The 71206-nt window shown below is 42.3% G+C and overlaps 1 protein-coding gene across 1 annotated transcript; it reads right to left on the reverse strand.

Moving 5' to 3' along the window:
* Positions 1-2624: 2624 nt before the first annotated feature.
* On the reverse strand, positions 2625-52649 carry LOC139648538 (glutamate receptor ionotropic, kainate 2-like; the record flags this gene model as incomplete). The annotated part of the gene is made up of 9 exons (XM_071524697.1): positions 2625-2702; positions 6542-6586; positions 12124-12341; positions 17296-17414; positions 25840-26063; positions 30487-30693; positions 43872-43985; positions 47763-47870; positions 52506-52649. Coding segments are annotated over 9 exons (1257 nt in total), but the record flags the coding sequence as incomplete, so codon positions are not given.
* Positions 52650-71206: the final 18557 nt, after the last annotated feature.

Genomic DNA, 71206 nt, shown 5'->3' on the forward strand with positions numbered 1-71206 from the left:
TATACTGTACATAATACATATACAGTACATATACTGCACATATACATATACAATACATATACAGTACATATATATACAGTACATATACATATACTGCACATATACAGTACATATACATTGTACATATACATATATAATACCAGGGTTCAACCCATATGGGTTTTTGAAGGCCAACACCTTCACCTTGCTGATACCCGATATTTTGTGCCAATATTTAATATATTTAAATTTTATAATTTTCATGCCAAAATATTTCCCCCAAAAATAATATTCACTCAACAATTAGTATTGTTTCCACCAGAATTGTGCCTCTGAAACAGCATTTGGACCATGGGACACTAAAACACTAAAACCAGTGTAGTATTGATCAATTCTGCAATAAATATGGAATCAATCAAGCTGCATCACATCCATCATATCAGAGGTGGAAGACATGTCTGGCCGATTTTTTAGCAAAAGACCAGTATCGGCCCCACAAATATATTGGTCTAACACAATACAATACACATAAACCCACTTAGTCACATCTCGGCTTGAATTGATTCACTTTTTCAGATGCTTCACACCCTGTAAAAGACTGTAACTGATCATACAAATCGGTCGGCGAGTGCTTATCAGACTTTTTCACAACCCTGGTGTCAGTTACTTTCAAGTCACCAAGCATAACCTTATAACATAATCGTTTTAACCCCACTATTTTTAACCACAAAACTCCAAAACTACTGTACACTGACAAAGCTGATGTTGATTGGACGATGTACCCAAAAAGGGACAGTCAATACGAAACAGTAGGGTTAGATTGAACTACTGGTTTGCCGATACTGGCATTAGTCTGGCTTTTAGTGGAGAGTTTTAGTGTCCCATGATGGTCTAAATGCTGGTTCCAAGGCTTTTCCACCCTGACAAGAATCAAATTCTCTTTGAAACACTGCTTTTTTTTGTATTATTTGGCATGAAAATGGTCAAATTTAAAGATACTGAATATCGAATATCAGTATCAGACTTCAAAAATCCATATCAGTTGAACCTAGTCTGCACCAATGAATCTAGGTAAGTCACAATGCCAATTTATTTTAATGTAGTCAGCAGAAAGGGAAAGTTCAGTACACAATATGTGGGCTGCTGGGAGGTAAACTAATGGACAAAACCATATCTGGCACATCTACCTAAAGTATTCTTGTAAGTCTAGCTGTTTGTTTCAATTGGCTGACCTTTCATGTCCTCTCTAGAAATGTCAGTCAAACAGCTGCTTTAACTGCAAAATGAAAACTACTTTAGCTTGGTGCACACCTCAATATTCTGACAGAAGGGCAGCTTCCTCCACCACAATATTCAACTCCAACTACACACATGTAGGGCTGCTGCCACTGAAAACACAAACACATGCTTATTGATTCTTGTGTATAGATGGAAATAGACCTGCTGTGCAAAAATCAAATTGTCAATTGTCTATATTTAGCATGTTTTTTCCAGATTTTTTTTTTTTGCAGTTTTTGTGATCGATGCTCCTGCAATTCAGTCACCGACTAGGGCTGGGCGATAATTCAATATTATTGTTTATCATCTTTCAATGGAATCATATTGTGATGATATGAAGATATTTTGATATCGTGACACACATTTCTGCTGTCTAAATTGATGATGACAAGCACATTTTACTTAAAAACTCTGATAAAATGAGGTATGGTAGGAATATTATTTGAATATTTCTGTTTTGTTTGACACCACACCTAACATCACCATTCGGTTCAATGAGATGAACATTCATTTGATTATTTAACGTGATTTTGCATACATGAACCATATCGTGATATATATTGATATCCAGAAAAATCCTTATGATTATCATGATATTGATTTCAACCATATCGCCCAGCCCTATCACTGACTATTTAGCCTCATTGTAAAGCCCCATTCACATCTAGAACGATAACTATAAAGATAACTATAACTATAAAAAGATTTAAATGGTAATAAGTAAATAGAATGTCTGTGTTCACACTACAACTGTAACTATAAAAACATCCAAAATGACAACTATAACTGTTATAGTTGCCTCATGTTGCTTTGAAAACACCCATAGGAAAGTGGTGATGGTCAGAGCTCTTTTAAAGCTGACACTGCTACTTAGCATTCAACTCTCTGACTGTCCTAACCTGCTTTTGTAATTGTAATTTAGTTACTTCAAAGTTAAAGTCCTTTTTCATGTTCTTTTTTTCTGCTGTTTTGTCCACCCACTCGACATATACAGTATGTGCGTGTGTGTTTTCTAGCTATCAAAGCGGCCAAGTCTGTAATAACCATTCAGAGGCCAAGGTCTTGACACGAGCGTTCTGCTCAGTTTTTGTATTTTTATGCACAAACCAAACGCACCGCATTTAAAACAAGCACAAGTCAACTTCGGCTCTACAAGGAAATCCCCTCCGGACCCCCCCCACACTCGCTACAAATTCCACAGAAAGTTCAACTTCCAACGTTCCCCCCCGAAAAAAAACAAGAAATGAATTGTTCTCTCTCCTCTACGCTCCTCTGAGTCGTGCATGGAAGGGGGTGGTGGGGTGGGGGGGGTGGGGGGGGCACGGTCAGCAAAGTCCCACGACGCATTGATCAGGTAAACAGCTCACGATAACTACGGAGCCTGTGTTCAGGCCGATGCTGCAAGAGTCGACAAAGTAACCGATCGGACCGAAGTCGGGGGGAACCTTGGGGGGGATCGAGACACAAAAAGCTTGCGGTAATCATCGCGGCCCGGCCTGTAAAATGAAACACTTCCAAGGACGCATCATCGTCTTTACAATCCTCTTGTTACAGACTGTAATTAGCGCTCGCTATTCATCGGCAAGACCTGGGAGAGAGAGATTTGCGAGGCCGCGAGCGTCACTGTAAACCTTTTCACAGTTGCTTCGTGTTTCAGGGCCACGTTAATCCAACTGTTATTTATTTCTGCATCGTGAGGGAGCGAGGCGTGCGCTGTTCTGATACCAGGTTATTCACCTTTAAAAGAAAGAATCTGCTGTGTTTTTTTCATGTAAAGAAATGTCGGTTTCGCTCCTCTCTGTCACCAATTGACGTAACCCAACAGTGATTCAACCTGTTATCCGGTTTCATGAAAGCTTTGACAGTTGCTGATCTACCCAGCCGCTGTCTGGTAGATCTTTCCTGGGGAAAAATCCTCTGGCACACAGGAAGTGATGCGTTTTACCGTTTGTTTGGAATAAACAGAAGAAGAACTGGGTAGTGAGCGTGGGCAGCGACAGCCACCATGGCTGAACAGACGCATTACCGCAACTGGTGAGTTAGGAGGCTGAACGTTTTTTTTTCGGTAAATCCGGTAAATGCGACATATTTACGGTAAATCCGACGTGACTTGAACGCAGCATTAGCGCCATAGATGTCAACAAAAAATCAAATAAAATGAAACAAAACAAAGATCTCAAGGATTAACACTATAATCAACAATAAATTCATGGGTGTGGAGATGGATTTTTAGATTTCACGGGCACACATCTGGAGAGTGGAGAGTTTCAAAGAGAGGAAGACCATGCTTCAGGCTTAAATGTAAGATTCACACATCCCATAATACTGTGCAACAGTGATTCTCAACCTTTTTCATATCAAGGACCCCTGATTTAATCCACATCAGAGCCACGGACCCCCATTTGATGAGATTTCATCTCTCGGACCCAAATCTGAGAATATTTTTATTGTTAGATATGATTTTGTCCAGAATTCCATGACTATCTGTATTGTAGGTAGAGAGATAACAGTGAAACTGTGATCAAAACAGTCATTCTTCTACATTCTCTAATTGTGTTCACTTCTTGTAAATGAAATAATGCTGAAGTTTAACAATTCATCAATTTGCTTGGGACCCCGTGGAACCCCCTCAAGGACCCGTGGTGGGCCCCGGACCCCACGTTGAGAACCACTGCTGTCCAGTCAGCTCAATAATTATAAGCACAACTTTAATGAAGTGAAAGTATAAAGTACAGCATGTGCATACGGTATGTGCACATATTTTCACATATTCCGTGGGTATGCGTGTGTGTTCATATATGTGTGCATGGATTTATGTGTGTGTGTGTGGTGCATATGTGTGTGTGTGTGTGTGTTTGTGTGCATCTTTGTGTATGTGTATGTGCATGTATGTGTCTGTATATGTCTTCATGCATGTTTGTCCGTGTGATATCAATGTCTTTGTGTGTATGTGTTCCTATATGTATGTATCTCAATTCAATTCAATTCAATTCAATGTGCTTTATTGGCATGAAAGTTCACAGACAATATTGCCAAAGCATCAAGATGAATATCAGTCTAGGTGTGTGTGTGTGTGTGTGTGTGTGTGAGAGTCAGTGCCTGTGCATCTCTTTGTGTATGTGTTTGTTTGTGCGCATTTGTATGTTTGTACATGTGAGTTCATGTACATGTACTGTATGTGTGATTGTATGTGTGTGTGTGTGTGTGTGTGTGCAGCCCCCCCTAACTCCCCCAACACACACGCTGTTGTTCCGCTTGTCAAGACTCCTCGCTCGCTGCGTGCCAAAGTGTTTTGCATATTTTTCAAAGGGCCGTAATCAAAGGAATCCAGATAGCGGAGGAAAAGAGCGCGCGCTTCTGTCAGCACAAACAACAACTTCCTTTTCATGAAGCGTTCTCTCACGCCAAATTTGATAGATATTGTTTACGATACACTGTTGACACTAAACACAGGCGGCTATAAAAAGAGAAGCCGAATCGCACTCAGAATCACCTCACGTTTGTTGCTTTGTCAGTTCGCCCTCCGTGGAACTCGACTGTAACAGCAGAAGAGCAGACATTCATTTTTCCAATTTTTTTTTATCTATGTATTTATCTTACCATCAGCAAATAGTAGTAGGATAAAGCAAAGGAAAATAGGATAGAAATAAGGATAGCGCAAATGGGGGTTATAATAAAGCAACCGACAATTTCCACTACATGTTACATAAAAATGTATGAACAAAAAGTATGACAAACATGAGTTATATAAATATGAGGGTGTGCAAAATAACATCAGAACATACTGAGACAAAGAAAAAATGGTAACACTTTACAATAAGGGTACATTAATTAATGAATGCTTAATAAGCATTAACTAACCCTTAATTAACAGTTAACTAATGTGTCTGGTAATCATTTACTAATGGTGTTCATGTTAACTAAGGTATTCATTTATACATTATTTATTTATACATCTTTATAAACTATTAAATAATGTATAAATTAATACATTAGTTAACATGAACACCATTAGTAAATTACACATTTATCTGTTAATTAAGGGTTAGTTAATGCTTATTAAGCATTAACTAATGCTTATTAAGCTTATTAAGCATTAACTAACCCTTATTAAGCATTAACTACCCCTTAACTTATTGTAAAGTGTTACCGAAAAAACAAATTGAAATATGTACGCAAAACAGGTCTCAAAATCACACTTCTAGCACATAAACGAACGCAAACAAAGCAGATTCTGACAATATATGAAAAACTAGTCCTGCTGCTGAATTGTTTCTAAGTGAATCGCTTTCTTGATGTCTGTTCAACCTTTCAGTTTGAACAAGTGGAACACCAAATTCCGGTCGGAGGAAACTTAATAATTGTAGATAGGCGAAAAAAAGTGAGAGACATGTTTTTTATATATATGTAGAATCTGCTTTGTCAAAGTCCTGTCTCCCACCTTTTTTTGCCTATTTACAATTATTGGTAAATGTATTATATATAGAGGTGGTGCGATTGTATGCAAAGTCAATGGATGACAAGTTCATTGTAGCGATGTGGGGTTCGGGTGGGGACGATGCTTTTTGGCACTGTGTTCTAAGCTTGGGCGATATCCGTAATTTAATATTGTCAAAATATTGCCATATACGATATTATCGCGTGGGGTTTCTGTTTTTTTCACAAAATATTGCGATACACCACAATTTGGATGAAACCTGGGAGGGACGATGCATCCTGTTTCTGATTGGCGGGCGTGTTTACTACGCGACTCTTGCAAGTAAAGCAAGGGGAAAATTTCAAATTTATTTCTCCTGGCTTCCCGTCTTAATATTCGGCAAGCTTCCACCCAAGGTTATTATAGTTTTGCATTTTTCATTAGTTTTTATTTTCATTTCGTTTTGACTTTTTGTTTTCAATTTCAGTTTAGTTTTAATTCGTTTTTAAAGCGGGTTTGCTAGTTTAGTTTTTATTTTTTTAAATGCTTAATTTTAGTTTCGTTTTTATCAGTTTCAGGGTTAGTTTTAGTCTTTTTTTGTAATATGGGGTATTTGTCAGGGGCGAGATTCAAAAATTCAAAATACTAGGCTTATGTATGAAATAAATCGACAAAGACGAAAACTAAAGACATTTTTTCTATAATTTTAGTGTATTTTAGTTAGTTTTGTAAACACTAAATACAGTTTCAGTTAGTTATCGTTTTTTTGTAAAGCCTCGTTTTTATTTTTATTTCAGTTAACGAAAACGTTTTTTCACACCTAGTTTTCGTTATTTCGTTAGTTTTCGTTAACGATAATAACCTTGCTTCCACCCTGAAAGGCACCAGTGTTTCTATGCTAATGCGACTCCTCTACTTTCTCTGAACTCACTGCTGACAACCAGAAGCCGCCAGGAGTTCAGTAATCTCCCCCCTTCGATAATGTGGAAACCCAGAGATTTGTGATGAGAGGGGGGGGGGGCTTTGAAAGAGAAATACAGACAGAGGGCAGGGTGAGGGAGGGAGAGAAGGGGCCACCAGATTAAATCGAACACTTGAAATCTGCAAAAAAAAAAAGCGATGACGCCAGTATGGGGCTTGTTAAACGTGAAAGAGTGAAATAGAGACTGTTCCACGGAAGGACGGACGGAGAGAGTTATAAAGGGCAGGAGGGCTTCAGGTGAGAATGGCTGTGCTTCGGTCGGCAAAAAAGCTTTTGATGGGTTTGATGTCAGGGCGGTGTGAAGGAGACACACACACACACAGTCTCAAATGCCTAAAAGAGCAGACTCTCTGCTTGATCACAATACGTTTTTGAATGGGCTCTGTATGAAATATGTGATAGATTAGGATTAGGACATTAGGGTGCTTCAAAAGCAAAGCAAGCACAAAGGGGAAGAGAGAAGTATCCTGGGACACTTTGGCCATTTTGTACTATTTTGTATTTTGGTCTTAAAGGTACGGTGGCCGAGATGTGTCGAACTAACTGCATATCCAAAACGCTTTGCAAATTCGAAAAACACAACAACAACACGTCTCGGCCAGCGTGTACATGTAGCACTTCAACATCCAATCACTGCATTCATTTTGAGACATTAGTATAATTGTAAATGAAACGTAAAATTAAACATTTGACAATCAGAAACTGGCAGCCTCTACCGACCTCTACGCTGAATTTTACGCTGTGAGCCACCAGGTCGGATTTGGCGGGAAATCTGCTGGATTGCTTTACGGCACAAAACAGGAAGAGGGCAAAGACGGCAGAGACGAGAAGAGACGGGAAGAGGGGGGCAGGAAATAATGGGGGTTTATGGGAAATGTAGTCTTACTTTTGTAGTCTACACTACTACACTAACAATACCACTGGTGTGAGATAGAGGCAACCAATCATCTTGTCCATGGTCTCATTTGTTTATGGCAATTATACCAAGGTAGCACAATTAATTTGACAATGACATATTGATGCTACATGTAACACCTCCCATCTTTGTCCTCCCGACCTTTACTCCCCTTGAGCACTTAGCTTTTGGTTTCAACCTTCCTTGTTCTTTATGCAAGTTTTTCTGCATGAGAGTATCACTCAAATCCCTAAAATGTAAATGTAGCTTATATATTGATTTGAGAGTGAAGTTGTGTCATAAACTAATCCATTGTGATTTATTGAGAAACTATGACTTTGACGCTGGCCAATATATCACCAAGGCGTGGGAAAGAGGGTAGGAATCCTTATTTATTCGGAATTCTGAATGAGATATTGGATACTACGACACTGAACTTCATTGTAATGTCATTTGCGTTCTATGTTTTCATCATTGTACCTTTCACATTCTACTTATTCTTCCTCCCAGCTCTTTTCTTTGCCCTGCCTCCCCTCCCCGACACACTCTCCTCTCCTAGGTATCAAGCTCATCATCTCAATAAGCGCTTCGTCTGCTTTCCCCCTTAAATCATTATTCTGGAGATATATCCTCTCGTCTTATGGCTCATGCAAAACAATTCTGGGCTCCCGGTACGACTGGGAGAGATCTCGCTCGAGAGTCGCGAGTCGTGTGAAGGGCCGGCGTCTCCTCCGCAGACCGCCGGATTGCCAGGGTCCTTAATAAGACGTGATTTTATTAGGTAATAAGAGGGAGACAGCAGTGTGTGTTTGCTTATTGAATTATTCAGTGTTATTGTAACGACGGTCCATAGGGAGTGTCGCCGCTGCAAAAACCAAGGAAAAGACGAGTGAGATGATCCAATGCTTCAGAGACTATCCTGTGCAGACATTTACATAATTAGCCACCATTAGACATGTATTTTTTTTTACAGAATAAATATAAGTAAATAATTACCCGAACAGCAGGGATTTTGTATTTGTTCCCCCTGCTGTTGAATAGTGATTGTAATGCATTCACACACCGTCTAAGAGAGTGCAGCCCTGAATCAGTGGAGACGGATGATAAGTCCGGTCAAAACACTCATCCATCATCAGAGCAGTATCTTCTTTAGACCGCGGACAGGATGCATATACAGAATGTGTTTATTCAGGGCAGGACGAATGCCCTCTGCATTCGCTTGGGTTCATTAATACGCTTTGAACACAAATGAGAACAAAATGCGACACGCTACGGGACACAAAAACAAAGGGAAAGACGGAAAAGCTAGCCCTTTCCATCGCAAGCTGCTGATCGAGCGCTGAGAACCGTGGGGTAACACTTTACAATAAGGGTCACTAAGTTAAGGGTTAGTTAATGCTTAATAAGGGTTAGTTAATGCTTAATTAACAGTTAACTAATTTGTAATTTGTTTTAATTTTGTAATTTGTACTAATGGTGTTCATGTTAAGTAAGGTATTAAACATTTAGTTTATAAAGATGACTATTAAATAATGTATAAATTAATACCTTAGTTAACATGAACACCATTAGTAAATGATTACCAGACACATTAGTTAACTGTTAATTAAGGGTTAGTTAACTTTCTCTCAAGAATAGACCTCTACTTTGCATCATTCTTCTACAAAAATAGTCACAGAAGCCTGACCCCCTAATGGTGAAAATCTGGCCATCTGCTATTGGCTGGTCTTTGTGCCAGGTGATGTCATCACCTGTTGTACTCTATAGAGGGTGACGTCACCCGGCACAAAGATCAGCCAATAGCAGATGGGCAGTTCAGTACCCTCCTGTTCACCATTAGGTGTCAGGCTTCAACTCAGATTTGGTTTGGTTTAGTTACTCTTTAAGTGTTCTTTACGGCATCTTCATCATGTTAATTACAGAGGAATAAAATTCAGTGGATCAACATTAGCTTTAATTCATCTTTGGTACAATCCTCAGCATTTTCATTTCTTGAATCAAGTCAGATTTTGTGGTTTAGTAAGACACATAAAGGATGAGGGAGTAACCACGTTGTACAATAAATTAAAGGTGATTATCTTTTTCATGATCGTAAAGCCATTTTGATCTACAGTCTTCTGCTTAAACGCTTGAAATTTGTTTCTTAGACAAATATAAATAGTGAAGTTGATCCTATGTATGAATTTCTTTCCAAAGCCTTTGCCTTTCCATCAAGGCAAAGGGCGGCTAACATAGTTTTGATTTGTTTAACAGTTTTTTGGTCGCTGCATAATTCCATTTGTGTTATTTCATAGTTTTGATGTCTTTACTGTTATTCTAAAATGTGGAAAATAGTAAAAATAAAGAAAAATGTGGTGTCCCCAAACTTTTGACAGGCTGTGTAAGCCTACAGTATGTCTGTATTTGGGTGGGTCACTCTCATGGTGTGTTAGATTACATTCAGTTGGCTATATATGGTGCCTGGTCCATTGTATGTCAATGGCATATAGCACAATGCATATGTAGTAAACATAGCTGTAAAATGACTTGTATTTGAACGCTGCATTTTAAACACTTTTTTAAGCTGTCTTTAATACAATGCTTCACACATCTCCACAACTCCATAAATAAGTTAATTGTATAGTAGAGTCTTCTCATATTCCAATAATTGGTAATTAGTGGATCGTTAATGCCCGTGATTGTTAGTTTTTGTACAGCTATTATAGTTATTGTGTATGCTTTTCCTTCTTAATAATTACTGGTATTATTTGTAATAACGCTGCATTTAATCTAAAAGGTATATAGAGACAATCCTGAGCAATAACTTGGCACAAATGATTCCAGGATATATACAGTGTTTGACCTGAGGCTGTATTGGCAAAGTAAATTATGGCTGCAAAGGGACCTCAGCATAGGTAGGATGATTAACAGGCGCATATGCTGGTTCTCACACCAACTGTTGTTTTCAGTAATTTGTATTGTGAAATGATAAAGAGACTGTGCAACTATCACCGCAGTGGTTTGCTAATGAATCAGCGTGTGTACGTTTCAGTGTGTGTGTGTGTGTGTGTGTGTGAGAAAGAGTGGGTGAAGAGGAAAATATGTGAGAAGCTACGCGCTCCCACGGCACACGCAAACATATTCATCACCGGTGTACGCTCGTGTGTGTGAACGGTATCTGTGAACGCGTGTGTGTTTAAGCCCAGACGGGTGAAAATGAGGTGTGAAAAAACAAAATCGTAAAGCTTTAGGATTCTGCGGTGTTGCAGAGGTTTGGCGTCGGCGTACAAACAGCAGAGAGCAATCCAAGGAGATCTTCTGCATGGGTAACGGCGATCTTAAACACGGCTGGATTAATACAATATCCTCGATATGCAGGGGGGATTCTATATGATCCCACACTGCGGGGATTACTGAGGACAGCCTTGGCAGAGGCAACACTATTTATGCTGCTACTGCTAGATGGTTACAGGCAATTTCACGGGCAGAATGGTGCAGCTACATTTGGGCCATATGACACTATGTTACAGAACTAAATAAAACATCCGTCTATGAGAGTCCTCTTTTTTATTTGGTCTCCATCTTTAATGCTCAGCGCTCACTGCTGTGGTGTTTCTGCACTGCACTTCCCACAGGTCGCCTGTCAATCAAACAGTATGTCCAGTACTGTGACTTTGTCTGTTTTGCTTGGATTTTCTGTCGATGCAGTTTTAGTTTCTCTTTTCTTTGTCTGTTCAGCCATGGTGGGTATCACTGCTCATGCTAACTACCCAGTTCTTCTTCTACTTATTCCAAACAATACAGAAACATAATACACATCACTTCCTGTGCGGCAGAGGATTTTTTTCAGGAAAGTGCTACCAGACACAGAGTGTTTAGAACAGCAAATATAAAAGTTTTCATGAACTGGATTAGTGAAAGAACAATATATGTGGTTGATATTGGCCCTTTATTAAATATCAGATATCAGCCAGTCATCTACCTCTGATATGATGGAGGGTCCACCTGGACCACAGCTACATAAAAAATGTAAATACTACAATGAAATTTTCTTTATTTCTTCATTGAATTGTTCCAATTATGTTTTTTGTAAATTCATTCATTTCATTTAAAGGCAGTAATGTATCCCTTAGTAATGTTTCTCCTACCATTGAATAGGTGTGGTGGGTCATACTGCCTTAAAGAGCTGCTAACCCTAAAAGAATTTCATTAGTCTGGGTTTCAGTGGAGAGTTTTAGTGTCCCATGATGGTCTAAATGCTGTTTCAGAATACAGAATACAATTCTGGGGTAAACACTGAATACATGGAATTTTGGCATGAAAATTATCACATTTAAACATATTGAATATCAGCAACTTCAGTTTAAATATTAGTACAAGTACAAATATATTAGTCAAACCCTAAAGTGGGTATACTGTAGGTTGAATCACTACTGTGTTATATCAATTGGTTTTAGAGTAGCAAAACAGACATTTAGTTATATGAAAATGCCACAGATTATACTTAAAGTCCTCACTACAAAAGATGTTTCTTAAGCAAATCTTTTTTCAGACACTGTGGCACAGCAACTGCCTGCCTTAAAAATAACCAACCTTAAAGAAGGTCATGGTGGAGCCGTCCTCCACCACGCCGTACTCTATCTTGGTCTGCTTGGCCAGGTCGTCGGCCGAGTCGATGGGCGACTCCATCCTCTCCACGGTGAGGAAGGCTGCCAGGTTAGCCGTGTAGGAGGAGATGATGATGAGGGTGAAAAACCACCAGATACCTCCTACAATTCTGGTGGAGAGGGCTTTCGGCATGAGCTCAGAGCCTGGACGAGAGGAGCAGAGGGAGGCGTGAGGCCCGGCTTGGTCCTGGGCTGGAGAGGAGCAGCACCCTGGCCAGGCCAGGCCTCTGCATCCGCTGTCTGGATCACACACGCAGACAGAAACGCACATACACACACACACACGCAAAACGCACACACGCATACACACTGTGGACAGAGTGGGCAGCACTCGTGGTTGGGCCTGTTGAAGTGTATTTATTCCTACGGTGGGAATGTGACTCACACTTACTGCGTGTTCTTGACTTTACTGCACTGCCTTTTCTACAGCATAATAGTCTCAAGATGATTATTAAATTTTTTATCTCTTTTGACGTGAAAATCTGAATTTGACGTGTTAAGAGTTGCACCCTTTACTGCATCAATCAATCGGTCTAGGGTGGACACACAGCTTTCGTTGATGTTGAGCGGTTTCATTCATGTATTATGCAGAATGCATGCAGAGCGCGGGGGAGCATGTGTGTGTGGGTAGAGCGGTAGAGAGAGGTTTGTTGTCCGGGTGAAAGAGGTGGGCCTGGGTTATATCAGGACTATTCTACTCAAGCGGCTTAAGCAATTGAAAGCGGGGATTTTGCACATTCACTCAGAGGCAAAGCCGATAAAGTGTCAGAGAGATAGGAGGTTGAGAACTCTGTGCTCCACTCTCTTTGTGAGAGACTCGATCTACTCTCTCACTTCGGCTCAAACTTTCTTTTCTTTCTTGCAGTCCTCTGAGTGAGCTGTCTAGGAGAGAGAGAGAGCGAGCAGGGAAGGACGTGACAGCCAACCTGAGCTCTAGCCCTCCGCTATGGATACAGCGATGTAGAGGGGATGAGGGGATGGAGGGGAGCAGACACCTCCTTAAGTCCCTTCTTTACTGCCTCACCCAGGAATACATCAAGTTTTTTGAGAGATTGTCCCTTTGGTCAACCTACCTGTTAAATGATGAGAACATAGACACCAAAATGGACACCACATGTCCCCAGTAGATCATTGGCTCTGATGCTCCATGCTAACACTTTAGCATACACTATGTTGAATGACAGTAGTCTCCATGCTAACACTTTAGCATACACTATGTTGAGTGACAGTAGTCTCCATGCTAACACTTTAGCATACACTATGTTGAATGACAGTAGTCTCCATGCTAACACTTTAGCATACACTAAATTGAGTGACAGTAGTCTCCATGCTAACACTTTAGCATACACTATGTTGAGTGACAGTAGTCTCCATGCTAACACTTTAGCATACACTATGTTGAGTGATAGGTTCCATGCTAACACTTTAGTATACACAATGTTGAGTAATAGCAGCAACTAGCATTATCTTAAAAGAAAGAAAATTAGAACCTTGACCAGCTCTAAGTACGTTTAAATGATATTTGGCTAAGCCTGCATTCAGGTGATTGTCGGGTCGTACCTTTTTCTGATTCGGGAATACGTCACAAGCCTAGCTAGCAAGCAATCTTCGACTATTTCAGGAGATTATTAATGTAAATACCACAGGAAATTGAGGAATATCCATGTCTTTTGAATTTGTACTTGTGGTTGATTTTATGCTTTATTGTATGAAATTTAATCCAACACTTCAACGCACGGTAAGTCTGGCAGTTTTGTAAAGATCTGTGATTCAGTAATCCTGGTTGTCGGGACCTAGAGTACTGCTGGTTTTCTATCCTACCAGGTAGTTAATTGCAGTTAATTGCATTCACCTGGCATCCCAGGTGTAAGTAGTCCCTGATGATGATGAAAATCAGCAGGGCTGTGGGTCCCAAGGACGAGGATTGAAAACCACCGGTGTAGATACAAAAATAGGGTGAATCCCAAAGCTTTTTCACTCATCCTTTCCTCCCCTCCCTCACTATCACTCCTCTCCTACCAGGAAGTAAGTTGGAGGAGACGAGTGGGGGAATGGAGAGGAGAGGAGGGGGGCGAGGGAAAGTGGAGGCCATTTGGGACAGTTTATTTGCTACTCCCTAGGTACTCAATTCCGGTCCTTGAGGGCCGAGTGTCCTGCAGGTTTTTGTTCCTCCCTGATAGTTAATGAGCCACATCTGGTTTCAGGTAGATACACACCAGGTGTAGCTCATCAACCACAAGAGAGGAACAAAAACCTGCAGGACATCAGTCCTTGAGGACCAGAATTGAATACCTAGGTGCTACACCATCATCAAAAATTGCCTTCTGCTATTAACGACATGACACTATCATAACTAACGTAGCCCAAGCCCACAGCACATGCATAGCCAATCCAAAGATTTATGTATACCCAGCATGAAATATGAATCTCATATTCATAATTTACCTGCGCTGCTATCCTGCCGATGTTCATTTAATAATTAATATATGCTATACAGCAGGCCTATGTAGTCTCAACACGCATTCATGGATTAACCTTTTGTTAGCATGTTTGGGGAGCGTCTATCTTCCCAGGGTCCTATGTTCCCAGGGTCCTATGTTCCCAAGGTCCTATGTTCCCAGGGTCCTATGTTCCCCAGTTCAATATTCTGTTAACAACCCCTTCTATTGTGTTCGGGTCAAATTTGACCCGTTTCAAGTTAAAACATTTCATAAATATTATCCAGTTTTTTTTTATTGGAACAAGGCTTCAAAACAGCTATATAAACACAACAAAACCAATGGTTATCATTTTATTTGATTTTGAAGGTCTATAAAAAAAATTGTTACATCTGTGGTGTTCCGGGTCAAATCTGACCCGGCAGAGAATATTAAAGAGTCTGGGTGGTTCTGTGGATAAAATTTTACTCAAACCTGGGGGAACATCTTTTTCAGGTTCCCATTATGTGCTATATAGAGCTGGGGAACATAGGACCCAGGTAACATAGGACACTGGGAACATAGGACCCTAGGAACATAGGACCCTGGGAGAGCACATATGTAGAACTGGGGAACATAGGACCCTGGGAACATAGGACCCTTTGTCATGTTCCCATTATTTGCCATATAAATCTGGGGAACATAGGACCCTGGGAAGATAGGAATGACTCCCATGTGTGTTACCTTGTATTAGCATGGAGCACTGGAGCAAACAATCTACTGGGAACACATGAATGATTTTGGTGTCTATGTTCTCATCACTTAACAGCCAAGTTGACCAACAGCACAATCTCCCAAAATCTATGTATTCCTTTGACCTCTCATTAGCCGCCAGCCAGCCACACTGTCAGACATGGCTCAACCACCGCATCAAAGTCACCCAGAATGGCCACTTGCCACCCACTTTGCCCATTCATCAAACCACACCAAAGAACAAAAAAAAACACAATAACAGGCACAAAAACAAATACATATTCATCAGTATTTTGACTGTAACACTAGCAGTGGATTCTGCTTATTCTGTGATTGTGACCCATTGCCAGCTACCAGATGCGGGTTTGTTTGAAAGTGGAACATTTTACCAGCTCAAGAGCTTCTTACCCCGTTCCACCTCAGAAACCAGAAAAGAAAAAGAGGACCGATCGGCTCAGAGAGGCAAGTCGAACCCAAACAGAACCTGGTTGGGGCTGACTGTCATGTACCCAAGGTAACGTCATGACCAAACAGCACATCCCACAGTTTTCTGGGGGGCAGGGCAAGCCGCCGGGCAGGGGAGCCTCTCTACAGTGTAGACCAGCACAGTGCCATGCAGACACAGTGTGTTCCTCCAGTCTAACCCCGTAGCCTTCTGACCCTCAGCCACATCTTCTCAACTGGTCAACCCTACATATCCTTTTCAACTGGCTTTTCAACTAAACAACACTAATTATACTACACGACGCTACGTCTTCTAGTCAACATACATGATATTCACAGTATTCCTGACCAACTACTCATGAGTTAGTTGCATAAACATGCATTTTGCAGAAAATCCGAATTATGCCTCAATATCATAAGCTGTAAAATGTTTTTTCGTTGATCATAGAATTTTTGGGAAGGTTTTCCCTGGCATAGTAGGGAAGCGCAGGGGGGGGGGGGCGTTGCGGGGGCTGATTAGAGTCTAACCATTGGCACAAAACCTGTGAAAAAAATCACTCAATCACTAATTATGGGATATTATCAAGCATGCAGGATAAGTAAGTCATAGCATGCAACCAGCCAACCAGAGCTTACATTATCAGCTACTAAATCCTCTCTAGGAAAGACTGCGGTCTCTGCAGACTTGCAGCAGCATCACCGGCTATGGCACCTAGTTCTATCTCTGCCCCATTCCTCTGACCAGATGCAAGGCAGTCACAGGCCTTAGAGACCATGCTCTCCAGACCCTAAAGTCATCGCTATCTGCTTCAAATATGTTGCATTGCCCATTGCTTAACGTCAAAAATGCTAATTTCAAAATGCAACATATCTCACATCTTAACATGCAGTCCAGTCAAAACAGAGAATCATCTAAATGAGATCATTCCATTACATGTGAAGAGATGGTTTCCGTAAGGTTTTTGTTTAATTTTGGCCTTTTTTTTTTTTCTCAATATTTTCTCAATCTAAAGACGCCAACTAGTTGAGAAGATATGGCATTGGTTTGGCAGAAGGAAACAAAACCGGACAGAGGCAGGCTAAGAGATAGCGCACTGCTGAGTTCTCATTCTCATTCAGACTCACACATCTTTACCCGTCTCAGTTATTCTGGCATGGACACACTTACCTGTACAGATAGCTGTGAAGAGGTTTAGGGGGGATAGGAAGGAGGAGGGGTAAGGAGGAACTAGGGAGGAGGGAGAGTAGTTAGGGAGCAAGGAGGAGGGGAGCATGCTGCTACTGTCCTCATTCACTAATCACATCATTCAAATCCCAAGACACACTTCGGTCCGTCCTGTTGGGACCCACGCTACCGGTAAGCATCTAGCTACATGCACAGAGGCCCCCATGCATGGTCACGGGCCTGGTCAAAGAGCAAGGTTGACCCCCAGCAAAAAAGTGGGACTTGTGCTAAAAAAAGGGGGGCAGGCAGAGGCGTCTACCTTGCTGCATGAGAGCTCCAACTCCGAACCAGAAACTATTTAGCAGGGTGAAATTGTTTTCCACTACATCCGAGTCGGGGTTGCAAGGGTGGGGGTTATACCACTCGTAGGGACTAAACCTGTGACAGTTAACAGAGAGCACACACACACACACATATAGGTTTTACTGCGGTTGCATTATGAAACAAGAGCAGACAGTGTAAGAGACCAACAGTGGCCATCCTACCTGGGGAGACAGGGGAGAGAGAACAAAAAAAGGTTAGTCTTTCGTGTCCAGAGAGGAGATGCTGTACACCATCTACTGCAAATCATGCTAGAAGACACTTCCCATATGCTATCATGTACATATCTTAGCTTGTTATGCCGTTAACTGGATTAGTAAATTAAGAGTTCATTACATGAATTAAGATGTTGATTTCTTCAGTGAATAACCCATTAGTCAAAATAAAGCATCGGAAATGATTTAACATGTTGCTCATCTGCATCCCTCTGTTCTGATTTGTACTTTGGGAACGGGCTTGAATTCCACAACTCGTACTGCAAAAGTGACTCTTCATGTGGGCACGCTCATATCAAAGGCAATTCCCTCCATAATTTAATCGATGGGAGTCTGAAAATAACTTCATTGTCAGTTGAGAAAAGAACTAATAATCCTTATAATCTTGGAGGAGCATTAATATTCAGCAGATCAAACGGTTCATTCCCATCATGCTCGCGCCCCGGCTTCAGCACTCCCCCTCACTCTGCGCACTCCTCAAGCAAAGAGATTTCTCATTTATTCATGTTAAATAAAAGTGACATTACATTAGTAAAGGTTGATTGGGCTACAATTAAGCATCCTGACCTGATTTGGTTTGTGCTGGAGTAGGGGGAATCCGGGCCCTATCTTCACTCAAGCTGTTTAACAGACACAAGGGTTTGACTAATCAAATTGTAATGCATAATGTCGACTCGTCTCAGTTTAGGCCTTTCATTGGGCTGAAAGTCAAAAACGATAACCTGGCGTGGGTATAACATCTGCATAGAGGATAATGCGGATGAAAACGCTACACTGATCCCTTGTCCTCTGGCTGAAATGTGGTTTTACCATGTTGAGTAACATTCTACCGAACATGAAGACGTATCGCTGTATCGATAAAAACGACAGCGTCATAACTGCATCCTGTCATTGACTAATGGGCTTTGCTATTATAATGTGGTTAGCGCACGCCGTTCCCCTTTTCACCCCCCCGCAACACTCTGGAGGATGTTCTCTTTTCGTACGGCTCAAGGACCTCTGAATGTCCCTCCCCCATTCCCGCTTTAAGAGAATCCTTGGCCTTAAATCAATCTGTCCGCTCACTCAATTTGCCCCAGATTTGCTTGCTTGTCAATTTGCGGTGCCAAATTGAGTTCAGCCGAACTGCGACCGCGCTGTGACGTACGCGGACTGCCCCCCCCCCCCACCCCCCCACCCCGAGATCCCTATACAGAGGTCTCGGAGCGCGTTTCCTCCGATCGTGTAACCCGAAAAGCCAATTACCGCTTGCCGTGAACATGGATGGAAGCAAAGTTGTCAACGGCGACCCGTGCTCGGGAGCGTGGGACGGGGCTGGAGCCGAGGGACCGCCGGTGACGGCTGGGCGGGGGCCCGGTACCGAGGGAATACTAAAACAATCCCGTTTGCGGGAGACAACACGGCTTAACCTGTCCCTCAACGTAGCGCCGCTCAGCCCCCCCCCCCCGTTTGCTGTCATTTTGATCCAATTACGCTGCCCTTAACGTTTATCTCAGGTCATCTGTGCTGCAGAGGGAGAAACTTTGAGCAAGGTCAGTGGAGAGATAAGCGCAGGCAGAAAGCAGGGAACTCACCAGCAGGCCCCCGAAACAATGCGAGGCTTTTATCTTTCTATGGGGAAGGGGGGCAGGGTCATCCTGCAGAAAACTCAACCGATGATGCGCTTGATAACGCCAATGTCAGGGGAGATGAATCAACAGAATGTCGCAGGATAGTGTGTGTCTGTATCCACATGACTTCCAAACAATCGATTGATATTGGCCTTTTATTAAATATCGGATATCAGCCAGGCGGTGTAGTCCACCTCTGATATGATGGAGGGTCCTCCCTGATCACAGCTGCAGAAATACAATCTGTAGAACCTGCAATGAAATTTGATTTTCTTTGCGCGATTCTTTTTATTCATTTCATTGTTCAATTTTTTTTTTTTTGGTCAATCAATTCTTCATTTAAAGGCCGTAATGTATCCCAGAGTTTTAGTGTCCCATGATGCTATGAAGGCTTTTCCAGATACTTTTCCATGCCAAGAATGGAAATGGTCCACAGTGTTGTTTATCAGCGCAAAATATCTGTGATCAGCGACTAAAACATTGGTATCGGCTTTCAAAAATCTATATTCGAACTAGTCAAACCCCGGTTTTCGTGCTTATTAAGCATCAATACCTCAGCGATGCTGAATGCTACATTTTTAGAAGATTTTAATAAGAATGTATTCAAAACCTCCAGGATTCCGAAGAGAAATTCAAACGTTCTCGCACAGAGAACACGTGATGAGGGATGTGCCTTTAATATGAGCATGCAGTTACCAAAGGCAGTTTATTCAAAGACTGAGGACAGACACTTTGATGTGAGGGAAGAAGGACTTTGCAGAGAGAGAGAGAGAGATATTCTAATTTTGAGCAAGAACAGCGAGAACTAGATGTCAATATCATGAGTCATAATTATTTGCAGAAAGAAGGGAAATATTCTGCACAAACGCTATGTTAGATTATCGTCACTGAGCGTTGCCTCTGCTTCTCGGTTATCTTAAGAAAAAATTTGCTTGATGCGGAGGATGCGGGGAATTTGATTCCCCAAAGTGTAACAAGGTGATAATGCACAGGCTTCAGCGGAGGTGTGATCTACAATAGAGGGGTTTTTTTAGCTGTTTCATCACCTGCCTTACAGAGAAGCAGCATTGGTATGGTATGCTATTAGAGGGAACATAAAAGCAAAAGAAACCACTAACATTAGCAACAGTAAACGGGGATATGAGGGGAGGTGGCTGTGCAACAGAGTAATCATGTGCACCCATGTGGAATAGGCCTAAATATGGCAAAGAGAAGCTACTATCAGTTACCTAAAGGCAGTCGAACTCCTGCACTTTGTATGTCATCAGTCCAACATTCAGTCTCAATCACTATCCCTCTCTGTCAGTCTCTCACTCATACAAACACTCAATCACACAGTACAATACAAACACAAGCATACATAGATAAAATGTATAATGTGTACACACATATATATATATATATATATAAATGCAGAGTAAGCTAACCCCTGTGGTGTTAGATCTTGCCTTTCAGATTTGTGTTGCTAGACAGTCTGGTCTGGTCTTTGATTTCGTGAAATGAGCACGATGTATTAAAATGCAAATAACGTGCTGTGCGAACGAACGGAAAGAGAGAAAAATCAGTTTCCCCCACCAGGAAAGGATTACATGAAGAAGACACGACTAACAGGCAGCAGTTTGACATTGAAATACAGCGGTGGAGAGTAAGGGTGTGGAGGTCGGGGGGGTGGATGGACATTTCCCTTCAACTCTGATGAACCAGGTTTTAGTAATGGTATTTAACCATGACTACATGGTATTTAACCATGACTAAAGCCTTAACCTAACTTTAACCAAATTGTATTAGTTACCTACATTTTAAAGGCATATGGAGCAGGATTTTCCTCCTTGTAATAGCATAAACTCATCCAAAAATGATCCTCAATCATTACTTACGGCCCATCTGCAGTCTGTAACTCTGTAACGGTGTCTGTGTCAGCAGAGACCCTGACTTCTACCTGTATTTTCGGGGCATTTCTGGGCCTCAACCTTTTGGCAGCAGGTGTGTACGTCTGCAACCAACCAGGGGCGGACTTAGTGATTTGGGGGCCCTAGGCAAAGGCAAGCATGGGCCCCCCTGAATTCCAACTCTCTCGCTTATTAATCCATCCTTTCTATATGTAAACTTAGGTAGCTTTGCTTATTTAAATTTTTAACTTCTCTCTCAGCTACTGATGCAGAGACAAGGAAAATGAGCTTAAAGTCAACTGGCAAAATCTCACTAGAAGTGGAATAGCCCACTATAGCTTGACTGAGTAGGGGAGTGACCATGACTCCCGATTGAAGTAATTTATTGTAACAAAAAGAGGGGTGTTTTTCCAAAAATATATTTCTTTAAATTGATTTAAAATAGGTTTACATTAGTTGTATTCTTGTCTTTTGTGGGGCCTTCTGTTGCCGGGGCCCAAGGCAGCTGCCTACCTTTGCCTAATGGTAAGTCCGCCCCTGCAACCAACCACTGCTGAATTGTTTTATATTAAAGCCTCGCTGGCAACAGGAGCGGTCCAAAACTGTAATATAGAGTAACTGGAGTTCTGGTCAGAGCTAGTGTGTTGTGAGCCGGCAGCTAGCTACCATTGTTAGCGTAGCCTCGTTGTAATAGAAAAGCTGATATAGCTAGCTAAACTAAACGGTACCTACCTGTCCGACAGAAAACAGGCCAACTCCGTGTTCCCAGCCTCTCCTTCAATGCTCACCAACAGGTGAAAGCCAACCCCAGATTCACTCTCGTTTTGGAATGAGCCTTGTCTGCTTGGCGTTTTTGCCTCGCTGTACTTTTTAGTGGCTCAACTTTGAAACAGGAGCGTATCAATGTTCCCAGGGTCCTATGTTCCCAGAGTCCTAAGTTCCCAAGGTCCTATGTTCCCATATTTCATAAATATTATCCAGTTTTTTTTTATTGGAACAAGGCTTCAAAACAGCTATATAAACACAACAAAACCAATGGTTATCATTTTATTTGATTTTTAAGGTCTCTAACCTAAACCCTAAACCCTAACCCCAACCCTAGAACTGGGGAACATAGGACCCTGGGAACATATGACCCTGGGAACATAGGACCCTGCAAACATAGGAATGACTCCCTTTGAAAGCTGTGTTTCCTACTCAGTATGCCTTTAACCAAAGTTAACCTAAGCCTAATCTTAACCAAAGTTGTTTTTCTTCCCTAAACCTGGCGGTTAGCTAAGCTTTTCATGTGACAAATGCAAAAAAGGTGTGTCAAACTCTGACTACTGTCACATAATCCTTTCGTGGTGAAGGAACCGAATCTTCACATTACTCGTCGTGTCCACAACACATAATCTGCGTTTCAAGAGTTTGTACTCATTTCACAAAAGTTTGTACGACTGTGTTGTGCTAGACTATACAGTAAAGGCATGCAACTACAGCCTGACATGCATTTGTGTATACAGGAGAAAAAAAAGGAGTAGAGTGAGGGGGAAATTTATACACTTACCCAAAGACTTACTTATTGTGATAATAAATAAAGATAGGTGCATATTCTGAACCAACTTAGATGACAGTTGCCGCTTTTTATGCTCTTGTGTGATCATATCGCCAGTAACATTGGAAAACACATGTGCGTTAACTGTAAAACTGTCGGGCCGGGGCTGCAACAGAGCCGACGTCTCACCGAAAGTTTTAGAGTTAACATGAACTTTTCTTTCTCTTTTTCTTCACCATGCTTCAAACACCAGCCACAGGCAACAGCCACTAGATCAAGTGAGCGATCCATCAAAAACATTGCCCTAGTTTCAACGACTGAAAGCATCGGTCTGAACAAAGACACCAAAGGAAAGACAACCAGTGCAAACAATGCCTTCTATCATTTCACCAGGAAAAGCACCACTGATGCGAGTTGCATCACCAAACTAATCTGAAGAGTTGATGAACAAAATAGCAATGAAGATAGGGTGTTTGTATCTGTTGCATATACTGTAGTTATCCTCCTATCTTATAAACTTTAACATGATTCTGTGATAATATATGTTAAGCTTGTACTCAAATGTTACAGAAATATCAGAAATACAATAATATCAGGGATGAAAATAGCTGAGAGGTCACGGATAAGCCATGTACATGTAATGAAACTAATAGCGATCCAACTAGTGACTAGTGACATACTTGATGCGTACAAAAAGCCAACGTAATTTAACAAAGATTCAAGCTCTGAAAAATCAGAGCGATAATAACCACACAGTAGACACTTTTGTGAAACCCTGATAAAATATAACTGTTTTTTCTGCCATTTGATGGACGTTTCCATCCAAGGGGTCTTACAGTGTCATGAGTGCATGCAATTTTAGCACGGGTGGCCCCAGAGCAAGCGTGGACAATCATGTGCCATGGAGTGCCGAGAGTCTGCGGGTTTTCTTTCCGACCAAAGACTACGCCGGGTGATTAACACACCTTCAACCAAAGAGGAGGAACTAATCAGTGAAATTGCCTGCTGTAGTCTTTGGCTGGAAGGAAAGCCTGCAGACTCTTGACCCTCCGTGATGCATGATTGTCCACCCGTGCCCTTGAGGGAATCAAAGCCCTAATCTTTGCGGCTTTAGCACCATACTCTACCTGAAGAGCCACAGAACGACAAAAATTCAGACTTCCCACCGAGGCCCTGATGTAAACTATCATGACTTTTCCATGACTGTTCATGACTAAGTCAGAGCACTTCCATTACCTAAAAAATATTCTTTCTTCCTGGTTTGTTACCTCCGCCAAGGAGGTTATGTTTTCAGTGCCGTTTGTTTGTCTGTCTGTTTGACTGTTAGCAGGATTTCGGAAAAACTACTGGCCAGATTTTCATGAAACTCGTGGAAGGGTGTAGCATGGGCCAAGGAAGAACCCATTAAATTTTGGAGCGGATCTGGATCCGACTCACGAACAAGCAATAATAGCACAAACCTTGGTGGAGGTCTGTGCTCTCTGAGTGCCCTTCTAGTTTATGTTGTTTTCCTAATGGGATAAACAGTCTGGTTTCCACTACAGTTGGGCTGAAAACCACCATCTAATGCAGTCAATGTGAATTCCAGAATGTCCATGACCGGTGGGAACCCTATAAATCTTTGGGTGTGTTCACACCAATCATGTTCGGAGCGGTCTATTTGAACTCTGGGGCGTTTACTCATTTAATGTGATATATATGTGATGAGCTATACAGTTACACAGGGGTCCACTCTCCTTCATTCTGTGTTACTGTCTGGATATTGTGTTAATTACCTCAGTTTTCAGGGAACAATACATTCATCCACTTTGTGTTTTATGAATGACTCTATATCTACATTCCCGTACTGTACTGGTTTTGTTGCTGCTTTGCACATCCGAGCTGTAGTTCTATTTACTACTACTGCCGGGCACGGTTTATACTGTTCGTTACTTTTATTGCTACCTTATTGCTATTTATTTTTTTCTTATTTATTGTTCTATTTTTACCTATTTGTTGTTCTTTTATTGCATCGAGTACGGAAGCTGCAAACTTAATCTCGTTGACAATAAAGATATTCTATTCTATATGTTTGAGTAGGTGAAAAAATAACCGCATGTCAGAAAATGTCTTCTTCCAAGAGAACAAGAGAACGTCATTAGGAGTGAGAACGTAATCTGAACCATCTACACGGAATGACCCCAAAACGCAAGAGTTTATGGGTAGGAGGAGATGGATGTTCTTAACTGGTATGAACACCAGAGGAGATAAACGAGTGCAGACAAGTCCATCATGGTTACAATTACCTCTCCCCTCCCCCCATTCCCTCAATCCCCAACCCCCATCATTTGTAACTGGGCAGTGTGCACCTAAACGAGCCAAACACAAAAATTCGACAAAGTAAACTTTCCCACTATGGTTTGGGACCAAAGAAAACAAACCGTAGATAGTGATTGCACCCTTACCTGCCACGGAGCGACTTTATTAGGAACTGTGGTAAACACGACCATATCTCTGTGTCACACTGTTTTGTGTTTGAAGCAAGGTGAAGAAAACAAGAGAAAAGAAAAGACAGCACAGACTCTGAGACACTGGGGACAGCGAGGGAAAAGGTGGGAGGAGGGGCAGCAGCCGTTCACATCGAGGTGGACACATCACACACGCGTGCGCGCGCACACACGCGCAAACACACACATCCATACGTGTGCACAATCTTTGTCGCTCGCTCTCAAACACACACACACACACACACACACACAATCCTGAAACGGCTGATATAACTTCTCTGCTCATAAGGTTTGTGTTCCTGTGTATTTCTGGATCTCCTGAGGGTTTTTGCTGGGAACTATGTGTGTAGAAACAGGCCAGGAATAACTTAGCAGCCTTTCCAAGTGCCAATCTGGGAAAATTCTAGTTAAACTGGAAGAAAAAAAACGGACTCTTTGCATAAATTAATCAAATTGAGAAAACAGGCAAATGTCCTTGTGAGCCTTTATGGATAAATTGCATTAAAAGATTGCGTGGAAATGACGCTGTCGACTCTGGGCTATGATACATGACCATCGATTAGTGTCAGTTTTGTCACTGAGTGATGAGTTTTAACTATGAGCGAGTCGTGTGTGCTCAGGACGTTGATCCTGTAATTACAGACATTAGCCTGTTGTTAGTCAGATGGGCGAGGCTGAGGCGATGGCAGCTAAGCGTGTGTCTGACTGTGTGTGAAGCTGTGATCACTGAGAAGTGACATGTTACCTGGCTATGACAAACAGCACACAACTGACACCCAAGTAAGCCAGCAGAATATACATCCAGATATCGGGCGAGAGGGGGTTGAGGAAGGAGAAGACCCCAGGGTTGGTCCCGTTGGGCTTGCGGTACAGTATACTTATCCCCAGCGTCATGAAGGGCTTGGAGAAGTCGATGACCTTCTCGCGCACATATGTGATGGCAAGGGGAGCCACTGCAAGATCAGCTCTCTGTCAACAGCAAACATAAAAGGGAAGAGGGATAGGCCGTAAGTCAGGAGCACAGGAAGCATTTAGAGGCAATCAAATTAAGAAAACAGGGTCTTTACACACCACAGAGTCTGTCCCAAGGCACTTAGCAAGAAATTTAAAGCCTTCTTTCTCTTTCCGCCCGTCAAGCACACTCTTCCCTGCTAAACTAAACCATTTCTCTCTCTGGACCCTAAACCAAACGACTCCTTCATTTTTTCTACTCACTTAAGGTGGTGGGGGTGATGGAGCCTAACCCAGCATGCATTGGGTGGGAGGCAGGGAGACAACCTAGACAGGTCTCCAGTCCATCACAGGGCTAACACAGATAGACAGACACATTTATACCTATGGGCAATTTAGAGACTCCAATCCACCTGATGTCTATGTCTTTGGACTGTGGGAGGAAACTGGAGCACCCTTGGTTGTTGTGAGGCAACAGTGCTAACCACTGAGACACAATGGCGTCCATTAAACCAAACCGAACAGAGCCCAACCTAACCTACAGCAAGCCCTCTCCTCCTACTGATATTGACAATGATTGTGACGATCACATCTATGCACATTGTAACCCTATGTTCAGACGGAGGGGGCAAGCTTTCACCTCACTGTACTCTTGTTTGATGGATTGATTGTAAAATAAGCAGCAAAATTGGCGTGATGACATGCAGCAGGTCTGATGAAACCACTTGAAACAACAGAAAGCAGTGGTTTGGTTGACATCTTTCTATAGTCCCATTATGATTAGTGGTTTGGTTGACATCTTTCTATAGTCCAGTCATTATGAGTAGTGGTTTGGTTGACATCTTTCTATAGTCCCATTATGATTAGTGGTTTGGCTGACATCTTTCTATAGTTCCATTATGATTAGTTGTTTGATTGACATCTTTCTTTAGTCCCATTATGATTAGTGGTTTGGTTGACATCTTTCTATAGTCCCATTATGATTAGTGGTTTGGTTGACATCTTTCTATAGTCAAGCAATTATGATTAGTGGTTTGGTTGACATCTTTCTATAGTACCATTACGATTAATGGATGTGGTTGACATCTTTCTATAGTCCCATTATGATTAGTGGTTTGGCTGACATCTTTCTATAGCCCCATTATGATTAATGGATGTGGTTGACATCTTTCTATAGTCCCATTATGATTAGTGGTTTGGTTGACATCTTTCTATAGTCCAGCTATAATGACTAGTGGTTTTGGCTGACATCTTTCTATAGTCTGATTAAATTAGTGGTTTTGGCTAACACATTTCTACAGTCCCATTATGATTAATGGTTTTGGATGACATATTTCTTGACGAGACAGTGTAGATTAGTTAAAATTCTGCTTCAGCCTTAACTATTTTATGCTATCATGCTGCATTTTAATTATTTTGCTCCAGGCTTGGCAGCAGCACCACCAGTGTCTTCTCTGGGGAATCAGCTTTTATAAACTTTTAATAAAGTTTTTGTGCAGATGTCATCGGTCAGTGTTATTGGTCAAAAATGCCCAGTGGCCATTTTTTTCTTCTAAAAATACTAGGTGTGGGGGTGCATTTACAGGCGCCTGGATAGAGTTTGAAGCTGATTGGCATTCACTTTAGTCGGTCAAGCTAAATGTCTCTCTCAAGTTGGAAAATGTCACCTGGAGCAAACACCACTTTGCCTCACTTTGCACCGCCTAGGATGAAGTTGTGTCCATCTCACTCTGTTCACCTCCTTCCACTGACTTTGCATCTATTTGCACCACCTCTAAATTATTATGCACGTCCACTCTGAACGTAGGGTAAGATTGTTTGTGTACCCGTGTGCATTGTACAATATTTGTAAGAAGTTTGATATCTGATCAACATTGAAATGGCCTTTCCACAGAGTTATTTGTATTATGGTGTCATTCCTCCTTGGACATGCATTGAAGTCGTGTTTATGTTAAACTTGTGCCTGTGAGTTATAGAGACAGGATGTACAACCTGTCCAGCCAATCATGTTACCATATCTGGGGTGAAAACCGTAGTGCCACTGACAGTTCATAAATCTCAGGCTGCGATGTGACTGTAAATGCTAAACATTCACAACGAGGTCAAGTGGTTCATTTCTCAAAGATATATCCTTTTTGTCCCATGAAGGTTGCCATATATCACTCTAGACTGCACCGACTGAGCTCAGTGCTCATAATTGTGATATATGAAAAAGTATTTCTGATATCAGGCAGGGTCCTGTATACTCCCAGTTATACAACTAAACCTATCTGAACAACTATAATACAATGCTACAAAGAGTAAATACGAACTCCAGCCGAATAAATCTGGATGTGTTTACTCCGCTTTGAGCATTAGACAGGCCAAAGATAATTTTGGTAAATTCCTTTGACAGGATATTTCCAACTTGTTCAACTCAATTCACCACTTCCTCCTCAGCTCAACTTCTTCCCTGTGAGTCTACACTCCCAACTCTTCTGAGGCCTTGTCTCCTGCAATCACCATCTGTCTAAGTCAAGCCTGGACCCTGCAGAAGAAGTGGGGCAAACCCGCACTCAGCATCGTCTCATAGGGGATTGGGCCTTTCGCCCATGAAAAGACCAGGATATCTGTCACGACAGCCAATCACTGCATGATCAAGAGCAGCCGAGACTAGAAGACATGTCCTACGGTGTTAAGGGAGACTCGGCCGCTCATGGGTGCCGCTTTTAATGGGGTCAGATATTGACTATTGGCTGTGCAGCGCCTGCTATTTTTCTGCCCATGCAGTTTATCCTAACTGGGACTTAGTTTGTCAAGCTTAATGATCTACACTGTGGGCAGATCGTGTGTGTTAGTGCGTGTGTGTGTGTGTTTTAATAAGCTCTGTAGGGGAAACAACTCAAGACAGAATCTATGCTCTCATCGCATCGCTGTTCTCTCAATGCAGGAGCGGGAGTTGCCACCTCCCTTTCTTTCTTTCTTTCTTTCTTTCTTGCTTTCCTTCCTTCTTTCTCACTTTCTTACCCTCTCAGTATGTCTCAGTGCAGTGCGGCACCTCATCACTGCATCTCATCCTTGGTCATTTTCCTGCAAGCACTTTGATGTCGAGTAGATGCCGATGCTGATGCGCCGACGTTGAAAAACCCATGAAAATATAGCATGAAAATTACATTTGAGACGCTATCCAAAGTCGTCCACAGCTGCTGGCCTGCATCGTTTAGTGAAATCAGGACCTAAATATCTTTATGATATCAGTTCAAATCATCTACCATATCATATTATGAGGAGCATTTTGGATCTGTACCCCTGACACACTAGCCCCCACTCTCCTCCAGTCTGATGGCTTCCTTTGTTCAACCTTTTTTCCAATTAGCGTTTTTCCAACTAGCATCCTCCATATTTTGCCTGTGTACCTCTGTATTACTCTGCTGAGTTTATTGTGTTTATGTGTGTCATATTGCTTACACTATGCTCTCTACTAGCTCTTACATGCACTTTACTAGCTGTGGGATCAGGACTTTAATAGAACCCTTTTTTAGATTAGCAGAGGCACCTCTAAATACTTCTTTTTTCCTCTTAATATGCCATGACATTATGATGGTATTACTGACCTGATGCTTTAGTCATGCTATATTCAAATGGTGCAGATTGTACATGGAGATTGTATATTGAATATCGATATAATTGTGTAATTTATTGTCCAATTTACTATTGTTGGATTTGCTTTTGTGTACTGCTTTGTTTGTGTTCTGCTTTTTTTTTTTCTTTGCACTGTTTGGGATTTTACATGAATTTCACTTTAAGTCTCTATCTAGCTATAGTATCAGGTGACTTGTCAGATGACCCCCTCTAATAGGTATTTGTAAGGTGTTTCACATGTGGTGGTAATACCAATAAACACAATGGGAGCTATTTGTAGTGTGTGGACTCTATCTTTAATATTTGACTGCTTTTCTGTCCAGCACCTACTAGTTTGGATGTATGTGCTTTTGTGTATCTTTATATAATATCATATTAAAATATGAAAATCAGGCGCTCGTTTGGACTGATGTTGAACTCGGGATTTCTTTCACTGCAAAAATTTTTTCCATCTTAACAAGTCATTTAGTCTATTATTGAGTCCTAAAATTGCATTTTTTTTTCTTAAAACAAGTGAAAACGTCTGCCAACGGGGTTAGATAATTTCACTTGTTTCCAATACAAATCAACTTTTGAAGAATCTTTCAAGAATTTTGTAGAATCAAGTGTTAGTTTCTTCAAGATACTGACACTTATTTCTAGAAAATTCCTGAAACTGCATTGGAAACAAGTGGAGTTATCACCTCACTGGCAGAAATTTTCTCTTGTTTCAAGAAAAAGAAGATTTGAACATTGAACATGAGACTAAATGACTTGCTCAGGTGGATGTTTTTCGCAGCGTTCATGCAGCATCGTAGATCGTCGACATTTCGAGACTCACGTGGTCCATGAGCTCCTTGATCATGCCGTTCCACTGGCCCGTGGTCTCGTCCTGGGCGCCGTACTTCCCATCTTCCACCAGGCGGACCTCGTAGGTGAAGCCCAGGATGCTGGCCAGCTCTCTCAGCAGGTCTATGCAGTAGCCCTCGAAGCGGTCGTTCCCGTAGAGCGGCTTGTCGGACTTCTTGAACATCACGTACGGCTCCTCCTGTTGGGGGGGGGGGAGAGGGATCAGTCTCTGCAGCACTTGCCATCTTTTACCTTCCGATAAGGCCTATCTGAGAGGGGGTGTCTGATGCGATGAGATAGGCCCTTTTGAGCCGCGCGTGCCCGAACACACGCCGGCTCAGGTGGGGAAAAAGCGTACGTACGCGGGCGCGTTCGTGCACGCGCGCTTGCAGTCCTAGTCCTATGATACGAGGTAGGACGGGGGGGGTGCAAAGCGAGGCATGACCATAATAAGAGATAATCCCCCCGTATCTATGACTCTGTGCTCCTCTCAGGCTCAGCGGGCTGGCTTTGGGCCCGGGCCTAGCTTTCAGGACACCGCACGCTTTGTCAATAAGATAAGAGATGCTGATAGACGGACACAAAAAGAGAGAGCGAGAGCCGGCACGTCCCCTCTGTTCGCGCAAACAGCTGGGGGAGATTACTAATGTCCTCTTTCACACTGCTTCCTTTCTCCCCGCCGCCGCCGCTGCCACCCTCCCTCCCCTCCCACCTCCCTTTTTCCTCCCACCGAGAATCCTCCACCCTTCGCTCCCCGTTTTCTCCTCCCGGGTTCCTCCTCCCCGCTACCCCGGCCCCCACGAACCATCTGTCTTTCTTTACCCCTGCACTCTCGCTCGTCTCTCTCGGTAAAATAAATCCCCCAAAAAATATATTGTCAAGCAGGTGTTGTTTATCATATAATTGTGCCATGATTAAAACAAAACATCATGAGTGATTGCTAACAGCTTTTACACATTCTGGTGGCTCGACGCAGGCAATGGGGATGTTTGCGTGGAAAAAAAAAAACAGTTTGTGCTCCACAGCAAACCAAATGTGGTGAGGAAAACGTTGCATAGGCCGTTTTTTGTCTGGTGTGGCATGATTCACGGTTCAGTGGATTTTGCCGTGTCACATATGATGAAGGGAATCTGACTGTATCGAGTATTGTAAGGATCACAGTGTTACTCCATGGTTCAAAATAGTAGCACATAGTAACATATTTCCTTAATATTGCGGTAACATTTTACAATAAGGGTACATTAATTAAGGGTTAGTTAATGCTTAATAAGCATTAACTAACCCTTAATTAACAATTAACTAATGTGTCTGGTAATCATTTACTAATGGTGTTCATAGTCATCTTTATAAACTATTAAATAATGTATAAATGAATACCATAGTTAACATTAACACCATATTACTAACCCGTAATTAATGTACCCTTATTGTAAAGTATTATTGCTAATTATAAGCAAAATTTGTGGTCCCTTCTGTTTTTCTGCCTAGAATGCAATGACAATACTAAATAATCCATGACATTTTCTTGTAAATAAATGCCCATTTTGCCACTTTCCATCGCTGATTAATATAATACAGTGATTCAACCTATGTCCAGTTCATGAAACTTTTTCCATTGTCTGTGTCTGGTAGCTCTTTCCTGGGAAAAATCCTCTGGCGCACAGGAAGTGATGCGCTTTACATTTCTGGTTTGTTTAGAATAAGCAGAAGAAGAACTGGGTAGTTAGCATGTGCAGCGATAGCCACCATGGCTGAACAGCCAAAAGACAAAAAAGAAGTCAACAGAAAACCCAAGCTCCGCCCAAACGGTTTGATTGACAGGTGATCTCTGGACAGTGCAGTGCGGAAACGCCACAGCAATGAGCTTTAGGATCAACTTTAGGATCAGAAGTCAGCTGCGAAACTCCACCCCTCATAGTCAAATTGTCAGTGTTAATTTAACTCTGAAACATTGCCAGTGTTTATATGAGTCCAATCAACACTTATTAACATTGGGACATTTGCTGATGTGCGTTTACATGCTCCACAGTATGGAATCAGAACGAAGAAAGGGTAACGTAATTGACGTTACTTACGTTAAATGCGCGAGCGTGTGCAGAAAGAGGCGAGATAAAGAAAGTGATCGGAATGAGCGTTTAGATGACAAAATTTTATCCATCGACCGGATTATGAAAGGGTTATACCACCCCTCTCAAACGGAATGAAATTTCATTCGGATTGGCCAGTTTATTCTGATTGAGGCGTTTATACGAGGCATTTTTATTCTGATTGGGCTACTATTCTTTTTTTTTTTTTTTAAACACTTTATTTATAGATTTTCAGTTTACAAAATAAAAACAAACACTGGCAACATAGAACAACCTCCCCCCCACCCACCCCAAGGCCTCAGTGGAGGAAAAAAAAAAAAAAGTAAATAAATAAATAAATACCTATAATATGGTTGCAGACAATTCCTGACATGTACATTGTTAAGCAGTGTTTAGAATAGGAACATTGTACAACATTATGCATCGATGAATCCAACTGGCTATCTCATGTGTATGTAAGAAAATGATATCAAGTGATGGGTATGCTTTCGACAAATTCCATAAAGGGGACCCAGTTTTTAATTTCTATCTATCCCGGGAGTTATTCCGATTATATCTCGACTTCTCTAACGGAATCATAGCGAGTACTTCCTTAACCCGTTGATTAAACGAGGGAGGTTCCACTGACTTCCGTTGCAGAAGAATCGGCCTCCGGGCCAGGCAGACGGAGACACCCCGAAGACCCCAAAGGTCCCAAGTTCCCACGGGGCTATAGGATCTACTGTCCCACCGCAGATGTAGGAGATGGCATCGGAAAATCCTCGCCCAGAAGTTACCTAGTGAAGTGCACGACCGGAACGTAGCTGGACTGGGCTACTATTCCGATTAGAAGGCTCGGTGTAGACACTTCAGCAGGGCCTGAACCCGGGTCGCTCGGTTGAGGAATAAGCTCCTTTAAAACCACTTCCAACCGCGGCCGAATGCCATTATTTCCCCGGCGTTGACACCGTTTGGTGCGTAACATACTGTATCTAGTGCATGTGCTGGTACATTACACCTCAGCGGCTGCAAGGTTACTGATGTAATCTTGATGAAAGAACAGAAAGCACTGTCCACATGAAGATCAATACCAGGGGCGCCTGGAATGTCAAGGAATACAAACACACACACACATCAGTAGTGTAGTGAAGAGTATATGAATGCGTGTACCTACTTCCCTTTTTTGGGTTTTTTTTTTTTTAGAGAAGGCACAGCTATCAGTCTTAATTATCAATGAACCAATGACACACACACACACTCACAGTGACCAGCAGTGCGTTGTACAGTAGGTGTGTCCGCTCTTTTCTTCTCTTCTAACAGCCTTTTTTTTTTCTTTTTTTTTTTTTTCCTCCACACTCGCTCCATCATCTAACCCCTCCAAGCTGGAAGCAGTGTTTGCTTTCCTGCCCCATCGCCATGGTAACTGAGCCACGGTGTCAGCGGTGAACGAGCACGGCAGTGCTTTTCAAATCCATACAGGTGATTTTTTTTTTTTTTTTTGGTACGAGTATTAACGTTGACAAAGAGACAACAATCGCTGATATTCTCGATATTAGATTTTCCTGAAGGAGAAGCGGTCTTGTTGTCTTTTCAAAAGGGATGTTGGTCTTGTATTCATCCAATATGCTCAGCTCAGGACTATTTATCACTCACCGCCTCGGCCTCGAGCACCAGCTGAGCCTGAGCTATTCTGTGAGAAGACCCTAACCCCAAAAACCCCCTATCATCACTGTATTTTCCTGTTATGACATCGCTTCCTAAAATAGGGCGAGCGAGCGATTTGCCGATAAGATTGCTTTTGGAAAATGTGAAAAAGTGAGCCGCACAGTGCAAGGGGAGTGCATCTATGTTCCCAGGGTCCTATGCTCCCAGGGTCCCAAGTTCCCAAGGTCCTATGTTCCCAGGGTCCTAAGTTCCCAAGATCCTATGTTCCCAGGGTCCTAAGTTCCCAAGGTCCTATGTTCCCAGGGTCCCAAGTTCACAAGGTCCTATGTTCCCAGGGTCCTATGTTCCCAGGGTCCCAAGTTCCCAAGGTCCTATTTGTTTATTTGTCTATTTATTAGGATCCCCATTAGCTTTGCCCTAAAGCACAGCTAGTCTTCCTGGGGTCCACATTTAAAAACATACATTAAACATTACAATCAACACAAATAGCAAACATTAAACATAAACTTAACACTTATATTAAAAAGAAACATTAATATGTATGAGTAAAACTTACACTGATGACACTCTCAAAGTTACCAGCAAAAACTACGAATCCGCCTATGCATGGCATCCTACAAATATGATGTTCCTAGGTGTTTTCTTATTTGTTCCCAGGGTCCCAAGTTCCCAAGGTCCTATGTTCCCAGGGTCCCAAGTTCCCAAGGTCCTATGTTCCCAGGGTCCCAAGTTCCCAAGGTCCTATGTTTCCAGGGTCCTATGTTCCCAGGGTCCTATGTTCCCCAGTTCAATATTCTGTTAACACACATTAACCCTCCTATTGTGTTCGGGTCAAATTTGACCTGTTTCAAGTAAAAATATTTCATAAATATTATCCAGTTTTTTTTTTTGAACAAGGCTTCAAAACAGCTATACAAACACAACAAAACCAATGGTTATCATTTTATTTGATTTTGAAGGTCTCTAACCATAACCATAACCGTAAACCCTAACCCTAACCCTAGAACTGGGGAACAAAGGAGCCTCGGAACATAGGACCCATTGTCATGTTCCCATTATGTGCCATATAAATCTGGGGAACATAGGACCCTGGGAACATAGGAATGACTCCAGTGTGAGTACAGAAAAGGCTTTCGGTGTGGGCTTTGCAGTCGCACCACAAACCTCCCACCACGTCTGGCGCCATCATGGAGGTCCATTGGAGAATTGTCTGTGAGCAAATAATGTCTAAATATATAACCCGGCTAGAAAAAGAGGGATAACTGAAAAACATTGTTGTGGTGCGGCTCATATCACACAGCGTGTTGTAAGAAATAAAATGAATACTGTGTTTTTTTTATATAAATAACACACTCTGTTCCTGTTCTCAGAGTGGTGTCTTTTTTTCTCTACATACCATGGTGAGGTAATCAGTGCATGTATGCGTGCACGTGTACTATATATGGTTATGGAATGATTTTGAGTGTTCTTATAGGTGAATAATAGTTTATGCTATTCATACGTGTGTTTCCGTGTGTCCCATATTAGGTGAGGTTTTTGGCTTTGAGTCAAGAAATCTGAACTGTGGGTTTGGCTTTATGCCGAGATTTATGTTTTTGTTTACTCTAGTGTATAAAAGCGAGTGTATTGAGCTTCACTTCTTTGTTATACGCTTATCTGTAGCACTGAACTGAACCATGCATGCATGAATAAAGGACTTCACAGAAGACTCTTGAACCTTTGCTCATTCATTTTGACCCACAAGGGTAAGACTCATTTTTCCACCTACAGTGTGTGTTGGATTTGGTCAGGCGTGTCCAAAATGGCCACTGGCAGGCTACATTAAAGCTGCGATAAGTCATTTTTCCGACCACTAGAGGGTGACAAAGGACAAACCTAGCGAAGGACCGTGCATAAAGGCTAACAGAATTGTATCCAATTCCGGTCACTCGCATAATTTCCGGTGTTTACCGGCATTTTTATACGGAGTTCCCAACCGAAAGCTAAGTGACATAAATTCATACACATTTCAGAAGCTAGGTATCACATTTCATAAATATCTATACACATTTAAGCATATAAAACACTAAGTTACAAACTTAGTCACGAACAAGAAGCGGGAAGCCTTAAATCCCACTTTGGGCGACAGTTACTTCATGTACAGAATCAGTATTGGCTGATAAATGGAAAAATAAGAGCTTTGAGTACATAGCCTGCACTTTTTACAAGTATCTGTAACATTGTGAAGGTACAGGAAGGGTTAATAAAGGGTTAATATCCAGTATATGAATATACCGTAAGTAAGTGTCCGGAATTGGATACCAATTTTGAATCTCAAAAATAGGTGCTCTATCATCCATTTGCAGGGACTGGAAGAAAATCAATTACAAGTTAAGGTAAAAGTGATATTAAACTTTAAAAAAGACAGATGGAGGATTGTTCATTTATGAGAAACTTCAGCGAAAAACATGAAATATATTGGTATATGATTGTGATTTTTTTGGTCATATGCTGTCTGGAATTGGATACCCTGATGTTATAAAAAAAAAATGAAAAGCTGCTGAATGGGCCGGGAGGAGCTTCGTTCCAGAGCGGAATTTGACAACAGCAACACAGCTGGCCTGTGTGTGTGGATATTGGTCTAAGTAAAAGTGAATAATATCAGGTAAGCCTGAAGCATGGCAATTTGTGACAGACCTACAGTATGGCTGTGAAGAACAACACAATGTGGAAGAGCAGAATCTTGGCTGTAATTGTTACAGCTGCACCGCCGGTGTGTGTGTGTGTGTGTGTGTGTGTGCTCACAAAATTACCACAAATCTGTTGGTTCTTCATTTAGAAGCAATAATGTATCCCAGGCTTCCTATGAATACGTGGGGTGAGCTGCTAACCCTAAAATAATTTCATTAGTCTGGCTTTCAGTGGAGCGTTTTAGTGTCCCATGATGGTCTAAATGCTGTTTCAGAGGCTTTTCCACCCTGACAAGAATACAATTCTGGGGGAAACACTGAATACTTGTCATTTTGTTTGGCATGAAAATGGTCAAATTTAAAAATACGCTGAATCATCAACTTCTGTAAGACCCATCCTAAAAGAAAAAATGTTTTGTGTTAATGGAAATACTAGTGATTCGTACTGTACTCATATTTGCTGATTATTATAGAACATTAGATTTTCCTATAGTTTCTTATGTATAATACTTTTCATTTAGTTGAACCAGGAAAATTGTTACCAATTGATGACTCTTGTTAGTCTGGTTTGTTTTTCACTAAATGCTCTAAATCAGTGCTTCTCAACCTTTTTCATATCAAGGACCCCTAATGTAGTCCACACTAGGGCCACAGACCCTATTTGGTGAGATTTTGTCTCTCTAACTCAAAATAATGTTTGTATTGGTAGATATGATTTTGCCCAGAATTCCATGACTCTGTATTGTAGGTAGAGAGATAACAGTGAAACTATGATCAAAACAGTCATTCTTCTACATCGTCTAATTGTGCTAACTTCTTGTAAATTAAATAATGGTGAAGTTAAATCATTCCTGGTGACACTTTACAATAAGGGTACATTAATTAAGAGTTAAGAGTTAAGAGTTAATTAACAGTTAACTAATGTGTCTGGTAATCATTTACTAATGGTGTTCATGTTAACTAAGGTATTCATTTATACATTATTTAATAGTCATTTTTATAAACTATTAAATAATGTATAAATACCTTAGTTAACATGAACACCATTAGTAAATTGCACATTAGTTCACTGTTAATTAATAAGTTCTAAGTGTTCTAAGTGTTAGTTAATGCTTAATAAGCATTAACTAACACTTATTAAGCATTAACTAACCTTTATTAAGCATTAACTAAGCCTTAACTTAGTGACCCTTATCGTTAAGTGTTACCTAATTCCTAATATGCTGGGGACCCCCTGGAACCCCGTCAAGGACCCCATGGCGGTCCCCGGACCCCACGTTGAGAACCACCGCTCTTAAATGGAGCCTCTGTTCTCTCGGGTTGTATTTGCATCAGACTCAGACTCGGTAGTTACACCTTTTTGAGACGCTGGAGTGCTGAGTGCTGCTGCAACTTCAATCAGAACATATGGTATTGGCCTTCACCCTGGTGTGCGGCGCCATAGCATTATCTCACTCAACCTTGAAAAGCGATGAAATCTAACTACAGTGGTGATCCTTCAACCCACTCAAAGATTGTCTATTGGGCAACCGCGAGAAAGCCATCGACAAACAGTCTGCCACAACAACGCTGAGCGATCAGACGCTGAACACATCACGCCTGTTTCTCTGTGGGGAATCTCTCTCTCTCTCTGTCTCTCTCTCTCTCTCTCTCTGTCTCTATCTGCTGCCATGTTAACTATTGCAATAACTGCTATCTAGTGTGTTGAGCACAAAGAAGCCATTGTCAGCCCATTAGCGGCTTATGACCTCTCACCTCCTGTCAACCGAACGACAGTAATTATCATAAACAGTCACTCGGCACATTAACACGGAGCACCTCTCACTGTACCAGACGACAACACCTGTGGTCCATTATAGCGGTGGTTCTCAACGTAGGGTGCGGGGACCGCCAGGGGTCCTTGATGGAGTGATGAACTGTTAGACTTCAGCGTTATTTCATTTACAAGAAGTTAACACAATTAGAGAATGTAGAAGAATGACTGTTCTGATCATAGTTTCTCTGTTATCTCTCTACCTACAATACAGATAGTCATGGAATTCTGGACAAAATCATATCTAGCAATAAAAACTATTCTCAGATTTGGGTCCCAGAGAAATAAATCTCAGCAAATGGGGGTCCGTGGCCATAAAGCGGACTAAATTAGCGGTCCTTGATATGAAAAAAGGTTGAGAATCACTGCATTATATCACGGTTATCTTCTGGTGGGAACTGGAAATGATCCATCGGAGGTTTTCGTTTCACGTTTTTCTTGCAAAGACAAGTAGCTACAGTAAAAAAAAAAGTAGTTTTTCTATATATAAAGGAGCAAGAGCCAGAGAGTGAAACCGGAAATTTACAGCTGGCAGGTCGGTTTGCACCCAAATCTGATTCCTGGTCAGCTTTCAAACCTCCTCCTGCCGCGCTCATCGAAATGACGCAATAATTCATGCAATTTTGTTTATTCGGGTTCGATTCGCTCCGACATCGACCCCCCCCCCCCCCCCCCCCCCCGGATGGAGATTTATCAATTTCTTTCTTTTATGAATCACCAAAAAAAAAAAAAAAAGGAGCTGGCGTTGAAAAAAAAAAAAAAACCTTTCCCGCATTTCAAAAAGAATTTTTAATGATAGTTTAATTAGCGGGTGGCGCTGGTGCTCCAGCTACTACTCAGAACGCTTTAATCCCAATTAATCGTATAAACAGAGGCCCCCCCCCCCCCCCCCACACACACACACACACACACATAAATACATAATCTGACACACAAGCGCGCCACCGGATGCGCTTACGTGTTTCTTGCTGTGTAATCTGCGTGTGTTCAGGCCCGCTTCACGCAGAAAGACATGCCCCCCCCCCCCAACACACACACACACACACACCACCCGTCTCATGCAGCGAGGCCACGCTGCAGATGGAGGCCAGAGCATCTTTAATTAAAAAAAAAGAGAGAGCAGAAGAGAGAGAGGGGGCTATACTCTTTAAAACAAACCTAATTAAAGCGATGCTGCATCCAAAGACACCCCCCCCCCCCCCACCACCACCTTAAATGCAAAATCATTCCTATTCTTCTCTGGCAAATTAAAAGGAATGGATTTTGCGTTTGCAGAAAAAAAAAAAAAAAGATATTGCCTTATTTGAGTCGTCTTTAAACATTTATTTTTGTGTTATTGATCCCCTTCCCATGCTGCGCGGCTATATCGCGGAGAACAAAGGGAATCGTCCGGCTGCTCTCAGCGTGCGATGGTGTGATGGAAGGCTGCCCATTGGCTTCAACATACAGGGATGTACAAAAAAAAAAAGGAAAACTCAATGTAAAAAAAAAAAACCCATCTCTGAATGCACTCATTTATTCCCAGAAATGAAACTGACCCAACCTTTTTAATGCAAACACTCACAGATTACGCGGCGTGTCTGCTAAGCGGGGGGGGAGATGCGCCAAAAAGAACGAACTCATAAATATTCCATGCGACATAAAGCATCGTTTACAACCTCAGGAGTGAGGTATTATACTCATTTATGAAATAGCGAGCTTTATATTTCATTAGCGTTTACCTTTGCACGGCTAAACGACCGTTGTGTAAAATACAGAATGAACCGTCGGCTATTACGGTTCCTCGTTCTATTATATTTCCAGTTATGTAGTTGTATTACAATATGGTTAATGTCCTGCAAATGAACAGCTGATGGCAACCGAGGCTCCCAGAGACACATTAGAAAGATGAGGTGCATCATGCGGTAGATAATCGACAGGATATAATGTTACGCTAACAACATATGTTTGATTGCACCAGCATTTAGCTTAATGATCCTTTACAGTGCTTATTTGTCAGTAGGATCTAATTAATGCGTGGTGTCAGCTAATTAATGCATTTTCACATCTGTCTCCTCTTCCTGCATGCGACACATTTTGGAAGCTTGTTTGCATTTCCTCGCGTCTCATCCGAAAAGCAGCCGCCCCTGAATGCCGAGAGCCAGAACGGAAATGAAACCTGATCTAAACCGGAGGTCATTTTTCTTTTCTTTTTTTTTCACCCCCTCTATCTCTTCCTACCCTCCTCGTTTGAGACACCTTTGATCCCGAGGCGCCTTTGCGGAACGAGCTCAAGATTTGTACCGTTAAAATCGCCCTGATGCCTGACGGACAGATTGCACAATGGGAGTAAATAAAAGTCACATATTGAATTCTTTTTTTTTTTTCAATTAATTGTTTGTGATGACTAGCATATTAAGCACCTACACCCTGCAGAGGGAAAAGGCTGCAGCATTATGTATGTTTCCTGCACACGCTAATAATTGGTGCCCTAAAGCCATATCACAACCACATAATACATACGGTGACTGTAGTATTTTTAAATTGAATAGTACACAGGTTACAACAATATAATCAGAGGAAATGAATTAATAAATGAATGTATTTTGCAACGCGTTATGACAGTGGTTCTCAACGTGGGGTCCGGGGACCACCAGGGGTCCTTGAGGAGGTTTCAGGGGGTCCCCAGCAAATTGAGGAATTGTTAAACTTCACCATTATTTCATTTACAAGAAGTTAACACAATTAGAGAATGTGGAAGAATGACAGTTTTGATCATAGTTTCACTGTTATCTCTCTACCTACAATACAGATAGTCATGGAATTCTGGACAAAATCATATCTGACAATAAAAATATTCTCAGATTTGGGTCGGAGAGGCAAAATCTCATCAAATGGGGTCCTTGATATGAAAGAGTTTGAGAACCACTGCATTATGAAACAACAGCAGTAGTACTGTGAGTAGGTAGGAGGAGATTCTCTCTTTTATTTTTTTGCACTTTTTTTTTGCAATGCCAATAAATATTTTTTTTGCATCAACAAGCCTCAGTTTGAACATTTTCCCTCTTTTTGGAAACCGCGCTCCCATATTCTCACGCAACGAATTATAAAACCGCGGCTTGTTTCTATCCACCGGTGGAAGCTTTTCCGCTCTCCTAAGACATTATAGGCAACCACAGCACCGGGCCCATTAGCCTAAAGGTACTCCCATTTCCACCACGACATTACGGGAGCGATTTCCAAAGTAGATAAGCTGTTGATAGGCCAAGATCTCAGCAGTAATTACATCGTGTTTTATAGTACATAATCCCTGAGAAAATGATGAGAAGCTGGATGAAAGTGCGCATCAATCAAATGTAACAAACCCAATTATTGTCAGCCCTCCCTCCCTCTTTCTCGCTGCTCACAGCCATCACAGATCTCCCCATGACTCAGTCCTGATACGGCAATTACAGCGGCGCGGAGTCTTAACTAATAACAGCAATCCAATCACTTCGCAGCACGCATGGAAGGAAAGGAGGCCCGCGATAAATAATGACAACCCGCAATTTGGTTGATATTGTTATTTTTACGCTCAGCGTCTTAATAACAGGATCAGGTCGGGCTTTAATTTCTCTTCGTTCTACAAGTTTCCCCCCCCCATCGCTTGTTGCGGCGGTTCGCACGAGGCACGTGTGCGGGGGCACGTGCACGCCCACACACACGCACACACACACACACACACACACACACACAGGCAAGCGAGTGACAATAGGTAAGGGGAAGTTGAATGACAGAAACAAAACGGCAACCGCAACAGTCTCGTTGCAATGACGCCCGGCCGATGGAAGGTAAAGTAAAATATCATCGTGGGAGAAGCAGATCGTCTGGATAAAGGTCAGAGAGTAAGGGTTTTAAATTCGCTCTTTTTCGTCTCAGATTTCCTTTCTGAATTCCTCGGTTTGGCAGGAGAGACAATACCGCAATAGGCATGATAAATTGCTAGATAGGAGGGAGAGCCGTAAACCATGAAATCTTATTGGACAATCAATCAGTCAATTTGCCCTGCCCGGGCCCCGTTCCCGCCAAATTGGAGTCCTCCACAGTGGTGAAGTCAACTGGCAATTTGGGAGTGCAGTGCTCTGGGCTACTCTACTTCAATTGAGTCGGAGCACGGCATCCTGAGAAAGTGCTCGAAAGAGAGAGGCCAGCCTAGGCGAGGCACTAAAGGATTTTTCAAGAGGAAAAGCTTAAAATAATGACATCTTTTGAGGGAGTCGGGGCTGAGAGCTCTTCTAGCTTTCTATAATTGGGCCCACATAAAGCACCATCGCGATGTGATTTGACTACAAATTTCAACACTTAAAGCTGCGCGAGGCAACTTCGCACGCTGGCGGCCACGAATGGCAGCAAACGGTACGGTAAGGGCTGAAAACCCAGAAATCATGTTTATCAACCCGGCCGATGCTTTACATTAAAGCATACGAAAAGGATGACAGAGGCAAAATATGTAATGTTTCTATTTCACTCTTAAAGGTCCCATATTCTCCACTGTCCAGGGTTGTATTTTATGTCTTTCTGTCCATTCAAAGCTGTGTGTGTGGTGTCATGAACCAAAAACACTCTCAATCCGTTTTTACACACTCATTTGCCAGCATCTCTCTGAGCCTTACCAAGAACAGGCTGTTTCTGTCGCCGTGTCTTTAAGGCTCATTAATATTAACGACCCCTCTGTTCCGATCGGCCAACCGTTTCAAGAGGCAGCTACAGGTAGGGAAAACTCTCCGGTAATAAACGATGACAACCGCTCAACCGCTTTGAAAAAAAACACTTTGTTAGTCTATTATTTCTTACAAAAATGCTAATGAGCGAACCTTTGTGACGCCACAAAGTTACGGAAGTCCAAACGGCTCGTTTAGAGGCTCGCTTTTCTAATATGGATTGTGTGGATTTAGTTGGCGACCGTGCATTTTGATACTTTCACCATGTTTAGATAGACCATCCAACTCCTTTATCATCAAAGAGGCAAGGGGAGTCCCGTTTTACACAATATGGGACCTTTAAGTTTCCTCACTTCCTGTGTGGAGAAGATTTCCCACCAGTGACCATCCTGACACCAGAATTGAATTCAGACAAATAAGGTGAATCTACGGCATCTCCTGTGCCGAACAACGTTTTAGCCTGGCGAAAGAAGAGAAAAGCATACCAGTATGGTGGAGACGATTAGTGATCGGTTGGATAAGGAATCGGAGACGTTTGTCGTCTTCCCCTTCTGGTTGTCCGTCATGTTTAGGCCACTAGGAGGGTCCCAGGTTCCAATCTGGAAAACAAAATCAACTCTTATTTAATCTGTAAAGTGGTTGCAGGTCAGGGTAAGAGATGTAAAGTCCACTAATGCAGTGATTCTCAACCTTTTTCATATCAAGGACCTTAATTCAGTCCACATTAGAGCCACAGACCCCCATTTGATGAGATTTTGTCTCTTGGACCCAAATCTGAGAATATTTTATATTGTCAGATATGATTTTGTCCAGAATTCCATGACTATCTGTATTGTAGGTAGAGAGATAACAGTGAAACTATGATCAAAACAGTCATTCTTCTACATTCTCTAACTGTGTTAACTTCTGGTAAATGAAATAATGGTGAAGTTTAACAGTTCAGCACTTTGCTGGACCTCCTGGAACCCCCTCAAGGACCCCTGGTGGTCCCTGGACCCCACGTTGAGAACCACTGCATTACACCCTCAAACCTGCCACTCGCATCCTCTCTTTCTTTCAGAATATGAGATTACTCAGTTTCCTCTCCTGTGAAGGATCAGGAGACCAGACAGCGTCGATGTCCAATGTTCTTCTCAGACTTTTACTGGATAAAATCAAAAGAAGCGGGACTACTTCTACCCGGAGAAAGTCAACTTTTCTACCATTTCTCATAAAAAGTAGTGGGAATACTTCCATGAGTAAATATGATGATTGGGGGGGGTAGGGGTGTGGGATACAGTTGTGTATAATTCAACTTCAATCTGATATTCAGAGGGTGGCGATAACAAACGTAACAACTTCTGAAGTTGAAATAGAAATTCGCCTCACCACTCGTTACTGGGGAAAAAAGCCGGCAACATTCGTGAATAACGCCTTATCACCCAACACTGACAAAGACACAAGCGGACACACACACACACACACACACACACACTTCACTGCCTCTTCATCTTGACTACATACAGAGAATAATGCGCAGCACCCTTAGGACACAGTTGACAGCTGTGTGAACCCGGAACACTGTCAGGGGGCGCTTGCTTATACTGAGAGTCCTGCAGGAAATAATGTTAGAGATGATCTAGGCTCTGGATCGGCCCCCTGGCCTTGTACAGAATTCATTGCGGGTGGGGGGGGGGGGGGGGGTGAAGGACCTGGAGCACAGCATTGAGGGGAATTGAAAAGAGAAGGGGGGGGGGGGAAGAGGATGATGACGAGGGTATCGGATCGTGCCTCTAGGCTTCCGCTGTCCTCTCTCAGCTCTCCCTCAAGTCTCCTTACCCCCAGAGCCTCCCTGACACCCCCCCCCCCCCCCCCCCATCCAAACACCCCCCCCACCCCTCCACCCCACCCCTCTCCCTCTCCCCCCGGCCTCCTCAGCCATCACTACCAGGGACCCGGCAAACACACTCGAACAACCACCGGCACCGGCGGCCCCCGGACTCCTCGGGGGCTCCTCTGATGCCCGGCGCGAAGGGGGGGGGCCCAGGATAGGGCTTTGTAATTGCAAATCAACTCTTTAATTCAGCCTTCATGAGGCTGGAGGGCTTCTGAAGGGGTTTTTATTAATAGAGTAAATTATTCATGGAGGTGCGGGCGCACACAGCACACAGACTGGAGGTCAGGAGCTGCCTGAGAGGCGAAACACCGGTGAGGATGCCGGAGTGTGAAGTGTTTGCAGTCGCACGGAAGAATGTTATTCGTATCGATGGTGTTAGCAGGAATTTCTAAAGTTCCCTCTCCCGCAGCTACGCTCATGAATCTTAAGTAGGCTGACTGCTAAACACTGGAGAGACAGTACAACACACACACACCTATTCATATACGAGTGCATGCCATGACATACGGACCCCCTTTATACCTGGTAATAACTGGAGCGTATATATATGTTCCCAGGGTGCTATGTTCCCCACATTTATATGGCACATAATGGGAACATGACAAAGGGTCCTATGTTCCCAGGGTCCTATGTTCCCCAGTTCTACATATGTGCTCTCCCAGGGTCCTATGTTTAACCATAAACCCTAACCCTAATCCAACCCTAACCCTAACTAACCATATTAAGCGAATGCAGAGCTGGGGAACATCTTTTTCAGGTTCCCATTATGTGCTATATAGAGCACATAGGACCCTGGGAACATAGGACCTTGGGAACATAGGACCCTGGTAACATAGGACCCTGGGAGAGCACATATGTAGAACTGGGGAACATAGGACCCTGGTAACATAGGACCTTGGGAACATAGGACTCTTTGTCATGTTCCCATTATGTGCCATATAAATCTAAATAACGTGCGTCTCACTGTGTGTAGAGCTGATGGAGCTGGAATATATGTACACCTGGCATCAAAATGCATCTCCGGTAGACACATTAAAATCGTATTTCCCTCGCCAATCCCTTGCCAAAACACAGATTTTCATGCGTCACTTCCTCTAGTAATATTTAACGTACTTAAAATTGACAGCAAATGTCTTCTCTCAGTGTGCTAGTAGGCTATCTGAGCTGCCTGATGCCCGGATGGATGGATCCAGTTTATTTCTAGTTCCGTAGTTCTTGGCTTTGTAGTTGTGTTGCAAATCTCTCTGCTCTGGAGAACTGGCTGTGTAATGTCTAAATATATAATTAGGGAAGAAAAAGAGCTAGTTCAAAGAAAGTGCTAGCTGAAAAAGCTTGTTGTGGTGTGGCCGTAGGTCAGTTCAATGTTCTCAGTAAAAGTGAATAGTGTGATGAGGTAGATTTGTTCCAAAATGTAGGTTACTGTGAAACAGTAAACTGTCTTGTCTTTAGCCCTAGTCTCTACTGTCTCTCAAGCTGTAGCTCCAGAGGGGAGTCGTTCTTATGTTCCCAGGGTCCTAGGTTCCCCAGTTTTATATGGCACATAATGGGAACATGACAAAGGGTCCTATGTTCCCAGGGTCCTATGTTCCCCAGGTCTACATATGTGCTCTCCTAGGGTCCTATGTTCCCAGGGTCCTTTGTTCCCAGGGTCCTATGTTCCCCAGCTCTATATAGCACATAATGGGAACCTGAAAAAGATGTTCCCCAGCTCTGTATTCGCTTAATATGGTTAGTTAGGGTTTAGGGTTGGGGTTAGGTTGGTTGTGTGTAGATGTTTACCCAGAGCCCTGACCACAGCTGTTAGGGTTAGGGTTAGGGTTAAACATAGGACCCTGGGAACATAGGACCCTGGGAGAGCACATATGTAGAACTGGGGAACATAGGACCTTGGGAACATAGATACGCTCCCTTGAGAAGAGTCAGTTAGTGTTTGGCTTTGTTAGCTAGGTAACTACCCAGTTTGCTGATTTAGCAAAGCAAATGCAACTCCTAGCTACTACAAGCTACTGGCCATGTAACGTTTGCCAGTGGGAAAATCAGATGTGTTAACAACAAGACACTGATGGTTAGAGTAGCTGATCAGATACTACGGTCAGCTAGGTAATCAGCATGCTGACATCTAAACACAAAATCAGACACATCAGTGGCAAAATGTTCAGTTTTCTGTCAAAACAGCTCAGAAATTAAATATTTGTATTCCGTTCTGTTTTGAGACGGCCAAGTTGTAAGTTTAGAAACGCGATCAGCTGTTCAAAGCTACTGTTACCCAAGAGCTGAGGACCTCCAATAAATGGATTGTAGATGCAATGCATTTAGACTTGGTGTTAATGTGTTATCTCCGCCAGAGGTGGATTGGATGATCGGCTCTTCAATGCATCTTGGCTGCATTTACACCTGGACTGTGTGTGTTTTATCCCATCACCCCGGGACGCATGTTGATACCAGGTGGAAAGGGGGTCTCTCAAAAAAAGCAGTCATGCACACACACACACAAGCACACCTTCTCTAGTCCCTCCTCCTTGAGACTGATGACATCCAGGTCAAAGTCTGTCCTCAAGCCATTGGTCCTGTTGAAAGTGATCCTCCCTGTCAGGCCATCCCAATGGGCCTGGAGAAAGAGAGAGAGAGAGAGAGAGAGAGAGAGAGAGAAGAAAAAGAGAGAGAGAAGACAGTCAAGCATCCGCATCACATCTGCATCCTCGCTTCTGATGTCAGCGTAAAGGCAAGCCAGTCCAAGCAACAAACTCCCTCTCTTCCTCACTCCCTCACACACCATTTCTATCCACGTAGTTTTCTCTGGTGTGAAGGCACCTCCGTAGACTCCGGGGTTGCATTCGCGACAGTGGGAAGGTAATTACCCAATCTTTACAGATACGGAGGGGTGTGATAGGATACAATCTGGCATGAAAGTGGCTCAGAGCAGAAAAGGCTTTTTTCTTTCGAGCACAGCGAATCATCGAGCTGTTACTCTGGCTGGAAGCTGGTGAGTTCAGGACCTATCTTTAGTTAGGCGAGTGGGAGTCACACGTCTGGAAGTTACTCATTCAGCACAGTCAACTATGTTGGAAAGCATTTGTCATACTATTTTGACTGAATCCCTCTCCATTGATACCACTGAGTGTCCATTGATGCCTTCATTTATTCAATGAGGAATGGGGGAAAAGTCGGTGTACCATGTCCTATTCCAATGGGGCTATTACAAATTATGGAAGTGGGGAGCTCCCATGCTTTCCATTTGTTTAGAGCAGTGGTTCTCAACGTGGGGGCCGGGGACCACCAAGGGTCCTTGAGGGGGTCCCCAGAAAATTGATGAATCGTTAAACTTAAGAAGTTAATACAGTTAAGAGAATATAGAAGAATGACTGTTTTGATCATAGTTTCTCTGTTATCTCTCTACCTACAATACAGATAGTCATGGAATTCTGGGCAAAATCATATCTAACAATACAAATATTCTCAGATTTGGGTTTGAGAGACAAAATCTCCCTCAAATGGGGGTCTGTGGCTCTAATGTGGACTAAATTAGGGGTTCATGATATGAAAAAGGTTGAGAATCACTGGTTTAGAGCATGTTTGTGGAGGTTTAGAATGATATATGGGTCTGACCCTATATGTGGCCAATATTGGCTTATTATTAAAATTCAGATATCAGCCTGTGACGTCATTCCAGTGTGGTGCGGGAGGATTTTGCTCAACAGTCTGCAAAATCTGCAGTGAAAGCTGCCTCACCCTGCCTTCAGGAGCTGCTAACCCACATAACAGAATTTCATTAGAATGGCTTTCAATTGAGAGTTTGAGTGTCCCACGATGGTCAAAATAAATAGATGAGAAAAGTTTCCCAGTTCAAAAAGTGCTGTGGAGCCAGTGCTGAGCCCCAAATTACTGGAACGTGGATGTACATACAAATCCACATTATCAGGAGACCTCTGTCTTTGCAGAAGACGTTTCTGCTTAATTTTTTCCTCTGCCTTTTCACAGATTTGCACAAATTAAAATCACAAACTTGGCGACTATTCAACTTCCCACCGTCACGAATGCGATGGTCGGATGTCCGATTCAAGTGAGTCCTGTCCAAATAGGATAAACAAGCAAATAGTAAACATGGTGTCCCCCACCAGTGATGTAGTTCCACCCTTGGGTCAGTCACTGATTGCTGAGTGTACTTGAAATATGAGTGAAATTGTATAAGCATTTTCATATGGGACAATGAAAGGACACATTGACCATATATTTCTGTTGCCTACTCTCCTCAGAATTAGGTTTACAAGTTATATCTTGAAATGTAGTAAGTGTAATTGTTTTTACTCAATACAGTACAAAACATAAGAACTACAATACGCAATAAATACAATCCATACATTACACAATATACACTACAATACAATTTATAATACAATATACAATATAACATACAACACCAGGAGTGTGCGTGTTATGAATAATATAAATGCTAAATGATAAGTGATATATGGTATTGCACAGTAGGTAAGAGGTAATATGATATAAGTAGTCAACACATTGACACTCACTTCAACACATCAACCCAGTCTGATGTCTCCAAGTGTGTAGCGTGTGTAGACTATTATGTTACCTATGATAACTTTAACTGTATGACCTGCTTTACCACTGAGTCCCCATTCATTGTCAATGCCGCCCTTTAGCAGCACAAAGTCAACGTTACAGTGTGACTAACTAACGAACGAATGAACTAACTAACTAACGGATGGAGACCGATCCATAGTCCCCTCTTTGGTGGGGGACAATCAATACCAGTTTATTGTAGGCGAAGTGTGAAGAGGTATTGACTTGAAGCAAAAGAGGTCGGTCCTTTCCAGTGACCCTGAGCCAAGCTCTAACACCAACTGTTCAATAAGCACCAGCCTCAATGGCCTCATGATTCAAGTGCCAAAAGTTTGGGCGATGGGGGCTTCTAAGGAGGCTTTGGTCTCTAAAATAGAGATATTGAGGGTAATGTCCCATGTCCCATCAAACTGCCATGTGGTCCTCAAAGCGGGGGTCCTCCTGGGGTTCTTGAGGGGGTTCCAGGGCGTCCCCAGCAAAATGTAGGAATAGTTTAATTCCACTATACTTCTCTCAATCTCGGAACCCATCGTCTATCGGTCTGACGACGATTAGACTCTGGGGGCGACGGCCAATATTTCTGGGTTTCCGGTGGAGCCAGCGGACATCCGGGCCAAGACTTCCTCTTCGGTGCTCCGGTCATTGTTTAAAGTCCGATTAGCAACTTGAGACGTGAGAATGGAGTTGGAGTTGAGAGACGACGTCTCATATGCAGATATCTGTTTATAGAGATTAGCCGAAATGTCGTCTGGACCTAAAACACCTACAAAAAGTATCAATGTTTGTGTATTGTGTGGAGAAACGTTCGCCTCTCGCGTCTCGAGTTGCTAATCGGACTGTAAACAATGACCGGTGCACAGAAGAGGAAGTCTTGGCCCGGATGTCCGCTGGCTACACCGGAAACCCAGAAATATTGGCCGTCGCCCCCAGAGTCTAATCGTCGTCAGACCGACAGACGATGACAGATTGTACTTCTCTAGAAATGACCCCAATAACAGAATCTGTAAGAATGACTATTGTAATCCTAGGTTTCACTCTCACCACTGTTATCTTCCCAGGTTGAGTATTGACAGTTTGAGAATTCAATACTAAATCAACAACTAAAATCTTCTCATATGGGTCTCTGGGACGGAACCTGATCAAATGGGTATCTAAGGGCCCTAATATGTGTCTCTATTTGCGGGTCCACGTCATGAAAATGTTTGCTAACCCCTGCTGCAGATGACTGAGCCTGCCTACATGCTGTATGGAAAGGCATATTTTCTGTAATCTGTATTGCAAAGAGCATGTTTCGCCTAAGGTAAAAACATGCCACATGCGTTCCAATGCAAGAATAATTCCATTTCATACAAGCGATCGAGAGGACGCCCGTCATCTGCTGAGCTGGGTCGCGCTGTACACACTATATAGAGATCCAGTGGGAGGGAGCATTAAAAAGATAGTGTCATGTAAGCTTGTGGAGAGCATCACTCTGGATTAAGCGCGGGGCCTCAGCCAGTGACGCGGTAGCCATCGAGCTAAAGAGCGTCGCCTTTTGTAAAACGGGCTGGCTTTCCCCCAAGAGTGACTCTATAGGCTTAGAGAGAGAGAGAGGCTTGGGAGTCTCAGGACAAAAAAAAAAAAAAACACCCCAGAAAAGAGCAGATGGAGGGGGAAGATGGGAAAGCCAGAGAGACAGAGAGAGAAAGAGGAATGAGAGGGAAGAGGAGCTCGATGTAAATATGACCAAATCTACGCGGTTCCCCCCTTCCTCGAGGCAGGTGGTTCTCAACGTGGGGTCCGGGGACCACCAGGGGTCCTTCAGGAGGTTCCGGGGGGGTCCCCAGCAAACTGATGAATTATTAAACTTTGCTGTTATTTTAGTTACAAAGAAGTTAACACGATTAGAGAATGTAGAAGAATGACAGTTTTGATCATAGTTTCTCTGTTATCTCTCTACCTACAGTACAGATAGGCATGGGATTCTGGACAAAATCATATCTGACAATAAAAATATTCTCAGATTTGGGTCCGAGAGACAAAATGTCATCAAAATGGGGGTCCGTGGCCCTAATGTGGACTAAATTAGGGGTCGTTGATATGAAAAAAGTTGAGAATCACTGCTCTACGCCTACCATCCCTCTATAGTTTAAATCTTAAACTATAGGAGGGGGGTGTGTGTGTGTGTGTGTGTTGGGGGTGGGTGGGGGGGGGGGTGCACCCTAAATATAGACTGCCCGACTACCCTTTCCGCTAACATCAGGGTTTTGGATTAACCGTCCCAGTTTTCACGAATGTAGCGCACTGTGGGTACAATTACGAAAAAAAAAAACCATATAAAAAAAAAAAAACATTTCAAGATAAGATAAGATTCCCCGCGTGAACGATTAACGCTGAGACGCACAAGAGCGGGGTCAAGACGGCGCCTCCTCCTGGGGGACCGGGGGGGGGGGGCCCGCGTACCTACATACGCACCGGGAAAAAAATGATTTCCATATAAATAAATACACAGATAAATTGTTTCTATTTCCTCCTATTGCCCTTGCCCCTTGACTGCCACAGCGTTTTTTTTTCCCATTCCCCATTCGCTCTCCCATCTGTTTTTTCCTGCGAGTGTGTGTTTTCCGTGTGTGTGTGTGTGTGTGTGTGTTAAGGAGAGAGAGAGAGAGAATCGGGCGTCTACCTCTTTGATGAGGGCCATGAAGCGGTTCCCGAAGCGCCACGGTTTGTGACGGTTGCACTGTAATGAGCTGACGGTGATCTGCTGAGACTGCTGCACAGCCACGGCCACCACGTGCACGGCATCGTACATCAGCGCTGCGTCCGTCTGCAGGGGGGGTGGGGGGGGTGGGGGGTGGGGGAGAGAGAGAGAGAGAGAAAACAGAGCGTCATTAACATGGGGCGCGGTGCATCGCAAATCACCACAGCCCCCGTCGTCCGCAGATCTGCTCCGAATCATCCGAAATATCAAAAAACGATGATGGGTGAATCAGATCAGTCAGATGCCAAGTCCCTGATGTGTGGATTTGCATGCTGGCATGGTATGGACACACCGAGCTGTGAGAAAAGAAAAGAAAAAATGATAAAAAAAAAAAAAAATGCCATGAGAGTAAAACTGCATTTGATTCTGTATTCTAACATTTCATTTCACCGTTGACACATCATGCATTTATAAGATAATATGAGACTTTAATGCAATCGCAGCAGCAAAAAGTCATGGGATTCAGCCAGAACAAAAAAACAATAGCATAGGAAAATAGAGTATAAGCACAAAAATAAGCAAGAAAAACAGCAAAAATAAAGCATTATATAAACAGTTGTGTGGTTATATAAACATAGCCTGTGCTACTGACAGTTTCAACACATGCTAAGTAGACTGTAAGAGAGGGAATTATGGGAAAGAGTATGGATTACTGACATTTATGGACTTATTTCCAGCTGTTATGTACAGTTTCGATTGCTTCCTTAAATATGGATTCATAACTATGAAAAATATGCTATACAAAAATAAACGTATATACGGTTTACATACATACATACATGAGTAAGTATATATATGGGTACCACTTTACAATAAGGGTCACTAACTTAAGGGTTAGTTAATGCTTAATAAGCATTAACTAACCCTTAATTAACAGTTAACTAATGTGTCTGGTAATCATTTACTAATGGTGTTCATGTTAACTAAGGTATTCATTTATACATTTAGTCATCTTTTTAGACTATTAAATAATGTATAAATTAATACCTTAGTTAACGTGAACACCATTATTAAATTACACATTAGTTAACTGTTAATTAAGGGTTAGTTAATGCTAATTAAGCATTAACTAACCCTTAACTTAGTGACCCTTATTGTAAAGTGTTACCAATACAACTCTTTTCCCTCACTTCTTTATAAACTATTAAATAACGTATAAATGAATACCTTAGTTAACATGAACACATTAGTAAATGATTACCAGACACATTAGTTAACTGTTAATTAAGGGTTAGTTAATGCTTAACCCTTAACTTAGTGACCCTTACTGTAAAGTGTTACCAAGAATATATATGGTTTACATACATACATACATGAGTAAGTATATATGTACATATAAATATATGTATGATGTCTCTATAGTTAAAATATTGTTATGTATACAGTATGAAATAGTGGACACATAAAATCAATACAGGATAAATCCATGTCTGTAGTGCTGGATGGGCAATTTACAGTAATGCAGAGTGTGTTTTCAGGCAGAGAGTTGGGTAAAGCACAGTTTCGAGGATTGATGTAGACATCAGAGGGGGAGGACTAGATGAAGAAGGGAGGAGGGAGTGGAAGTGAAAGGAACGGCCATTTTTCTCCATGTCAACAACAATACGGTGTCTGCAACACACTCCTGATTTAATACGCCGATGACGGACGGCAAATTAGACAAACAGAAATCAAAAAGCTCTTAAGCTTAATATACCCAAACACCCTTTTTTTTTTTTCCCCAAGTCTAACCGTGTGCCGCAAAAGCACTTCCTATCTCTCTCTCTCTCTCTATCTCTCTCTCTCTCTCTCTCTCTCTCTCTCTCTCTCTGTCTATATTAAAGTCTTGGCGGTAAACAGTCGGGCCGCAGACAGAGGGAGTATCGCCGAAGCTATCAGAGAAGTGCCAGTCATCCACGCTCCGCGAAAGAAACCTCTAATTCCACACAGTCCCGAGAAAAAAAAAAAAGAAAAAAAAAAAGAAAAAAAAAAAAAAATCTAATTAGTGTTTGTCTCGCTTGATTGAAAAGCAATCACAACAGCTCTCCACATTTTGTTGTATGGAAATCGTGCCCTGGGGTGCGTCGGAAAAGCGCTGTCCTGCAGGATAAATCATTCCCAAACCTGTCATTTTCCCCTATTTGAGTCCTGATTGGGTGCCTGAAGGTTGCGGCTTAAGACGCTAGTTGGACCCTAATAGGGCGGTACAGTCAATCCTGTGTGTGTGTGTGTGTGTGTATCTGAAGATAGCCACACATGAGCACGTTTCAAAATCAATCACTGTCAATAAGCTTGCCTTCGGAGTGGCCGCGGCACACGTAGGAGTGTGAGATATTAATAAACTGTGTTGGAAAAGGTGTTGATGAAAAGGGAAGGGAGTGTGAATTTATTGCGGCGTGGGTGTCACCTGGAGGCTGCTAAGTGTTTGTGTGTTTGTGTGTTAGGGTTAGACCGACACACAGCGCGTCGCTTCGCAGATACACAGGACCGATGCTGACCTCAGATCTGGTCCGGTCAGTGTCGTCCACCTCTGATATGATGGATATATGATGCTGTTTGATTGATTACATATTTACTGCAGAATTGATCAATACGACACTGGTTGTCAGTGGGAAGCCTTGAATTGATTCTAGTGGCACATTTGGATCAGATTTCACAATATGCATGAATATGTTTTTGTCTTGTTCTTATGCTGGATTACAATGGAGAGTCGAAATTCAATATACTGTGATGCAAAAATGAATCATGATCGCAATCACAAAAGAGAAGGCTTGACCATCAGTTTCACAAGCTCTCCATCAAAATTCTATTATTGTCACTTTGTAATGACATTTTTACATTCCTGTTTACATTCTAGCAAGCCAATGCCATTGCTAGAAAGATTGGTAACACTTTACAGTAAGGGTCACTAAGTTAAGGGTTAGTTAATGCTTAATAAGCATTAACCTTGAATTGATTCTAGTGGCACATTTTGATCAGATTTCACAATATGCATGAATGTGTTTTTGTCCTGTTCTTATGCTGGATTACAATGGAGAGTTAATGCTTAATAAGCATTAACTAACCCTTAATTAACAGTTAGCTAATGTGTCTGGTAATCATTTACTAATGGTGTTCATGTTAACTAAGGTATTAATTTATACATTATTTAATAGTCATCTTTATAAATAATGTATAAATTAATACCTTAGTTAACATGAACACCATTAGGAAATTACACATTAACTGTTAATAAAGGGTTAGTTAATGCTTAATAAGCATTAACTAACCCTTACTAAGCATCAACTACTACAACTTAGTGCACCCTTATTGTAAAGTGTTACCAAGATTTGTGTCTCAGAAATAAACATAGTTCATTATGGGCCATGGTTCATTATTAGTAATTACAAACCACTTATTCTGCACTATTGTACAAGTATAGCCCATAAACTATGGGTTTTCCCTCAATAGCATCCTAATCAGTGCTTATAGCAGACAGTAAGGAAGCTGTTGCACATGAATTGAGCTTTTAGTCTGCTTTGCTCAGTATGGGGCTTATAAGGTGCTAGTATCACATATTATTGAGAGAAATTATTAAACTATTGAGCAAAACCCATAGTTAATAGCTAATATGTGTTCCCTAATCTAAAGTGTTACCAAAATACAGTATATGAATTTGAGGCATAAGTAATTAGAAGGGACAATTCATGCTTCTCTTAATGGTGAGGGGGACACGCCCGCTGTCTCCCTCCAAAAATCCCTCCATCCAAACATCCAAACCCACACCAGCCGAACCGTATTGGTGCGGGTTGTGAGTGAGGGAGAGCTGTAGTCGGTTGTAGTGTGATTGCCAGCCGCATGGCAGCAAATGTCTTTCCCTCGGTGGCGAGGGCAGAAGCTGCGGCTCTGTGATGTTCACACTGCCATTCAGCCTCAGCCACAAACCACACAGGCCCAGAGGGAGCTCATAATAGCAATGCGGCACCTTGTCAGTCAATCACAGCGCTGAGAGAAGTCAGTGGGATCTGCCGGGGGGGGGGGGAAGCGAACACTACCCGTTGCTATTCTCTCTCCAAAAAAAAAACGGGAGAGATTTGGCTGGTAGCCGCAGCACACGGTTATATCTTTTTTTTTTTTTTTTTTTTTGCTCCATTAATGATGTGACAGAATCGCAGCGACTTCCAAAAAAGATATTCCAAATGAAGCGTTTCAGTCAATACGGTGTGAAACTCAAGAGAAAGTATTTCATGAATTAAATATGTTTTTAATTAGAATAACCCCCCCCCCCCCCAAATTTATTCCGTTCTATGCAGGATGGGAGCAGGAGCAGGAGCCGGGGAGAGAGCGAAGGAGGAACGCTGGAGGAGTTTTTGGCAGCGGAGGGTTCTCGCGCGCCTCTCTCCCTTTCTCCCCGGTGCGAGCCTCAGAAGTACCCGTCAGGCACACTCGCAAATGATTTAGCAACACCGGCACTTCACTCTATAAACATCTCATTAAAATCAATTATGTCACTCCTGAATGAAATTAAAGCTAAACGCTTTAAAAGCCGCTTTCCCCTTGTGTCAGCCAATATGAGCATTACCCCTGACGCTGTCTATTTTTCCACCTCATTGTCGCCTCCTCTCTCTCTCTCTCTCTCTCACGGAGCGCGAGAGAGAGAGTGAGATTTATTAAATCTCCTAAGCTCGGATTGATTTCAACACTTTTATGAATTGTTAAAATGCCCCCCCCCCCAGCCCCTAGCCCCAGCCAACCAGCTCATCAACATTGCCATGGAAACAAAGTGGCAAGAAATAGCTTTTCTCTTATCGTGTCAGTTTACTTACTGTGGTTTTCAACAAGGGTTTTTTTTTTCCGGGTCTGACCAAAGCCTGGCGTGGCGTCAGCGTGAGACGCATCATTGGCGTTTCGTCAAAGTCCGATCAGCGGTGTCAGGAGATATCGCAGGTGAAGGATGGACAAACAAACGAACGAATGAATGAGCGACCGGGACGAAGGCCGATCCATAGTCGCCCTCCGTTTCATCACGGGGGGGGGGGGAGGGGGGACAATGATGGATTTACTTCTAAATTCTTCTTGGAGAGGGAGAGGGGAAGGGGGTGGGGGGGAGCAAGGCTAATACGGCAGGGTTTCAGCATCCAGCCTGGTAATAACACCAAAAGGGAAAAAGTGGATTGGCCCGGTTGGCACTTTTACGGCTGATTCCTTAAGCGGTGAAGGACGGAGGGGCTGCGGCCGGAGCTCCGCCCGGTCACGCACAAACCCCCCGCGGTCACGCCGCTGTGGCTCTTTTGATTGAAACATAAACACCTTGAGAGAAGAAGGGGGGGAGGGAGGGAGCAGCCGGGTCTTTAAAAGCAGGGCCGACCGCCCACAGCGGCCCGGCGCCCGACCCAGCAGCAAACAAAACCGCTGTGGCTGCTCTTAAAAGACTCTGGAGAAGCCCGGTCTCAAGTGATTCAAAATTGAGCGTGTTTTGTAGTCTTTTATGTCTCTCGGAGGCCTTAGGTGCGCTTTCACATCAGGGACTCCGGGGCCCGGATCCGAGTACACTTGACCCCAAAGTCCAGTTCGTTTGATTAGTGTGAACACTACTTCTTAAGCCCGGGCACGGTTCGTTGATCCGTGGTCCCGGGTCCACACTTGAAAAGGCGGTCTCGAGTACGGTTCATGTGTACTCGGGTTTGGTTCGCATCAGGTGTGAAAACGACTGTACCGAAACACGGGAAGTGGACCGCTGTTTACAACGTGACGTCATAACTACTCGACTGTCCCGTTCAAAACATGACCGCGAAAAATGACCGCGAAAGGATCTCTCTGGTCTACTGAAGAAATAAAAAATGCTTACTTGAAATTTGGGCTGACGAAAAGACACAATCACAACTGGCGAGAGGGTCGTTCTTGACATTGTCTCCAAAATATCAATAATAGTAGGCATAGTGCGAAGATTAACTCCATTGTATGGGCTTGGGATCTTGCGATTGGCGCACTTTTGTACACTGGAACGAATGTACTCTTCTTCTTCTTCTTTGTGTTTATTGGTGGATCGCAAACCAACTAGGTGCATACCGCCACCTACTGTATCGGAGTGTGTAGATAACGTAAGTGTACTCGGGTACGGAACAAGGGGGGGAGTGGAGAGGGGGGGCAATCGTACTCAGGCACGGTACGAAGCAATCGTACCTAATATGAAAAAGACCTTAGTCATGACTGTGTCACTCTCTGCCATCGGCTATCCTTACTATTCTCAGCACTGTACATACAAGTTCTACCGATACGTCATAGATGATTTTATCCAGAGAGCACCTACATTACCATCCTCTTGCATCAGTGCCTGACAGACAGGCAGCTAAAAATGACTCCATTACCTGCTCCTATCCATATCTGCATCCTGATTTAGAGAATATGGACGGTAGAGATTTAGAACTTTTACCATCCGTCATTATGAACTTCCTAGATAGCATTAGTCGGAATCACTATACATTCCAGGCAGAAATACTGCAGATTAACTCTAACTTTGAAGACTCACGGTTGATTAAATTCTACCATTGACTTGCTGTCTGTCTTATCTATAGAGGCTTTTGCAGTTGCATCACAAACCTCCCAGCAACCACGCCTGATGCGGGTCCATTGGAAAATTGATTGTGCAAATAAATATATAACCGGGCTAGAAAAAGAGAGAAAAAGCTTGTTGTGGTGTGGCTGTAGGTCAGTTCAGTAACATTATAAGTAAAAGTGAATAGGTCAATTTGTTTCCCAATGTAGGTTACACTGACACAGTAAACTGTCTTATCTTTAGCTCTAGTCTCTACTCCAAAAAACTCTGAGATGTAGCTTGAGAAGAGTCAGCTCAGTTAACCTGAACAAACTGTTAGCCAGCTAACTAGCCAGCAGGGGAGTCATTCCTATGTTCCCAGGGTCCTATGTTCCCAGGGCCCTATGTTTCCCCAGTTCTACATATGTGCTCTCCCAAGCTCCTTTGTTCCGAGGGTCTTATGTTACCAGGGTCCTATGTTCCCCAGTTCTACATATGTGCTCTCCCAAGGTCCTATGTTCCCAGGGTCCTATGTTCCAGGGTCCTATGTTCCCAAGGTCCTATGTTCCCAGGGTCCTATGTTCCCCAGCTCTATATAGCACATAATGGGAACCTGAAAAAGATGTTTCCCAGCTCTGTATTCACTTAATATGGTTAGTTAGGGTTAGGATTAGGGTTTAGGGTTAAACATAGGACCCTGGGAACATAGGACCCTGGGAGAGCACATATGTAGAACTGGGGAACATAGGACCTTGGGAACATGGGACCCTTTGTCATGTTCCCATTATGTGCCATATAAATCTGGGGAACATAGGACCCTGGGAACATAGATACGCTCCCGCAGCGGGAGAATTTAGCAAAGCAATTGATGTTAATGCTAACATGACTCTATACTAGCCACTACTAACACTAGCTTCTACTAAATACGTCAGCTAGCGGGCAAATCAGATGTGTTTACCACAAAACAGTGACGGTTAGCTGACCAGATAATATGGTTGTCGGAAATTGGGTCATGCAGCAGTAAAAGTAACAGGATTCAGCAGGGAATAAGGCAAAGAAAAGCACACAAATAGAATATCAAATAAGCAGTGAAAGGAAGTGTTAGTGCATTTAAGTTTGGTGCCACGAAAATGAGAAAAATAGAGAAAATAGTGGAATAGAACACAGCAGCTTCGTCCAAAAAACAAGGGTCCGATCCACTGTGTCTGCTGTTTCTAGTCCTGGATTGACTGTTTTCTGCAGCTCCATGCCTTAGAGCCCACTTCTAACTCTACACAACTCAAGAGTAATGAAGCCTGAACAGATATGATCATGTGTGACGCATCGCAATCAGCAATGACACTTTATGACTGATAAGCCCCCTTGTGGGTTCACCAGCTTTGTACCTCATCTATGTGCAGTCACACAATATTATGGCATAAGTTGCTTGCAACATCTGTGTCAGTTAATTGTGAGTGTCACGATATGTTTGAAATACATGGATATGATCAGAATCCAGGGGATGAAACTCTACTCAGGTGAAGAGAACCACAGATTCCTGGATAGGGTCCAGACCAATATGGGTTTTGAAGGCAGATACAGACACTTTTGGATTGAAGTGGGCAATAGTCAATATCTTTAAATTTCACAATTTTCACGCCCAAAATATTACAGGGATGCAGTATTCCCCCAAGTGTTTCCCTCTGCAATAAAATGATATTCTCTACTATTCTATTTGGACAGGACTAGCTTCAAGACATCGAGCTGCTGAGTTTGTCTGTGATTTCAATCCGTGCAAAATTTACAGAAAAAGGAAAAATTAAACAGAAACGATTTCCGCAGAGACGGAGGTCTCCTGACAATACTAATGTGGATTTGTATGTGCGTTCCACGTTCCAGTGATTTGGGGCATTGGCACTGGCTCCACAGCACTTTTTCAACAAGGAAACTTTCATCAGACCATTGATTAGTAGATAAAAACTGTTGGAGGTTGTGTAACAGGCCTGTGTGTATATGTCCCCAGGTTTTCTTTACCCATTATTTTTTACTTTTCTGAAGTGTCATTGTCAGGAGTCCAGCCAGCTCATCTCCTTGAGCTCTTTCTCTCTCTCTGTGTCGTCTGTCTTGGTCTTGTTTTCCACTCCCAGTTCCCTCTTGTCTGTTCTGTGTTTTATGCAGTGGTGGAAGAAGTACTCTGATCCTTTACTTAAGTAAAAGTACCAATACAGCAATGTAAAAATACTCCATTACAAGTAAAAGTCCTGCATGAAAAAGCCTACTTAAGTAAAAGTACATAAGTATTAGCAGCAAAATGTAGTTAAAGTATTAAAGTAAAAGTGGTGGTTTGGTCCCTTTGACTGATATTTTTATTATATATGACATCATTAGATTATTGATACTGAAGCATCAGTGTGTAAGCAGCATGTTACTGTTGTAGCGGCTGGAGGTGGAGCTAGTTTGAACTACTTTATATACAGTTAGCTAGTTTAATCCGGTGGTTCCCAACCTAGGGGTCGGGCCCCTCCAAAGGGTCACCAGATAAATCTGAGGGGTCGTGAGATGATTAATGGGAGAGGAAAGAAGAAAAAACAAAGTTCTGATACACAAATCTGTTTTCAGTTTTTGGACTTTTTCTCTAATCTTTGATTTTTGCTGAAATATTGGATCATTTGAACATTTATTGAAATTAAACCATGTGAGGTTTAGAGGGAAAAATCACTATTTTGATGTGACCCTGACTACACACTGCTTTTTGTAAGACATCAAAGGCCAAAAAGGTTGGAAACCACTGGTTTCATCTTTAACAATGTGTTGTATTTTAAAAGCTTGTTATATTATCCAATGTGTCAAATCTCCATCTGAAAAGTAACTAAAGCTGTCAAATAAATGTAGTGGAGTAGAAAGTACAATATTTCCCTCTGAAATGTAGTGGAGTGGAAGTATAAAGTAGCATCAAATGGAAATACTCAAGTAAAGTACAAGTATCTCAAAAGTGTACTTGAGTAAATGTACTTAGTTACTACACCACTGCTTTTCTGTTTGTCTTTCAGATCCCAGTCCAGTTCCAGTTCCGGCTCTGGTTGTTCATGTCAGCCTACTCACCTTCCCGTCTCCGCCCTTCCCAGCTGCACCTCATTCCCTCATTAGTCCTGCAGTGTATTTATACCAGTCCATTTCCCTTTGTTCTCTGCCAGATCGTCTAGTGATGTACCTAGTCTGTTCCAGCGCTTTTTTTCTACCTGCCTGTTAATTTGCTATCCCGGTTTGATCCTGCCAGTTCTTAACTTTGTTTCCCCGCCAGTCTTTTCGGTACCTTTGCCTAAGTTTTTGTCTTTTCTGGTTTTGACCTCCTGCCTGTTTGGATTACGAGACTGCCTGCCGATTAAACCACTTTGTACTGTATTCCTGCCTTCGCCTGTGTCTGCATTTGAGTCCTCACAGATCCGTGACAGTGATTTGATTTGGTATTGGAGGTTTGGTGTGTTTAGATCAATCTCCGCCCACAAACATAGAGTTAGACTGACATGGTTTTTGAGGGATGATACTGATAGTTTAGGATTGAAGCCTCTTGATAGCCAATATTTTGCCCAGTAGCGGCCTTAGCTGTGTTTCACCCTTTTCAACTGAAACGGGCCCCGCACTCCCAAAGGGCCCCCGACTGGCATGCAAGCATTGAATAATTCACCCACTTTTTTATATATATATATATATATATATATTGTGGCGAGCTGTGGTTACTTCAATCAAAGATAAAGCACCGGACACCATTTCAAAGCTAACAGCCAGCTTTAATTGCAGTTAGAACCAGTTGGCAGTTAAATATTCACAGCACAACGGTAGGTGGGTCATTTCTTTCACTATGAACATTACTAACGGTGTCAACTAATACGAACTAGTAAATTCTCAAACTAAAGCAAATACACATAATTAAAAGAATCTCTATAAGCAATTATTTAGGGTTAAATAATCCTACCTGGCCAACAGTGCATGAATAACAAGCTCTCCAGGCCTGACTGAGCTGTCCATGGTGCTGAAAGAGTGCCAAGCCCAATTCATTGTAAACAACCAGACACTTTGCATTCCCAAGCAAAATATGGCATTTGAGGGAATTGTTTAAGCTGTTTTTATGTCAGCTGATACATAACACATAGGCCTAGTGCTGTTCTCATTCTCCTCATTCCAAAGCAAAAATGTCATTGTTTCAGTTTTAAATTGTTTGGTTTGAATTGTTTGGATTATTTCTATGTTGAGCTGTCCATGATGCTGAAAGTGCACATAATGCATTTACGGTGAAGTCCGAAAATATACCATCTTTGATGCAAACCAACTTGAATCCTTGCTTTTTTTCTCTTTTCTCTTTTCTGTTTTTTTTTTCCACACATTAGCTCTTGAAACAGGCCCCCCAGATGCTTAAGGCCGCCTCTGATTTTGCTGCAAAATGACAAGGATTCAGTGTTTCCTCCAGAATTTTGAAACAGCATTTAAGACCATCATGGGACACTAAAACTCTCCATTGAAAGCCAGACTAATGAAATTGTTTTAGGTGGGTTGGCGGCTCCTTAAGGCAGGGTGAGGCAGGTTTCACTGACACTGACTTGCTGATATCTGATTGGCTGATCTAACCCTACTTTGTAAGGTGAACATCCGACAGAGGGACGGCGAATGAAAAGGAGTCCATGCACACATCCTGCTCTGTTTACTGTACGGACCATTTAATGGGCTCTGACGCTGACACTGCCCAAATGTATTGATTAGCAGGAAGAAATTAAGTGACCGTCTGGTGAAAAGAACCAGTTCCATACAAGCAGATACCAGAGGGCCTGTGCTGGTGTAGTGAAAGCTAAATGGATGAGTCAGAGATATACAGTACTAGAACAGGCTGCTTTGAGGAATGATATACATGAAGATATATATATATATGCTGCAGACCTATGGTGACTTTAGAAAACCTATGTATTCATTCCAGGGAAGAGATGTATGATTCACACACACACACACAGCTACAGCGGGATCATCCTCTCCTTTGATAATACACAGCTTATGATTAAATCAGAAGATCATTTTAGCCAAATCGCTACCAACAAGTGCAGACTCTCTCTCTAATTGGCCACTACCTTTAATTTAAACCTTTAATTAAGACTATTTTGCTGTAACAGCGTTTAGGTTAATGACAGTGTTTGTAGTTTCCAATATCACACCCTGTTGATCAGGGAATATAGCTTTAATATTTGGGTTTTTTCCATGTCATTTCACTGGCAAAGTCATCACTAGGACTGTGAAAAAACTGATGTTGCGTACAAATAGAAGAAAGGCGACAAATGTTTTGCAAGCTGCTATGGATAGATACCTAAAATGATTCAAAACACTTCAGAAAAGTGCAAATGTTGGCCATAATCGGTGTCAGACTGGTTGTGAAAATAGACCAAAAAAGTCCCACCTTTTGGCAGATATGTATTTTCCAATTGGATCCATGCCTCAGCTGTTGATATGACTAGTCAAAGACAGAATAGATGTAGCGGTAGTAGGAGTGTGGGAGTTGTGTGAAACTTCACAGCTCAAGTGTGAGGATTCATAGCTGTGGTTAAAGTTTCACAATAATAGAACTGTTACTGTAATTAATTGGAAACAATAAACATGGTTTGTAGAAAAGGACATTCTCAGCTGCTGTAAACTGTGAAAAGGTTTAAAAGCGCACAGCCTGGAGTTAGACCAATATATGAGTTTGCTCATATTGGCCTTGAATTAAAATAGTCCAGTCAATCTCGCCCACCTCTGATATGATGAAGATTTCTCCTATTTTTACTCAGCAGCTTCAAACCAGTCTGGAAAACCTGCAGTGAAACCTGCCTCACTCTGCCTTACAGTGATAATCCATGCATCCATATTCTTGTTTTTCTTGATTTTGGCAAATTCTTTTCATCGCTTTGGTGTGTTGCACTGCATTTCCCAGTGATCACTTGTCAACAGTGTCGCCAGTACTTTGTCATCACTGGACTGACCGCAGCTCTATGGGTAGAAATATGTCACATATTCACATATATTCACAGAACTCCTTTTCACGTTTTTGGCCCGAAAATGCCAGACGTTCTTCAACGTGTATCAAGTCCATGGATCAATGGGAGTGAAGGAAACGGTCAAAAACATACAGTAGGTGCTGACTGGCCGAAAAGGAGTTCTGCGAATCTGCACTCGATTGCTCTTCCTCAACGACCAGGATGTGTGTCTCAGTAAACTGAAATTGAATTGCAAGAACTGAATTTGAATTATGAGAACTGAATTTTAATTACGAGAACTGAATTTGAATTGTGAGAACTGAATGCAGTTTCAGAGCAAATGAATTCAATTTCATAATATTACATTCAGTTTCGAGTTTATTGGAATTCAGTTTCAAACTAATACATTCAATTTCAAATGATGCTATTCAGATTCAGTTTTTCAATGCGATTATTCAAGTTGAGCAATTCAAATTCAAATATAAATAATTCAATTTCACATATTTCTGCCCATACAGCTCCCACACTCCCAAGCAAACAAGCATGGGCTGCTGTACTGAGACTGAGTGAAGCCACTGCAAATAACCAAACCACAGGATTTCAGAAACAGTAATATCTACACTATATTTGATAAGTATATCAAACATGTTTTATAAAACAGTGTGATAACTGTTTAGTTATTCTATTACTGCATGTCTATTAGAGTCGAATGCCACAAGCAAGTTTTCCGTTATTCGAATTAGCTGTGAAACATTTGCCATTTGATACACATAGCACCTTTAAAGGCGATTTCATATCAGCACAAAATATCTGCAGCTTCAGTAAAAAATATCAGTATCAATATCAACCTTCAAAAACCCTATGAGTCGATGCCTACTGCAGATACAGAGCAGCGAAGTGTCTGATACCTGAATTTGTCTCTTGCTCACCACAGCTCCGTGGGAAAAAAAACACGAGATATCTTCACATATTTATTTCATGCTCATTTTTTTTTTTTTCGTATTCATTCCTTTTAAAAATCAACACAAGCTGGGGAAAAAAACAGCGAGTCTGATCCTTCTGCCCGACATTAAAGAGACGAAAGTGACAGTGAGAGGGAGAAGAAAGAGTATGTCACTTATTCCCTCCATTAGCTTCATTAGCGCGGGAGGATGAGGCAGATTAAGACCGCAGCGGGTTTGGATGATGATGCGACTTGGCAGGGTTATCTGTTATTTCAGGCCCGGTCGCTTTGGCGCCTCTGTTTGGGCTAGGCTATAATGCAATGTGATGCCCGGGCCCTCGGGGGGCCACGCTGCTGTTCAAAACCAGCCTCTCTGATTAAAATCTGCTCTCACCAGCCAGGCTCACCGGCCTCCAGTGTGGATGTCCTCACCCTCCCCTCTCACTTCCATCTAAACCAGCATAACCACCCTCATCTGAACACCCAGCACTTTCTATCTGTTCTTCCTCTATGGCTGAACACTATCAAACTGCATCACTCCTCTATAGCCGAACACTATCAAACTGCATCACTCCTCTATAGCTGAACACTATCAAACTATATCACTCCTCTACAGCCGAACACTATCAAACTGCATCATTCCTCTATAGCCGAACACTATCAAACCGCATCACTCTTCTATAGCCGAACACTATCAAACCGCATCACTCCTCTATAGCCGAACACTATCAAACCGCATCACTCCTCTATAGCCGAACACTATCAAACCGCATCACTCCTCTATAGCCGACCACTATCAAACCGCATCACTCCTCTATAGCCGACCACTATCAAACCGCATCACTCCTCTATAGCCGAACACTATCAAACTATATCACTCCTCTACAGCCGAACACTATCAAACTGCATCACTCCTCTTTGGCCGAACACTATCAAACTATATCACTCCTCTACAGCTGAACACTATCAAACTAATCCTCTGTATACAAATTCATTTAGATGACGTCACATGATGGCAGGATAAACTTTCTATGCTACTATACAGTGATGTATGATGATACACAGTATATAGGAAAATTGTTTTATGATTCTAATGCAACGTATACTGCGGTATTTTACATACACAATCACATTATACCCAACTCCCTGGGATGCCTTCACTTGTTCTCCCCACTGTTAACAGACTGCGGAAAAATGGATCAAATGTATTCAGTATTCATGTATTCAGTCCAATAACTCGGGCATAGATTGGTAACTTATTTTCTAATTTGGCACACAGATAGTCCTGGTGACTCATAACCTGGACACAAATAATGGTACTGATTGGCCCATCGGGGGCGCTTTAATAAGCCCTCAAAATCTAAGGCTCAGCCCACGCAGAGCCGTCAGTAGTTGAGATGTGAAGCTTGGGACAGATATGTATCTGGTCAGTTCTGCAATAAATATGTAATCAATCAAACGACATCGTATCCATCATATCGGAGGTGGACGACACTGGCTGGACCAGATCTGGTTTTTAATAAAAGGGCAATATCGACTCCCTTTTATCAGTCTAACCCTAGTGTGTACTCTGTATGCATATGTATCACACCCAGTAGGACCTCTGTTCCATGCCCCAGTCCCTCCAACTCCAGTACTTTGTCTCTATTCTCCTATCCACAGCTCCCAGTCCCCAACCCAATAACACTGAGACCATTATTGATATCTAAGTAAACTTTAATAAAGTGCCTTTATGGGGCTAAATGAATCATAAAATTGCCCTGACTGTGGACATTATTGTGCCGGAGTGTTGAGTAACGAGTTTGTCACAGCTCTGTGGCAGCTTAAGGGGCAACTGAAGGTGACAGAGAGGCCGACGCGAACACTGCCACTGGAGCTGTCAATCACTCCGGCGAGTGCGGCTGAATTGCATTCTGGGACGGTCACAGTTGTGGAAGGAGACATGGGTGTCAGACTGCACTGGGTTACACAGAGAGTCTCCCTAGGGAGTCTCTCCAGATAACGAGACAAGACTAATGTCACTAATTGGTGCTTAGATTAACTATGTCTGCTCAGTGGGCGACTTCATTTTTGATCCTTGCTTATATACAAGAGTTAGACTGATACATGCAGTGTGGCCTCTTTATTAGGTACACCTCCCTTTTTACATAAACAGCTCACTCCTGCAGATATCGAGTTACCTACAGTATGAATAAAGCATAACGCCTGAAGACTGGGTGGAGAGGCTCAGTTAATGTCTGACTTTACCCATAAATTTCCCCTTAGCTTCAAAGTTAGAACCTTTTTTTTCCTAACTGTACAACAACATCACATCCATATTCTGTATCTGCTCGTTCCAACTCTTTCTTGAAGCTCTAGCTGCTTATATTGAATGAAATATTCAAATACAAGACGGCATGTTTTTATGGCTGCACCATTACATCAAATGGAAAAAATCTAGATGTTTGTGCATCATTATATACATGTTTCTGTGTATGTAGCATGACATATTTGGTGTCTTTGGAAAACTTGTTATCTTGACTAGAATTTAAAATAAAGTTCTGTGGGTTTGAACAAAGCTTGGCCGTGCAACCTGCGTTTGTAATGATGGACCCAGTGGCAGGGCTGGTAGGGAACAACAGGTTAAGCAACTTTGAAGTATGATGGTCGGTTCCCCCTTTGGATTTTGGCGTTACAGTGTCTAAAGTTCACCAAGAATAATGCATAATGCATAACCAAAAAACAATCACTGATGAGCAAGGTCAGAGGAGAATGACTGGAAAGACTGGCTCAAGCTGACAGTAGATAAGAGCTGAATACAACAGTGGTGTGCAGAGGGACATCTCAGAACCACAACTGGTCCAACCTTGAAGTGGACGGCCTCCAGCAGCGGAAGACCATGCCAGCTTCCACTGCTGTCAGCTAGCAGCAAGAAGACGAAGCTAAACGATCACCAAAACTGGATGATTGAGTCCAGTTCCAGGATCCATTCAGCCTAGCGTCAACCTTAGGCCTCTTAGTACCAGTGGAGCGTCATTCGGACACCACAACGTACCTAAACATTGCTGCGGACCAGGTCCATCTCTTCATGTTCACAGTCTACCCTGAGTACCTACTGTCAAAGGGAAACTTCCAACAGGGTGAAGACGGTTCTAGGAACATGACAGTGACTTAAGTCCAGATCTCAACCCAATAGAGACCTTTGGGATGAGGTGGAAATTTGCAGGACGTTGGATGCATCAGCATGGATCAAGATCCCTATGGAACGTTTCAAGCACCTTGTTGAATTCAGCCCATGAGGAACTCAGGCTGTTCTGGAGGCAAAACCAGGCCCAACCCAGTAGTATAGGTGTATCTACTAAAGCACACTGAATCCTTAGAATTTTTTGGCATTAAAATGATCCAACTTAAGGATATTAAATATCGCCATATAGGCCACTGGCAGCTTCAATCCAAATGTATCGGTATCGGTATTGTCATACAAAAACCCATATCGGCCAAACACTTTATACATTTTCAAATTGCATAGCAAACATAAAACCTTTTAGAAATAACCGAGCAGACTGAGATGGGAGCAGAGCGGACTGCCTCAAGGCTCTTGTTTATTTCTGCAACTCTGCCTGCGGCTACATTCCAGATGGGTTTTATACTCTTTCACTTCACAGAAATCAAATGTTTTCTCCTAAATCTTTCCCATGGCAACCACTTTTCCCTTCAAAACTGCCTCCTGTGACCGCTCCCTTCAAATGTAGAACGCTCTGTTAAATTAAACACAATTTTGTGTCAGGGAGATAAAATGTTGAGTCAAAAAAGGACCAGGAACTAACAATAGAAAAGGGGGAAGAATGACAGCACCTCACCATTTACACCGTGGAATTGTGTCACAATAATGTGCCTCAATAGGAGAGGAAATTGACTGTGTAAAACCGAATCGTTATTATGGCTGGCTTTCCTTTGTAATGACAATATGTGCCTCTCCACATCCCATCAGCGTACATGCCCCTAAAATGACGCCAGGAAATGAGTCCTGAAGATGACTGCTGGCTGCCAATGAGAGTGATAGAGATGACAACTGGAGGATGGCTACGAGCTGAAAGGCCGGGCAAAAGCAATGTATCGGAACATACTTGTCAGGAATCGGGACACAAAAGGCAAGCGTTCACTGGATTTAAGGCATGACGGCAAAATGGCAAGATCATATCAGTAACACGCCCAAACAGATTACTGTTATGTTAAACAAGCTGAAGAGCCAACCAGCTGCCATATCAATCTGCTGTCATCACTTTTGAGATGTAATTACTAAGCCACATTGAAGGACTCTTGACTTGTTGGGAGTTTGGCCCATTGGTCACCTTACCCAGTATGTGACAAGAGCATAGGTACCAATAGGCATGGGACGATAAGAAAATTTCATGTCACGATTATCCTGGCCAAAATAATTGCGATTCACGATATTATCCCGATAATCATCAAAATATGCTTAAAACTCTGAAAATGGCACTAAAACATACTGGAATCACTTTACCTTACATTTTGTTAAGAAATAAATATTTTTATTGCATCATAGGACACATATCTTTTTTTTGTGAACATCCTTTTTATTGAAAAACAAACAAGGACAGATTCAGACTCTCGCCAACACCCAGCAGGTAATCACAATGAGAGAAAAAAATCCATTCATAAAAATAATCTACCTATCAACCTGATATCCAAGCATTCACATGGTTCAATTAGTTATGTGTTGGAAATGCACAGTAAATGAATAACCTGTTTTGAGGATATTCACGCTCATGTGAGGATATTCATGATTATTCCGATAATGGAAATTCACCAAGATAAAATTATCTTGAGTGTTTTTATTGCGATAAATGATAAAATCTTATATCCTCCCATCCCTAGGTACCAAAATCATCTTAGTGTCTCTGGTACATAGTTCTGCAGAATCAACAGTCGAGCCCCAGAGCCTCTTTTCCAGATATTTCCAAAGACAAGACAGTAACAGAGTAACTAGGAGCCTGGTGAATGGCAACTGTAAAATACCACATCGTAGATCTAAATTTGGACAATCAGCTTTCTCCATAAAGGGCTGTCAACTCTGGCACACATTACCAACTGAAATTAAATTAATTCCAAATATAAAATATTTTACAACAAAGGTTAATTGCTGGAAACAAATAAGTCATGTTTTTCATAAAATATGGGATTCATTTCTTACATTTTTGGAATCAAGACCTGA

Source organism: Centroberyx affinis, unplaced genomic scaffold (assembly GCF_046629955.1).
Source record: "Centroberyx affinis isolate AG114_WGS23_722 - 3 ecotype Tasmania unplaced genomic scaffold, CSIRO-AGI_Caff_v1 ptg001225l_1, whole genome shotgun sequence".
NCBI classification, from domain to species: Eukaryota; Metazoa; Chordata; class Actinopteri; order Beryciformes; family Berycidae; genus Centroberyx; species Centroberyx affinis.